The sequence below is a fragment of the Xiphophorus maculatus genome, chromosome 11 (genome assembly GCF_002775205.1).
Source record: "Xiphophorus maculatus strain JP 163 A chromosome 11, X_maculatus-5.0-male, whole genome shotgun sequence".
NCBI lineage: Eukaryota > Metazoa > Chordata > Actinopteri > Cyprinodontiformes > Poeciliidae > Xiphophorus > Xiphophorus maculatus.
The window spans coordinates 8,300,335-8,361,282 of NC_036453.1; the positions used below are offsets into that span (position 1 = coordinate 8,300,335).

Below are 60,948 nucleotides of genomic sequence, written 5' to 3' on the forward strand. Positions count from 1 at the left end.
TTCAGTGTGAGGTAAGAGTTAATATTAATGACTCTGTTATTAAATCATTTGACAGTATAATAAAGCTTAATGAAATCTTTATTGTTGGTCCTACTTGTTCCGCTTTATTTCAGATAGGGGGAAATTTTAATTACTGTTTTGTAAAAGTTTTTGACAGTGTAATAACACTTCATGACATTATTATGACATATTTATGACAGATGATGATTATTGGTTAATGTCAAGTTGTTATAAAAAAGACATTTTGAATAATGTCAATTTTGCATTAAAAGTATCATGATTTACCAAATCACACTTTATAACAACAGTCATAAATATTTATGTTTATGACTGTATCATGACAGTCTTATGCACAACCCGACAATTAAAGTGTTACCAAATACTCTCTTATATTTTGATGAAAGTTAAGTTTCTTATGTCAAGTCTACAAAACATTTCCACTATAATGTCTGTAGGAGCAGATTATGCATTTCTGTATTCTAAATGGTTTGGGTCACATGATCTGTCAGCTGTCTATTTAGGTAGCATGCAGTGTTGATGAAGACAGGTGTGTTCCACCCGAAAGGGGGAAACAATTTTTGACCGCAACACAACGCAACGCAATATTAACGTGACGCAATGCTATTGAATTAATGCTGTGTGGATCGCTGGAACTATGTTAGAGGTGTTATTGACAACATGTTAGAGGAATGACTTGTTGTACAAAGGAAATAAGATGATGATTGCCGAGTCATGGAAATAAATGGATTATCTGGACTAACATCAAGGACGGCTCTCATTTAAATCAGCGGATAAGTGATCGGCGTGTCAACTTTACCCCGGTGTACCACCTCAGGGGCTTAAAGCTTTGGCTTAGCCTCTACAATGTCAATGTCAAATTTATTTATATAGCACTTTAAAAACAGGCATAAAACTGAACCAAAGTTCTGTACAAGAACGACAATAACACAAATGAATAAAAACAGAGAATCAAAACACTAGTTTAATTAAATGCTAAGGAATAAAAATGAGTTTTAAGAAGCGATTTAAAATGATCTAGGCTGTGGGCAGATCTAATTTGGAAAGGAAGATTGTTCCATAGAAGAGGAGCAACAACAGAAGAAAAAGCCCGATTCCTTTCCTCCTAAGTCGGGTCCGAGGAACGGTCAGTAACAGCTGATTATTTGAACGTAGGGTTCTGGACACAGACTGGAATTTTAAAAGGTCCCGAAGATAAGGGGGGAGCTAATCCATTTAAAACTTTATAAGTTAATAAAAGAATCTTAAAATCTATTCGATAAAAAACAGGCAGCCAGTGTAAAGAGGCCAGTATGGGCCTTATATGGTCAGGCTTCCTGGTTCCTGTAAGAAGTCGTGCTGCTGCGTTCTGGATGATTTGAAATCACTGCATCTGTGATTTATCCAGGCCTCTGTATAATGAATTGCAATAATCCAAACGAGATGTAATGAAGGCTGGATAAGTCCTTCAAAGTCCTTAAAACCAAAATAAGATTTAACTTTTGCTAAAATCCGCAGGTGATAAAAACTTGATTTAACGACAGAGCTAACTTGTTTATCTAGCTTTAATCAGCTATCAAAAGTAAAACCAAGGTTCCTAGCAGAGGTCTGACAAAACCGAGCTAAAGAACCAAGAATCAGATCTGGATTTGTGGTGTGAAGACTCTGACCAAATAATATAACTTGCGTTTTACTTTGATTGAGATGAAGAAAGTTTTGCTCCATCCAAGATTTGACTTCTGCTAAACAATCGATCAATAGCTGAAGATATTTATTTTTACCATTTTGTAGTTTAAGGGGCATATAAATATAGACATGATCTGCAAAGCAATGAAATGAAACGTTAAACTTATGGAAAATCTGACCAAGAGGTAATAAATACCAAATTAACAAAATGGGACCTAAAATTGAGCCTTGAGGGACGCCGTACTTTAAAGGTTTGGCCCCAGAACAACATTGGCCCAGATGAACTGAGAAAGTTCTGTTTTCTAAATAAGACTTAAACCATTCAAATACTGGGCCTCTCAGGCCAACACAATGTTTTAATCTATGTAACAGAATCTGATGATCTACAGTATCAAATGCTGCGCTCAGATCTAAAAGTAATAAAACTGCGACATTGTCTGAATCAACTGTTAAAAGAAGATCATTATACACTTGAAGCAAAGCTGTTTCAGTGCTATGAGCAACTTTAAACCCAGACTGAAATGTCTCAGTTATATTATTGTCTTTTAAAAACATTTCAAGCTGAATAAAAACACATTTTTCAAGGACCTTAGATAAAAAAGGGAGTTTAGAAATGGGCCTAAAATTTGCTAGTACACTTGAGTCTAGATTAGGTTTTTTAAGAAAGGGTTTAACCACAGCATGTTTAAGAATTGATGGGACACAACCTGACTGAAGTGAGGCATTTATCACCATTAAGATATATAGGCCAGAAGTAAGAAAAATGTCTTTTATCAGACGAGTAGGAACACAGTCCACAGGATAATTTGATGGCCGCAGATGCTTAATTACTGAGGTCAGTTCATCTAAAGAAACTGGCTGAAAATGGTCCAGAACAGCTGTACATTGTGGCATTTCTGGGGAATCTAAATCTAATAGGGTATTCAAGCCTCTAAGAGCTACAATTTTTTCTGTGAAAAAATTAGAGAAAGCCTCACAAAGTTCAGCAGAGGCTAAAGGCCAGATGTCATCGAGGGATTAACAATCCTATCCAGGACATTAAAAAGGACTTGAGGCCTGTGCCTATTTGAAGCTACAAGATTGATGAAATATTTAGATTTAGCTAATTTGACATTATTCTGATAATTAAATAAACTGTTTTTCAATATTTCAAATGAAACCTGCAATTTATCTTTTTTCCACCTCCTCTCAGCTCGCCTACATTCCCGTCTGAGTGCACCAGTGGTTTCATTAAGCCACGGCTCTAAAAGTTTCTTTTTTGTAGTTTTTATAGTTTTCAAGGGAGCTACTGTGTTTAGAGCATTTGAACATGCATTGTTAAAATTTAGAACAAGGGTTTCAATATCAAGATTGCTAGCGGTAGGGAATGTAGTATTAGCAAGGACTGCATTTAGCTGAAGAGCAGTATCAGAGTTTATAGTACGAGAAAGTATGGGTCTAGTATTGTTTGTATCCACAGAAGATGAAATATTGATAGAAAATAAAACAGGCAAATGATCAGAAATACATGTCTGAAGGATTTCAATGATATCCAGACAAAGCCCATGTGATAGCACCAAATCCAGAGTATGTCCCTTTAAATGCGTTGGCCCAACCACAGATTGTGTAAAATGGAATGAATCAATCAAGTCCAAAAAGTCCTTCACCACAGATTTATCTGAGCAGCATACATGTATATTAAAATCACCTGTAATTAAAATATAATCGTACTCTAATGTAATCCATGCCATAAGTTCTGAGAATTCATGAAGAAAATCCTTGTTGAACTTTGGAGGACGGTAGACCACCACACACAGAACTGGTTCAGTCAATTTCACTTCAAAGACTTGGAGCTCAAAACTGGAAAATGAGTTTATAGATGATTGTTGACAGTGGAAACTGGATTTAAAAATTGTAGCCAGACCTCCACCTTTGCCAGTCAACCGGGGAGAATTTATAAAAGCACAGTTCAGAGGTGGAAGTTCAGAGAACGGGAACATCTGACCTTCTTGTAGCCAAGTTTCTGTGATGAATAAAAAATCCAAATCCCGAGAAGTAAACGGGTCGTGTAGCACAAAGGTCTTATTAGCTAAAGACCTAGCATTAAGCAAAGCCAGGCGGATGGTTGATGGTGCAGAAACACAAGTTGAAGACGTAACATAGTTCAACCGCCTGAGGTTTCCATAATCCACATTCCTCTTTTGATCCCGAAACCGTCGATGATAGAAAAACTCCACCGCATCCTTCCGAGAGCAGCACAGCCCGGGAACAACGGGGCGAATCCAGCGGTGTCCTACGTTCAGGAAACGAGGACACCATCCCAGTCGAGGAGAGCCGCCTGGACGGCGAAGAAATGCCAAATAGGCTTTAATTCTCACCGCCAGTCCTCCACGTTTATCACGTCTTTGACGGAAACGCCTTTCCGGAATCAAATGTGGAAAACTCAGCAGCTCATTAGGGATGTCAGTGAGGAACTGGAAACCTCGGTTTCTCGGACCCGGACCATATCCAAATTGTAGATCTACCCAAGTTTTAATGTCCAGAAGTGCTTGACGGTCGTAAACAATTAAGCCACCAGGACCATAACAGCATAAATGTGCAAAAAGAGTAAAAATAACAAAGTAGAGAGAGTGAGTCGGACGGCGTGCCGAATACACTGGCGCCATCTTGGAAAGTCAGACTAACAACCAGAAATACTTGCTAAGATTTTGTGTCTTTAAAAGCAGTGAGTTTGTTGTATATTTGATAAATCATAAATTAACTGGATAAAATAAAGAGTCCAAACTAATAAAAACAGACATTTTATTTGATAAAAGCAAACTATATCAATATGAGCTTTCCCATTAAATGTAACAAACTGATTAAAGGTCCGAACTTAGCAGCTTTTGACAGCAAAGCGTCTCATCAGAAGACGCGGTGCTGATGTCTCCCTGTGTGTTTGGAGTCCAGCAGCTGCTGCCAGCCTGGGATCTCTGATCGTCTGCAGCTGCCACAACAGGCCGGCTTATCTAAGGCGCATGTTTCTGTGATGTGGCCCTCCAGGCCGTTATCAGGCTGGAGCGTCGGCCCCAGCCTGCAGCCAGCGTGCTGACCGAGCTTTATCACGCTCTTCAGACACACAGGAAGTGAGATGTGGGAGCAAATCAAAGCTGCAGTATGTTTAAAGGAGCCTTGATGCTTTAAAAATTGGTTCCCTGTGACAAACTACAGCTCCTTAACCGGCTCGCCTTGTGGTGGGTCAAAAAAAAAATGACAGCTTAACAGTAAAGTTACACAAGCAGCTGCAAACAAACAAAGGGTGTTAGCTGTAAATGTGAGCTTTAAAACAGAACAGGACAGAAATAAAAATAGAATAGAATAGAATAACTTTATTCATTCCAGCAGGGAAATTACTTCGCAGTTACAGCATAGAGACAAGACACAATAACAACTACCACTGAGTAGTAGTTGTAGATAAAATAAAAAATAAAATATAAAATGCTGTTAATATAAAAAGCAACTTAAGAGCAGTCCTTGCAAAGATTCAAAAAGAAAAAAATGCAGATATGTATATGTAAATATATGTACAGCAGTGTGCCACAGTGCAGTTGTGCGAAATCGGACTGATTAGTGCAGAACAATGATTTAGCTTTTATTGTACAGTGAGATGGCCTGTGGCAGGAAGGATTTCCTGTATCTGTCCCTACGACAGCGGAGCTGGAGCAGCCTATTTTATTGTCCATCATAGACAGAACCTTCTTCAGTGTCCTCCTCTCCACCACAGTTTCCAGGGACTCCAGCCTTAGTCCCAGTACAGAGCCAGCTTTCCTGATGATTTTGTCCAGTCTATTAGAGTCGCTGGCTCTGATGCTGCTTCCCCAACACACAGCAGCAAAGAAGATGGCGCCGGCAACAACACTGTGATAAAAGGTCTCCAGCATCTTGCTGCACACATTGAAGGATCTCAGCTTCCTTAAAAAATAGAGTCTGCTCATCCCCTTCCTGCACACAGCGTCAGTGTTAGATGCCCAGTCCAGTCTGTTGCCGATTACAACTCCCAGGTATTTGTAATCCTCCACCTCCTCCACCACTTCCCCTTTGACCTTTAGTGGCCGTGAAGGTATCTTCTTCCTTCTGAAGTCAATCACCATCTCTCTGGTCTTACTAATGTTGACCCTCAGGTGATTCTGGTCAGACCACTCCACAAAGCCGTCCACCAGTGTCCTGTACTCCCCCTCCCCTCTGTCCCCTATACACCCGACAACCGCTGAGTCATCAGAAAACTTCTGTAGGTGACATGACTCAGAGTTGTACTGGAAATCAGTGGGTGTACAAGGTGAAGAGAAAGGGAGAAAGCACAGTTCCCTGTGGAGCTCCTACGTCACTGACCACCACATCAGACAGGACACTGCCCAGACGGACAAACTGTGGCCTGCCTGTCAAGTAGTCAGTCACCCAGGAGATCACTGAGTCGTTGACACCCATCCTCCGCAGCTTCTCACCCAGCAGCAGAGGCTGGATGGTGTTGGAGGCACTGGAGAAATCAAAGAATGTGATTCTCACAGTGTCTCCTCCACCATCCAGGTGTGACAGCGCTCGTTGCAGCAGGAAGATGATGGCATCGTCAACTGCTAAGTGGGGCTGGTAGGCAAATTGCAGGGGGTCTAGAAACGTCCTCACCCGAGGCCTCAGCTGGGCCAGGACCAGTCTCTCCATGACCTTCATCACATGAGATGTGAGAGCGACTGGTCTGTAGTCCTCTGGGTCGGATGGCCTTGGCTTCTTGGGAACAGGAACCACATGTGATGTCTTCCACCGCAGCGGGACTCTCTCCAGCCTCAAGCTCAGGTTGTACATGTGTGCCAGTACAGGGGCCAGCTGGATGGAGCAGGTCTTCAGGATCCGTGGTGTAATGCCATCAGGTCCTGCAGCCTTCCCCTGGTGTAATCGCTCCAACTGTCTCTCAACCTGGCCTGTAGTCACCGTTAGCTGGGGGTAGGTGTTGTTGTCTGCAGTGGAGATGGGGGGAGGAGAGGGGGGGCTGAAGAAGAGGTGGTGTGCAGGACAATGCAGGTAGGTGGATTGAACGACTTGGGGCAGTGTGGATGTGTGGGGGGGGTGGTGGTGGTAGGGGAGTAGCAGGAGGTGAGCTAAACCTGTTGAAAAACTGGTTGAACTGGTTTGCTCTATCCAGGCTCCCAGATCTCTGTGTGTCTTTTCCCTTCATTCCAGCGATGTTCTTCATTCCTTTCCACACATCTCTCACACTGTTCTGCTCGAGTTTGGACTCAAGCTTCCTCCTGTAGATGTCCTTGCATGTCCTCAGTGTCTCTCTGAGTTCACGCTGGACTCTCCTCTGCTCCTCCTTATCTCCAGACCTGAAAGCCATCTTCTTTTTGTTTAGAAGTGCCTTCAGGTCGCTGGTAATCCAGGGTTTGTTGTTGGAGAAGCAGCGCACGGTCCAGGCTGGCATGACAGTGTCCTCACAGAATCTGATGTATTCTGTGATGCAGTCAGACATGTTGTCGATGTCCTCCCCATGAGGCCCACAGAGCACATCCCAGTCTGTCGACCCAAAGCAGTCCTGCAGTGCCTCAGCTGCCTCCTGTGTCCACCTCCTCACCGTCCTGATGCGCACAGGCTGCCTGCTCACTAGAGGGACATACTTGGGAGTCATCCTTACCAAGATGTGGTCCGACCTGCCGAGGGGGGGCAGGGCTGTGGCGCTGTATGCATCTTTGGCATTAGCATACAGGAGATCCAGCATTTTGCTTTCCCTGGTGGGACAGTCAACATACAGCTGGAAGTTGTGTAGAGTTTTGTCCAATGAGGCATGGTTAAAGTCACCTGTGATGACCATGAAGGCGTCCGGGTGTTGAGTCTGTAGTTTGGTTGCGGTAGCGCTGATGACGTCGCAGGCCACCGCTGCATCAGCTGATGGGGGAATGTAAACAGCGATCAAAATGGCGGACGTAAACTCCCTCGGTAATGAGATGTTTCAGATATTTTGAAGTTTATTATTTGATTATGTTAATTATTACTAAGCGGCAATCATTTTGACAGTTTGGTGTTTTAATATTGTTACATCTCAGATATTGGAGGGAAAGTATCACAAAAATGTACAACCATTTTCAGATGGGAATGTATAACCATCCTCTCTGTGAAAACCAAGCAGCGGGACGGTTTCTGGAGAACATTAGTTCTCCAGAAACCTTTCCTTCAACCAGAAAGAAATGTTTTTTATCAGATCTATGAAGATTGAAATCACAATAAATGCTCTAAGTTGCTCTCCATTTCCTGTCCAAGTGGAAAGAGATCTCCTGTGTCTGCTGAAAATAAGTGACAGATGTTACGAGCAGAAAGGAGAGCTGGAAGTTTGGGTTTCCTGCCCATGCAGAACGCTGCGCTACAAAATGAGAACAGGGGGACAGATATGTTTGTGTGTTTACCTCCTATAGGATGTTACCCTTTGACCTCTGAGGCTGAACCTGACGCTAATATGATGCCTCTGTGTGAGCGTCTTTCTGAAGTGTCCAGACAAACAAAGCTTTGGTTGAGTCGGCGTCTCCTCGCTCAGCTGGAAGGAAGTCGTTCTCCGACTTCGCTACGTCTGTGACGTTGCTGGAGCAGAGGTGAACTGTGGCCCAGGGGCCAATTGTGGCCCTTGAAGTGCTTTTGTTCGGCATTTCAGCAAATCAACAACAGTAAAAATTTGCTCAACAAAATGGAGAACAACTGATGACTCTAAAAAAGTGGAACTTGTTTTTCTTTTAATAAGGCGACAGTGTGAAACCTTTTATGCTTTGGCATCAGGGGTAAAAAGTCGTGGGTCCAGTTAGCATTCAAATCTGTTTTAAGGTCTTTCATTAAGCTACAGAGAAAAAACTCAAGCTTTACGTCAACTTGCTCATAACTCACCTGAAACAACCTGAACTGCCAGACAAACATGAACTAAAGTCTAAATCCAGCTGCCTGTAACGTTCAACCTGCCTAAAACACACGAGAAAGCAACTTACACTGCAAAAACACAGAAAGTGTTTCTAGTCAACGTATCTTAGTTCACTTTAAATAAGACTAAAGTACAAGTAACATTTCAGCCACAAGTAGGAGTTTGTTTTAGGTCAATAATTCATTAATATTGATAAAGTTCTGGATCCACTGGCGGATTATCATAATGAACTAATCTGCCAATGGATCCAGAACTTTATCAATATTAATGAATTATTGATGGAGATCCTGTTTGTTGCTTCGTCTCGTTTCAAATGAACTGAGATACTTTGACTAGAAACTGAACCATAACTTGTTGGTAAGAGATGAGTTAGTTTGAGATGTGAAGGCGAGCAAGGATGAAGATGAGGAGGAGGAGGAGGATGAAGATGAGGAGGAGGATGAAGATGAGGAGGATGGAGGAGGAGGAGGATGAAGATGAGGATGAAGATGAGGAGGAGGATGAAGATGAGGAGGAAGACACATGGTCTTAGTTTTCTGGCTGTGGATGGAGAAGCAGAACCGAGATTCAAAACAAACCTTCCAATCTGGAGACATTAAAACTTCTGTAATGGTCACATTGGCTTCCACCAGTCGGAAACGCAGAACACACACACACACTGCACACACACAGGCACTTAATTACAACAGATATCAGAGTGTGTGTGTGTGTTTGCTGCTTTATTGGCACTCTTTCTCTCTCTCTGTCTCTCTGGCTGCGGCTCAGATCAGATCGTTACAGAGCCGTGAACGGCCGGAGCAGGAAGTAGCATCTTCCTCACTTCCTGTTGCCTCCTCTCTGCTACCATCAAACACAGAACTGACCGTCGAGTTCTGGTTCTGGTTTGTCCTCGTCCTCCAGCGTTTGACTACAGACTTTGTCTTTTGCTTCCTTAACGCATCAGAGGCCCATCAGAGAAAGGAGCTGTGGACCAGTCAAAGCCCAGAAAGCCAATCACTGGGTCATGTTGTGTTCTGTTCCAACATATTTATTGCTGTTGGAGTTTTAAAGGAACGACCCGGCAGATTTTAACAATTCAGGAAACGACTCTGAGAAAATAGATACCGGCATAAACTTTGCTGAAGTTACAGTCGGCCATAAACTGCAGAAACACCGAGGCTGGTTTAGAGAACTGCAACTGATATTTTATTAGTCTGAGAAGTCAAACTGAGCTTCAGCACTGGATTGACCTTTGACCTTTAGGCTGAAACAATCTGTCAGTGTTTGGTCTCCTTTCTGTATCCATAACATCCGCCCTCCTAAATACTCAGAGCTTATTAGTGAAACCAGAGCAGCCAGCTCTCAGAAAATGTTTCTGTGTCCAAACTGCTGGAAAGTCTCCAGGATTAAACGCCTCGCTCATCAGACGGCCTCTGTTCTGAACCGGCAGCATGATTAACGCGGCGCGGCGGCGCACACAGACCCGTGGTCTGCGCCAACACTCGGCCCTGTGTGCGCCGCCGAGCCGTGGCTCCACCGGAGGCGTTTCATCAACGTCAGGCCGCTCTGAGGCCGCCTCTGTCCGGCCGCGGACCCTGGAGACCCGCCGGGTCGAAAGCCCAAGAGCTGCTGAAAGGACGCCTCAATGCGGCTGGGAGCCGCTGGGGGCCGGAAACATTTGACCTGTCAGCACGGAGCCAAACGGAGGCAGAAACAGGCGCGATAAATCTTCATTTATTAGCTAAACATTAAGATGAGGTTTCAGCTTTTATCTGGCTGATAATGTTTCATCACTAAAAACATGCAGAAAGCAAATAGCTGAAAATATTTCCCATAAACTAAACATTTTCTGAGGAATTAATGTTTATGACAGCAGTTAACAGTTATGTTGTTGTGTGCACATAGTTGCACTGCAAAAACACAAAATCTGATTGACATCCAGATTCTAGTGCAAATATCTTCATCTGTTGTGAAATGAGACAAAACTTTCAACTAATATTTCAACGACGTTTTAAATCAATCATTTATTAATAGTGGTTAAAAACGTATTCAATTATTTCACAATCTACTGGTGCTGTGCTGTTGCCTAGCAACAGATTTTTTTCACTTATAACAAAACATTTTCCACATGTTGACATGAAATAATCTGCCAGTGAAACCAGACGTTTTCATCTAAATTAAGGAATTTTGACTTTAAACCAAAGTTAGTTGTAAATTAGTTTTGTGTTGGTTTAAGTGGACTAAAATATTTGCTCTTGGTAAAATTTGGTGTTTTTGCAGTGTAAAAATGACTTTATGTTGACTAAATGATCTGATTATAAAATACAATGTTTACTTATTTAGATTGAATCAGTTGAGTCTGTTGCTTCAAACTTGTCGGATAAATGTGTCAAACTTAAAGGTGGTTGACAATTTATCATAATTTTCTTATCAAAAAAATTAGAAATCATACCTGTAAAAAAAGCAGACATGGCTGAAGTCTAATTAGTTCATTGCAACAGATATAAATATTTAACTTTGCTTTTTAAGTTCATATTAATCTTAAATCTTGTGTTTTAACTAAATTTAATAATTTAAGTTCCATAGTTATCTCATAATATGCTAAGTGAATGTTTTAGGTAACCTGGAGACGTTTTCACATCGATGAGTCGAGTTGTAAAACCTTGTTTAGCCGTCGGGTCTGTGAGGACAGCGGGACTCGAACCGACAACCACTGCGGTGGATCCTCAGCGTCTCAGCGGTCCGTGAATGTTTTCATCAAATCCTTCGTGTTGAGGATGAAATGGCCGCAGAAGAACGTGATTTTAAATGAAGGTGGTACGGAGGGCGAGACATCTGGGTTTAATTTATGGCTCCAATAAATCCCCTCTGTTTGCCCTCTGACCCCTGAACCAGCCAGGCAGCTTCCTAAAATCTGAATGGCTCCCCCGCCGCTCCGGCAGAGCGTGAACAGTGGCCATGTTATTCTGCTGTAAAACCCAACGGCGTCCTTGTAATCACCTGACCGCGTCAGCCAGGCGGCCGGCGGCGAGACAGTCGCTCTTTCACTGCCGGGAACGGCGGGCCGAGTTACAGAGCCGCTTCAGCTGCAGCTCACTAAGACCCAGAGGTTTATTCTGCTTCCGGCCTCAGCAGAACGGTTTCCTTCTCTTCACCAAAAAAACTCTGGATCTGTCTTCTACTGTCAGGTCACAGAGAATTCAACTTTATTTCAGAAATAACCACCACTGGATGGATTCGGTCCCTATTTTAGTGCTGGGATTAAGAACTTTCACTCAGTCAATTGTAATTATTCACATTTGAATTAAAACTCATCTCAACATAAAAACATTTTAAACCCCAAAAGCTTTTCTGTTGCTAAATCATTGAATAAACAACAAAATATTTATTTTCTCTATTTTGGGTCAGATTGGTGCAAACTGCTGTTAGACCAACCTGATTCAGAAATGTGGACTGTTGATGCTAACATTAGCATTAGCTGCTACTGTTGATGCTAACATTAGCACTAGCTGCTACTGTTGATTCTGACATTAGCATTAGCTGCTACTGTTGATTCTGACATTAGCATTAGCTGCTACTGTTGATGCTAACATTAGCATTAGCTGCTACTGTTGATTCTGACATTAGCATTAGCGGCCACTGTTGATGCTAACATTAGTGTTAGCTGCTACTGTAGTAGCTGATGTTAGTGATGTTAGCGTTAGCTGCTACTGTGGATGCTGATGTTAGCATTAGCTGCTATTCTTTATGCTAACATTAGCTTTGATGCTGACATTATTGTCAGTTGCTATATGTTTAGCATTTAGATGTTATTTGAGGCTAGCATAGCTTCACTGATAGGCTAACTCCACAGTCTTGTTGTAGGAGATGAGTTCAGGTTGCTTCGGTTTGACTTTCTTGAGTATAAAACTTGCTCTGTAAATACAACATTGGTTGGTTGATTGATTCATTGCTTCATTGATTGATCACTGTTAAATCAGCAACATTGCCATGGTTGGTTGAACAGGAGCCACATGAAGTGGCGGTTGCTGATTTGGCCCATAAGGCAGTTGTCCAGGGTGGCATTAGAAAGGGGCTGCATGTGCAGCAGATAAAAACTGTTGAGTTATTTCTGGATCCTAAATCAATCAATGATCGGAGTCCCACAGCCATCATGTTTCCTGGCTGTTTCCTGACTGTTTCCAGACTGTTTCCAGAGTGTTTCCTGACCGTTGAATCAGATTTCTGTCTCCTGGTCGGGGCCGAAGCTCCTGTCAGAATCCTGGAGGCGTCAGCAACGAAACCATTCAGGAAGGTAAACGCTTGAAGCAGGCAGCGCGTTGCTGCTCAAATCCTTTCACACTGAGAAATTTACAGGCTTTACTAAAAAATTTCTGAGCCTAAACTCAAAATTTTTATTTTTTCAAGCAACTTTTCAACCTGAGAAATTTGAGTTTTTCTTTAGAAGGTTTTATTGGCTCTGATTGGCCTTTATTTGAACGTTAATTGAAAGGAAGGTGGGAAATGAGAGAAGGAGGAAAACATGCGGCAAAGGTCGCCAGGCTGGGAATCGAACCCGCGAAGGCCTTCATGTGTGGGTTGGGCTCAACCGCTGCGCCACCACAGCACATCCCAGAAATTAGAGTTTTTTTCTATAGAACTTCAGAAGTTTTTGTGAAAATATTCTTTTAGTTGTTTTATTTGCGAAGGCCCTAACGCGCCGGGGTGTGTTGTTCTGGTCTGGTTCCTGAGCAGCAGGTGTCTCCAGGATTTCGACTGAAACAGAGACTCTTCCCGAGCCCAGAGGAACCGCAGCCGTAAAGACAAAGGGAGAACGTGGAGGACTCGTAAATAATGTTTTAGAGAAGCGGCTCCACCAGCTAGCCACCGCTTCCTGGAAGACGAATATAGCAGAGGGATTCCTTTAAGAAAACAGGATGTTTGCGTCAGACGCTGAAGTTTTCTCACCGATGCTGATTGTTGGTGCTTCCCTGTTAATTAGCTTCTGGCTAATTTATGCTGTGAGAATCTCTTTACTGGTTTGACCTGATTTTAGACAAAACAGAAAAGAAGTCAGGCTTTTAAAATACTTGTGTTTAGCTTCTATACATTTAAATAAAATATTGCCAGATGAACGTCGCCATGTTGTTTACATTGCAATGCACCCTGGGTAAATGACGGTTGCTAGGTGCTACAGTACTGGCTAGCTAGCTGCAACAGTAAACGTTCATGATTAAAACGTTAAAATCTCATTTAGTATGTTTACTATCATACTAAATGAAAGCAGAAACACAGGGCTAACTAAACAAATCTAATATTATAATCAAAAAGTTTATCCTAAACCAAGGTGTTCAAACTTTTTGTCATCTGACCCAAAATCGTCGTGTCAAAAGTTTTCACGGTCCAAGAAAATAAAAAACTGAAATGACAGCAACTTTTAGCTTTGATGTAAAGAAATTAGTTTTTTTTCTTGCTCATCAATAAAGAAAATGGCAAATATTTTAACCAAACTAGTATTTTTTTGTAGGAAAGCGACGTGTCATCTTCTAATCTAAAATATAAAAAGCATTTTGCATGTTTGCTTTATTAAGATACTTGTAGATTTCAAATTAATTCTCGGTTATGAGAACAGGATTGTTTTATTTAAAACTCACCATGTTTATCAGGTTAGCAGATGAAATAAAAGCTGATTTGTCTGCAGCAATGTTAAAAACTGATCAGTGAAACTGAAGCAGGTCGGCTCATTATGAAAGCTTGGTTATGGAAATACTTTGTTTTGAACTTTTTATTTTGTAAGATGATTCAATTGGTAATAAATTGAACCTGACTTCAAATAAATTAGAAATCTTCATCTGCATCAATTGTATCAACTGTGGTGCCATTTTTGACCCGTGGCCACAGATTACAAGCTGGACATTTTTTCCAGGAATGCCAAAAGCCTAACAGCTGTAAATTATTCAGTAAAAGTGAACTAATCCAGCTTCCACGCAGGTTTCCTTTAGCCTTCAGTTTGCAGTTGAATTTCATGCCAGAACTGATTCAAATGATTTCCTAAGCAGATTACACACAAACTGCAGAAGCAAACCCTTTATTTAAACCGACCCGGTCTAATGAGAAGAAGCTCAAACTGTTTTTGAGCTTTTCCCAGCTGATGTGAACGATTACTGTGCATTTGCACTGAGAAGGCCTGTAATTGTTGAAGCCCTGGGGATGTGGCTGATTGGACCTCGTTAAGCTGCATGTGCGTCAGCGAACACCAGCCCAGAATATCGCAGTCAAACTTCGGCTTTATAACCTGCACTTTCCCCGCAGAGGGTGGCTAATGGCGCACAACGTCCAGGTAGCAATTTGGGCCAGTTAGGGTTTAACTACATCCGACACAGAATAATACGGCATGGAATCATCTTTCGAATATTGTGGAAAACATTTGGATCGGAACCGCAGCATCACAAGTTACACAGTCAAAAAGCAACAGCAATAATCTGAGTTATTTAGACTCCATCTTTTAAAAAAGCCAGTGATCTTGGTGATACCCAACTGGAGCTTGGGTACAAGACAGTGCTGAGTTTGAACTTTTCAGCTGGTTTGCTCACATGAGCTGCAGAACAACAGACAAACTTTTAAGAAAACTTTCAATGGCAGGTATAGCAGCCGGTAAATAGTGGTGAAACCAAAAACTACTGTGTCTCAACTGTTTGCTGAAAGAACATGAAAGATGGCAGGAATATTTCAGCAGAGAAATCCATCCTCTTTATTCATCAGTTTGACCCTCTGAGCTCATGAAGGCGTTATTCTGGGAACTAAGAACATCTATTAGAAATCATTTATTGACAGTGCAATAATTATTCATAACCAAACTAAATGGCAACATTTACCTGTAGCGTGCTCAGTGTTTTGCCCTATTCACAAATTGTTGATAATTTGATTCTATGAATGAGTTTTATCTTTTTAGAAGGAAAGTTTTCATCATCACAGATTAGTTTTATCTTATTTTTTTCCTATATATATAAAACTCTACCAACTAAAAATATCTCAAAATAATATAAATGGCACAATAACAACCTGGGTGGTTATTCTTCTGTGAACCTAATCCATTTGTTCATTATTGACTTTTGCTCAATTACATTTCTTATGCATACATTGTAAATGGTTCTAATTATAGTTGATCATGTTGTTTTTCATGTCTCCGTATTTGTTTTATTCCTCCTATAATTGATGGAAATATATAGATATTATTTATAATGTATAAATATCTTGTTCAGGTCATTTAGTTAGCTCTACATCCTTAAGAAAATTTTAAAAAATTGTGTTTATTAGAGAATTTATCTCTTACAGTGCCATTAATGCCGAAATTAATAGTAAATAATAGACTTTGCTATTCTCATTTAGTGAGGTAGTTATATTAGTTGTGTTACCACCCCACGCCACTAGAGGCAGTATCAGGTCCGAAAAGATGCCACTAAGGAGCAGATTTAGAAGTTCACAGAAAGCTACAGAATCTGTTAAAAACTGTGAGCTGCACTGAAGTAAATAAAAGAGAGAAGTTCAAATACATGCTGAGAGTGAAAATCCGTCCTAAAGGTGAAGATATATCACAGATTTAAGAAGAAAATAAAAACGGGAGACCGCGGATAATATAGGAAATAGCGCCCCCTTCACTTCCGGAGTGCAATGGTCCCATTTCCTTATAAGCAACGTGACTGACAGCGGTCCGTCCCGGCCTTCCTGTTTGCTGCAGAGAGGTGGACTTGGAATATTTAGGCTGGAGCTAAGTAGTTAGCTGTACTGCTCTAAAACTAATATAAAGCTAAATATTTAGCTTAATCTCTAAATTTTTACCAAATTAACCTAAATCTCTTTCTTCTGACAGGCTAAAAACCCAAATTATTTCTGTTCATTTTTGTATCTTTACCCACAGCAGGTCATCCTCAACGACTGAATATTGTTGGATGATATGATTAACATTTCATTTCCCATTGGGATTATTATGTAAAGTATTTCTGAATTGGATAACTGACTGACCTTTATCTTTTCATGAGTTATTTTAGATATGAAGGGCTTTATTTAAATTTTTTTTACATTTTAACCTTTTTCATGTTGCCAGATGGGTTTTGTTTAAGTCATTTCTTGATTCTACCAGTTAGAGTGCAGCAAATGAGTGAAATTTGAACAAAATATGGTCAATTACTCTTAATTACACCAGTTTTGTTCCTTGGTCCTGTAACGCTGCTGCCTGCGACACTTTTGGTTTAGAAAAGATAACTTTTACCTTTCGTAGCCTTCCTGTTTCCTTCCTGTTTCCTTTATGTTGCCTTCCTGTTTCCTGCGGCCCAACTTAAGTGCGTGAAGCTTCGTCAGTAAAATCCAGCCTCTTCGTAACTCTGGCAGACAGTTTCTGCATGTGGGAGGAAAGTAAAACTGATGCCGAGGTGCTGAAGGCTGGAGTGTCTATAAACCAGCGGATAGGATAATTACACAGTTTAAAGATGAAATGTGACGATGACGGCCGTCTGCTCCGTTTGTTCTTTAAATTCTTTGTTTGGGCTCAAAGCCAAGAGGACGAATCGTCCCGGAGGGGAATTCACTCCCAGCAACAAATCACATCTTCAGTAAGACGCTGGGCTGCTGAGAAATGTCGTCTGCTCTGGTTGCTTGGTGAACTTAAATCAAATATAGCACAATGTGTTTTTTTCCTCTTGGGTTGCCATGTTTGGTCTTTCATTTTCAGAAACAAACAGATGAAAAACCAAAACCGTGTCCTGATTCGTCATAAAGCAGAAGTCTGAGCAGTGTGGTCTGATGGTAAAACTATCGTCATCAAGCAGAAGCTCAGTGGAAACCAGACCATGAAGCTGGAATATTAGAAGATTATTAATGGGAGGAAAAACTTCTCCAGGTCAGGGGGGGTGTCCTGCCCCAAGTGGAGGAGTTTAAGTATCTCGGGATCTTGTTCACGAATGGGGGAAGAAGGGAGCGGGAGATCGACAGGCGGATTGGTGCAGCGTCTGCTGTTAAGCGGGCGCTGTACCGGTCCGTCGTGGTGAAGAGAAAGCTGAGCCAAAAAGCGAAGCTCTCGATTTACCGGTCGATCTACGTTCCCACCCTCATCTATGGTCATGAGCTTTGGGTCATGACCGAAAGAACGAGATCGCGGATACAAGCGGCCGAAATGGGTTTTCTCCGTAGGGTGGCTGGGCTCTCCCTTAGAGATAGGGTGAGAAGCTCAGTCATCCGGGAGGGACTCAGAGTAGAGCCGCTGCTCCTTCACATCGAGAGGAGCCAGTTGAGGTGGCTCAGGCATCTGGTCAGGATGCCTCCTGGACGCCTCCCTGGTGAGGTGTTCCGGGCACGTCCCACCGGGAGGAGGCCCCGGGGAAGACCCAGGACACGCTGGAGAGACTATGTCTCTCGGCTGGCCTGGGAACGCCTCGGGATTCCCCCGGAGGAGCTGGAAGAAGTGGCTGGGGAGAGGGAAGTCTGGGCCTCCCTTCTGAAGCTGCTACCCCCGCGACCCGACCTCGGATAAGCGGAAGAAGATGGATGGATGGATGAAAAACTCAGCGGGCGGAAAGTTTCTAAGCTTTTGTTTGTAACGAGATGCAGTTTGAAAACAGGAATAAAATCATCTCACAAAAACAGGAAACGTGTTGAGAACCCGACTTCACATGAACGTTGGATTCACTTCACCGCTTCAGAATTTCAAACGTTTATTAAAGGAAGCTTTTTAAAACTAGATTTTTATTTCAAGATTTATCCCCTTTCCCGTCCATCCGTCTGTCATCCATCCGTCTCTAAGTTTTCATTCTTCATATAAAATCTGATAATTGTAGAAAATGTAAAACATTTTGACATGATAATATTTTGAAGTTCCCAGAGAAAATGTTGATAATCTGTGAATTAATTCCTCTGGATCCAAATCCTGAATGTTGGAGTCGCTTTGAGCGAAGCGTAGAACCGCAGCGAGTTATCAGATGTCAGTCAGGCGGTTCTGGTTGGCACGTTTCTATGACTTTATCTGGGTCACCTGGACCAGAACAGTCAGTTGTTTTCTGGTCTGCAGAACTTTGTGTTAAAGTTTCATAAGTTGAACAGGAAGTCCAACTTCAGACGGGCAGAACCGGCGAAGCGGCGCCGCTGCAGGCCGACGGATCCGAAATGAGATGGAGAAACAAACTGCAGCTTCAACCTTTACAGGCCAGCAGGAACGGAGCGGAGCTGCTGGGACAGAACCGGGACAGAACCAGGACAGAACTGGCCGGGAGAGACGCCTGCGGAGAGACATGGTGGCGGCAGAATCATGCTGTGGGGAAGAACAAAGAGGTTTGGATTCAGACTGGGACAGAAGTTCTCCTTCCAGCAGGACGGGTCCAGCAGAACCAGGACAGAACCCGGCTCTGGAATCATGCTCGGCACATCCAGAGTAAGATAAATTGATTTTTACAGTGTGGAAGCAGAAACAGGATTCGTTCCGTCAGACGATTTATTTTTGTCTTATTTTAAACTTTCTGCTTTTAGCAGAATTCATGTTGAAAACATGTCTGGTGTTTTTCCATAATAATCATATTAAACAAAAGCTGATCCCGTTTGTAAACTAAATGGTGCTAAAACTCATATTTATTATTTTTATTGTTTAAGTTTCTCTTTGGAGCCTCATGACTCCAAACCGTCCACAGCAGAATGTGTCCTATTCAAATCCTCCTGTCCTTTTGTGCTTCTATTTATCCTCTGAGAAAAATTTGAATCTCAAATGTAAAGCTGGATTTTACATTTTAGACAAACGAGTGGATTTCCATGAAGCCGGACAGAAACCCGGCGCTTCGTTTCGTCGGTTTTTCTGCTGAAGCTTTTTAATAATCAGCTCAAGTTTATCTGTAGAACATTTCAGCAACAAGGAAGTTCAAAGTTCAACATCAGGCAGCCAATGAATGTGAAACGGAAGAAATGAAACATTTTGTCAAATTCCTCCATCAGAATCATCAATACACAAATAATATACTGATCAATATTCCAGTTATTGTGAATCAAAGCAGCTCCAACCAGATGGGATTTTAGCCTTAAAGGAATTCAGGGTTTCGGCTGTTTTTCAGTTTTCTGAAAGTTTGTTCCAGATTTGTGGATCATAGAAGCTGAAAGCTGCTTCCACATGTCTGGTTCTGGTTCTGGTTCTGGGAAGTCTCCTCTCTGACCCTCAGTGGGAAAACTTGGAATATTTATGAAGCAGTTTTCCTTTAATTGAACTCTAATCTATCTGTCTAGTCAAAGTCCAGTTGGTGAGGTGTGAATGCTAACCGACTTCTGACCTCTGGTCCGCGCAGGGCATTCTGGGTAAATACAACCAAAGCTAACGTGCTAGCCTAGCGCTAGCAGCAGAAATGGCTCCTGGTCTTCAGCCAAAGACTAAAGAGAAATCCTCCAACACTAAAATCTGACGCCTCCATCTTGTTTCCATCTGGTGAAGAAGGAAGTTGCTCTCAGTGTCTTTAGAGGTTTTTGTGTGGTTTCCTTCAGTGGTTCTTGGTGCAGCGCCCCCACAGGCCAGGAGGGGAACAGGTTGGTTTGGGTCAGAACCACAGCAGCTGGAGGTGGAGCAGATGATGGAGTTCTGGTTCCAGTAGAACCGGGTCGACTGGACTGAAGGAGGAAAATTCATGGCTCTCCATCCAGTCTGGCTGAGTTTGAGCTGTTGTGCAAAAAAAATGGACAAAAAATGTTTTAGTTAGAAAATGTTTCCAGAAGCTTCATATTGGATCCCCCTCTCCATATTGTGAATCCAGAGTGAAAGCAAACCGCCTCGTTAAAGCCCGCCTCGTTAAAGCCCGCCTCGTTAAAGCCTGGTTCTGAATGAAAGTCCTTAGATCGACACGTAAACTCTGAAAGAGAAAGAGTCTGCAGGCAGCGCTGCTGTTATGACCGCTGCTCTTTGTGCTGCAGCTCCGTGACGGACAGAGACGTCAAGCTGTCAGGCAGGACAAAGCAGCGCGTCCGGACTTCATCTCTGGGAGACGGAGACGCACAAAGAGCTGCTGGGAGGACTGGGAGGACTGGGAGGAGGTGATCTGAAGGCCAGATGGTGAAGATGTTGCTGCTGCTACTCGTCATTTCTTGGCTTTGTTGAGGTTTGGTGATCGTTCTACCTTAGTGTGGTGAGGCTCTCCTCCGTCTGATTGGCTGTTCTGTATGAAGGAACCTGAGAATCCTGAAGACGTCTGCCTGAAAACAAGAGGCGCTGAAGGTCTAACAGGAAGGTTTGGAGATCGTTGACCCACCTAACTATCCTCCTCACTAAAGTTGCTCCTCCAGTCCAGTCCAAACACGGAGCCTGATCTTCATCAACATTAAATCTCCACCTTTCAAAAATACGATCATTCACACAGGATGCGTTTCAGAGAAGTTTTCATCCACATGAACTAATCCGCTCCGGGGCGTTGCTTTAAACCTGCCAAACCCATAGGGGGCAGCGCAGTGCTAAGACTTCCTGTTAGCTATTAAACATTAGGTTGATCTGAGTGGAGAGATGTACAGATATACTGCTTTTAAAACGCATATTTGAATAAAGTTCATAAAAGACGATGTTGGCTGGGAATCGTGTCAAAGCAGAACGGAGATCAGTGATTCTGGAGAAGAGGGACAAAACGCATCCAACCGTCTAACGGCCCAAACACGCATCCAACCGTCTAACGGCCCAAACACGCATCCAACCGTCTAACGCCCCAAACACGCATCCAACCGTCTAACGCCCCAAACACGCATCCAACCGTCTAACGCCCAAACACGCATCCAACCGTCTAACGGCCCAAACACGCATCCAACCGTCTAACGGCCCAAACACGCATCCAACCGTCTAACGCCCCAAACACGCATCCAACCGTCTAACGCCCCAAACACGCATCCAACCGTCTAACGGCCCAAACACGCATCCAACCGTCTAACGCCCCAAACACGCATCCAACCGTCTAACGCCCCAAACACGCATCCAACCGTCTAACGGCCCAAACACGCATCCAACCGTCTAACGGCCCAAACACGCATCCAACCGTCTAACGCCCCAAACACGCATCCAACCGTCTAACGCCCCAAACACGCATCCAACCGTCTAACGGCCCAAACACGCATCCAACCGTCTAACGGCCCAAACACGCATCCAACCATCTAACGGCCCAAACACGCATCCAACCGTCTAACGGCCCAAACACGCATCCAACCGTCTAACGCCCCAAACACGCATCCAACCGTCTAACGGCCCAAACACGCATCCAACCGTCTAACGCCCCAAACACGCATCCAACCGTCTAACGCCCCAAACACGCATCCAACCGTCTAACGGCCCAAACACGCATCCAACCGTCTAACGGCCCAAACACGCATCCAACCGTCTAACGGCCCAAACACGCATCCAACCGTCTAACGGCCCAAACACGCATCCAACCGTCTAACGGCCCAAACACGCATCCAACCGTCTAACGGCCCAAACACGCATCCAACCGTCTAACGGCCCAAACACGCATCCAACCGTCTAACGGCCCAAACACGCATCCATTCATCCATTTTTGCTCTATTTTTCTTCCTTCCAGTAAAATTGAGGCTACAAACGTTTTGTAGTTTTTGGATTTTTGTTTTTGATGTTTTGGGTAAATTATATATTTTTAGTTCTTGTTTTGTTTGCAAAATGTTTTACAGTAACTTTGTGAATGTGGTGTATCTGAGGTTTGAAGCGTCGTCCTCCGGCCGTTTAGGAACCTGTAGAGCAGAAATGTTGAGATAAAAATAATCGTCTGGGACATGAAGCTGTGAAAGGCAGAGAGACGAAGCCAAGAGGGAAACATGGAGGACAGAACAGAGAGGATGGAGGGAGGGAAACCGTTACGCTTTGCTGCCTCTCCATCAGAGGCTCGACCCGGCGGCTCCATACCTCTGCTTTGCATGTGAAAGGCGGCGCATTGTTGGAGCTTAGCTGCACATTTAACCTGTCTGGAGCAAAGAAAGGATCTCTGTCCTCCTCTCACGTCTAACAAACCAATTAGCTGGAAAAAACAGAATCCTTTAGCTTCTGGATCGCTTCATGATTAACTGTCAGGAAAATAGATTCTGCAAAATCACAGAATCTGAGCAAATATTTTAGTTTATTGTCTAATGCAAATATCCTAGAACATCTTTTAAAAACTAACTTACTAGTTCAGCAAGACCCAAAAGTTTAAGTCAATAATTTCTTAATATTCATGAAATATTTCTGCTTCATCATAATGTTAGAAAATGTTTAAATGAAAAGGATTGAAAGGTTATTAACTTTAAGGCAATAAAATGTTTATTTTCTTATTTTAAAATTTATTTGTTTATTTGCATCTCTTTATGCATTTCTAACATATAAAAGATTTCAATGAAAAATCTGCAAAATTAACAAAATTTTGTTAATTTTGTTAATCAACAAAATTAATTAATGTTTATTTAACATTAATTAATGTTTATCTAATAAACATTAATAAATGTTGTTGTTGCGCAACACCCCCCCCCCTCCTGTCTCTACTCTCTCACTCTCGTACTTCCTCTTCTGAGAGGGGAGATGTGCTACCAGCTCTCCATCTAACGGGTTAATTGAGTTTCCTAAATCTGCCGGGATTTACCCTGTCCAGAACTGAAGTAAACTCTGTTTAAGCTGGTTTCCAGAAACGATTCGCCTGGTTTCTGACGGCCTACATCCAGGTGTCCCACCCTTCTTCCCCCTGTGAATTAGCCAGACTGAGCAGCCTACAGCCAACTAGTTTCACAGAGCACACCTGTTAACGGTCGCTCGTTCTCTATTTTACAACTTGCATTTGTTATTGAACCAGGTAGGTTTTAGTGACTGGGCGAGTCCCAAGGATGACGTTTTAAATATGGGCTACCAGCAACCTATAAAACATTTTCCCCCTCTTCCTCTCCAGAATCAAACATCACAGCTATTTTACAACCATCAAAGAACTTTAAGGTGACTCATTAACTGAATGTCCACAACATCTTTTAGATTTTCTTTATGCTAAATATTTTATTAGTAAGGCATTTTTGCAAGGGTCAGTACAGCTTAATTCAGTAGCAGAAATAATCAAATAAGTAAAATCAATCATCTAGTCTGTCTTTCCCTACTGCTGACACTGAGAACTAAAAAAGGGAACCTTTGAGAGAGACGGACGGAGTTTGGCGTTTCGAACCCCAGACCTGGCTTGATGATGATGAAGATGTTGCAGCAGGAGGAAGATGTTGATCGATGAAGGCCAGGATCTCCGCAGGTCTGATGATGAAGAAGGTGTTGCAGCAGGAGGAAGACGCCGATCGATGAAGGCCAGGATCTCCGCAGGTCTGATGATGAAGAAGGTGTTGCAGCAGGAGGAAGATGTTGATCGGCGAAGGCAGGAATCTCTGTAGGTCTGATGAGCCTCTTCTCCGCATGGATGGTGAGGTCACACAGGACTTGGTGCTGGCAGGAAGGAAGGCACCAGTTCTTCTTCTTTGTCTTTGCCTTTGTCTTCATCTTTGTCTTTGGGGTCTGAACCCAGCCGATGAGAGAAGTGCGATTTGAAGCCACAGGTTGTAGGGCTGACGGGTTGGTCCCCATGGCCGGACAGTCTTCGGCTCCGTGGCCCCGGCTCTTCTTCAGCTGCAGAGTTCTTTGTCCATCTCTTGGCTCGAAGCTGCCCGGAGGATCCAACAACGGTTCCTCTTTTGCACCCACCTTTTATAAGGTTTATCCACCTTTTGGTGCGTTTTCATTGGCTGTCTGCTTAGACAGATGATCTCATATCCATCACTGTCTTACAGACATTATGTCCTGATGTCTGTGCTAATGTCTCAGGGTTGCTCAACCTCCTGTGTCTGTTGCCTGCACGACCTTTTCTCTGAAACGTTTTACCTTTCACCTACCATCTACCTCCAACATATCAGTGATGTTTAATTGCAGTTACACCTTTTACACCATTTCAAGTTCAATGTCAAAATCACATTTATATCACATTTATTTTCTTTAGCTTCTCTGATTTAGCATTCATTTATAATTTTATAACTTATTAATTACTCTTATTATAATCCTAATGTGAGTTATTACAGATGTTTTTCTGAAAAGAAACCAAGAATAATACATGATTCTAATTATTTGATGCCAAAGTTACAGTTACTTGTTTTTCTTGTAAGTGTTCCCACAAATGTAAATGTAAGTATTATTACAAGTAAACCAATATTAATATAAGTATTTTACTTTGAATCTTATCCAATTACTAATAATGTTTAGATTTCATTCTTTAAAACTTTCATGATTTAAAATAAGGAATAGTCTCAGCTATTTTTTATAAATCTGCAGGCTGGAACTTACTTCCTCTTTTTCCAGGAAACCTGCTTTTCCTGTTTAATGACTCTCTCTGACTGACTATGATTTATTATGATTAAATAGAGAAAAGTAGAATTAAAGCAAAGTTTGCATGAGACAAAAACAACACACACAACCAGATTTATTTTATTGACACTTAAGTCTACTGTTGGGCCTTGATGTCACTTGAGTGATTCATTTTAAAGATAACTTTATTTATTATTACTGTTAAACTAAAATCTCCAGCATGGGGAAGTGGGATGAGCTCGGATTTTCTTGACAATGTTTATTAAATAAACATTTAATAAGAAATGTTTATTAAAAACATTTTTTATTTTAATAATCAATAAATTGGTCAATAACTAATACAGTCGCTGTTTGCAGCTTGTTTGTGGAAAAGAAACTGACTGAATTTCATTCTGTCTTATTTTGGTTAAACTTATTAAATAAAACCCTGAATATGATTAAATTAAACTAAAATAAAAGATAAAATATAAACAGCTGCTCCTCAAGCCCCAAAAAGGGGTGGGGCTACCGGTCACTGGTTACCATGGCAACCACCAACTGCAATTAAAACCAGGAGAAAAAAACTTTTTGACCAAACAAAATAAATTTGAAGAACAAATAATCCATCGAAGCAAGACGTGATCAGGAGTCGTTCCATTCTGAATCGATTGTTTCGAACCGGTTTCAGTCTGGATTCAAAGGAGCTGATCAACTGGATCCATTGATTATTGATTGAATTCTGGCCTGTTTAATGACAGATTTTGGTGCATGAGGTCGTTACGTTTTTCCCTCGTTAAGGCGGCAGGTGCAGCTCTCAGCGACCTGTAGGCATGTTTCTGGAGAGGTCGCCGGTTCAAATCCCGCCTCAAACCGAACGGCTGCAGTGAGAACATGGAGACCTCTGCGCCCCTCTAAACCCCAGGAATGTCTCATTAAGCCCAGGTCCCGGGCTGCCCGGGGCCCCGGGCCCCCCGGCCCCCCGGCAGCGTCTCTCTCTCTGAGGTCTGTCCGTCGTTCCTTTCTCCCAATCAGGCTTTCAAAGGCCTGAGCACTTCCTCTTCTTTTCACTCACGTTTTCCTCAAGTGTGTGTGTGTGTGTGTGTGTGTGTGTGTGTGTGTGTGTATATGTGTGTGTGGCATCCTAAAACAGAGAGAAAAGAGAGAGGTGTGATTGAAATGAGGTTTTTTGTTCTGAATGAGAGTGCAGCGGGATTAACGAGGATTATGCAGATGAGGACGTAATGAGAGGATATTTAGAGACCTGCAGACGGGTCAGAGGGTTTGGCAGCGTCACTTTCCCTGCTGATTGTCTTCACGTGTTGATCTGAGCCATGAATGTTTCAGTACAATAAAACTGATTCAATAAAAACTTCAGTTGCAACTAAAATATTAAACAATAAAAATATGAAAATTATGTTGAATCTTTGAGTCACACTGAAAAACACCAAACATCACTAAATCTGACCAAATATGTCCGTCTAGTTTCTACTCCACATGTTAATCCACTTGAAATAAAACATAAATAATTACAGGAACATTTTCAGCAGCATATTTCAAAATAATAACAAAAAATTGACTATAAAATATAAGGTATTTTATAAATTACCAACAGTAATTTAAAGGAAGCCTATGATGTAAAATTCACATTTGTCACATTTTTATACTTTCACTTGAGTTTCTAAAATCAAAACGAACGCTTTATAAAACACGCAGTTGTTTTTTGGTGTCTGGAAAACGGGCTGTTTGAAAAACCTCCAGAATCAGCAGATGCTTTATCGTTACCTAGCAACCCCAGCTGATCTCCAGCGGTTGGTCAGCTGGTTTTTATGCTCTGTACAATGGCTGCTGGAAGTCAAGAGCTCTGTTGTTGACTTGCTACATTCTGGTTGGTTGTGCAGGAGGCTCCACTGATGCTTTTCAAAGACGTACGGTTGTATTATTGTGCATCCCTTTGCAGCCATTTTGTTGCGAGCGTAAATGTTGAGTTGGGGGCGTGGCCAGCAGCAGCTTGTTTGGATTTAAAGTGACAGAGACCCTAACACAGCTCAGACTAAAACTTGATTATCTGAGAATAATTTAGTGTAAAAAACTTAACGGACAGGTTTTGTTTAGGCCGTTGATCGATCCTAACCTGTTACAGGAAGCAGAATAAATCACCTTTATAAACACCTTGGGTTGTGCTAACTTTTACCTCAGGATGTGAAAAGTTGCCACAGTTTGTTTATTCAGTAAATTCAATTCCATTTTTACAGTTTGAATCCAGTAAAATCATTTTTTATATAACTAAACATGATGAGACCTCTGACAGGAAAAGCTGCGTTCAGATTTCCACTGCCGGTCAGGACAGCTGACAGCTGGGCTCACCGCGGGTCAAAGGTCACGGATTGGCAGCGTGGGGGAGAAACGTGGAATCTAGAACAGGAAGGAGCGCGAGGCGCCTCCGGATCTCCGGAGAAACTCGGAGGATCGGATCATAAATCTGTTCACATCGTCTCTGTTTACAGTGTTTTATATTCCGTAATGAAATAAATCTGTTTTTCAATATTATCATGAAATATCATTCAGGAAAATTTACCTGCTTCTTCCTGATTGGCCGCTTCGCTCCTAAAGCATCCAGGAAAAAGACTCAATGATCGGACCGGACCGGACCGGACCGGACCGACATGCTGGACCGGACTGGACCCGACCAGCTGGACCGGACCTGACCCGACCCACCGGACTGGACCGGACCGGACCGGACCGGACCAGACATCCTGGACCGGACCAGACCCGACCCGCTGGACCGGACCGGTCAGTTTGGGGCGTGCCGTGGTGGCGTAGGGGACAGCACGACCCACATGAGCCCTCGGTGCAGCCGTCGCGGGTTCGATTCCCGGACCCGGCGATATTTGCTGCATGTCTTCCCCCGTTTCCTGTCAGCCTACTTTCATATGAGCGACACTAGAGCCACAAAAGACCCTGGAGGGGAGGAGAAAAAAAAAGTTTCATCAGTTTTTCATTGAAAGAAACTGATTTGGAAAATAAATATTTTATTTTTTTTGTTCCTTATATGAATTATTGTCATTTTGGTCCTTAAAATACCAACATTTCCACTTAATTTAGGTATTTTAAATATTAAATGCTTTATAATTAGTTACTCAGTATTTGAGTAGACTTTTCACTAAATACTCTTTATTCTTACTGAGTCTCGTTTTGGCTCCTCTTCCTGTAATTCAGAATATTTCGTCTCATTTGGTTGGTTTTTCCTCATCATATCTGTGGTGCTGCCGCCCCCTGCTGGACAGTCAGCTGTGGTGCAGAACCGGTTCTGGTTTGGAGGGTTGATGGATCTTTGTGTTGTTTTGTCTCAGACATTTTTCTTGTTTTTGAGAAACTCCTGGTGAATAATCTGAATAATCTGATACGGTTCCATGTTTCCGTCATAAAAGCCAGAGAAACGAAAAACCTCCACGTTCTGGACGAGGTCTAGATTTTTCCTGCTTCGTGTTGTTGGACTGGAGCTGATTAAGTTTCTACGGTTTGGCATCGAGACGAATTCAGAGATTCAGAAAAATGTTACAGAAGACTAATGAAATAATTATTAATATGATGAGGCCGGTCAGTTCCAGGGTTTAATAGTTTTCATAGTTCAGGGTTATTTTGTTGTGACTTTTCGTCCAGTTAGTTTTAATTTTTTTTCAGTGTGTTTTCTAGTTTTTATTATTAGGGCTTAATCCAAAAGCCAAACGGAATGCCTTCAAACGGAAATCTCTCAGGGAGGATCCAGGGAATGACTCGAGAGGAAACACCTGCAGAGCACAGAGAACAAAACGACGAATTACTCGAGAGGAAACTCAGAGGAACGAACTCGGAGACTGACTCCGAGGGGCTCAGAGTGCCGTTTTGGCGAAAACACTCCAGCATCGAAGTGCTGGCTGTCAGCATCTTTTCACCTCCAGCTGATGATGAGACGATCATCGTCAGGTGTGCAGAACTACAGGCACTCCTCCCCCGGGAAACCAGCCTCTGGCGCTATCTGGTGGACAGCCTGTGAACCACCAAGAGGATCCAAAAATAAAGAAAAAACAGAACCAAAACCCCGGAACCCGGCAGATCCTTCCAGTAAAATCCCTGCTGATCCAGCGTTTCGCTCTGCTTCCTTGCAGATGTTGGATTGAATCAACCAATGAATGATCCAGTCCAACGCCTGAACCGCTGAGCCATGAGAACCCACTGCCACCTGCACAGCTTTGAAAAACATCAGTGGAGCCTTCTGCACATCCAACCAGAATTCAACAAGTCATCAACTAAACTCTTGTCTTTTCCAGCAGCCATTGTTCAGTGCATAAAAACTATCTGACCAAATGCTGGAGATCAGCTGGAGTTGCTAGGTAACGACTTGGTGCTGGTGAAATTTCACTAAATAATCTGGAAGTTTTTTGAAATGTTTCAAATCATAATCATAAAGTTATTACCATAAACCATTTGGATGTTTTAAAGTGCTTTGGCTGATTTTAGACCCAAATGTTGGCAGAGATGACAAAATGATTCAGTCTGAATTTACTGTAGGTACAAATAAAACATTAGACTAAGGCCCTGTTTACAGGACAAACAGTTTCTGGTGAAAATGGACGTTTTGTTGGGTTTGTTCTCTACATTTACATGAAACCACCGAATGTTTCCTCTGAAACGGCACAGATTGAAATCGGGTTCCAGAGTCCAGTGGTTCTGAACGTACCGGTACCGTTGTCTTGTAAACAGAATAAATGGATCTTTTCTGTCAGGGAATCTCTAGCTAATGCACAGCATGACGCAAAACAGCTGCTTCCTACCATCCACAGAAGAAGAAACTACTGATAATGCTGCTGTTGCTACAGTTCATGTTCCCCCATCAGGTCCGGTTCCCTCAGCGTCTCTTCATCGCTCCGCATCACCAAGGCGGCAAAATACACGCCTGCTTGTTCAGCTCTGATCTAGAGAACTACAGACACCGTGAAAACTCACACAGCGGGTTTCAGAGAAGTTAGCCCACTTTTTTACAACTGCGCCCTAATCAGACACACACAGTGTGGTTCCCCCAATATCTGGGGGAACGGGACCCAATGGGGAACGGGACCCGATGGGAGAACGGGACCCGATGGGGGAACGGGATTTGATGGGGGAACGGGACCCGATGGGGGAACGAGACCCGATGGGGGAACGGGATTTGATGGGGGAACGGGACCTGATGGGGGAACGCGAACAGACGTGCCTTCAAGTAGAACTTTTTTTTAAAACACATGCCACTTAGGTTCAAAGAACCTAGCACCGCCTAGTGGCATGGCGAGAGCATTACACGTTTCCGATGTATCGTTACTGTGTGAACAAAGATTGTAATTAGAACGTCTTCATGTAAATGTAATAACAGAAACGGAACAAAAATTAAATTTTCATTCATTGGATCATTGTTAACAGATCCTGTTTTTTAAATTGTGAAAACAAAATCATGATAATTCAAGAATAAAGTTGTAGAAAAATCACAAACAAAAAACAAGAAGTTACTGAAAATATGAGAAAAAGTTTTTCAATGAGAAAAAAACTTTGATAGAGTTTTGAAGGTCTGGTTTGATCAGATGGGTGATTCTCTCTGTGAAATAAATTATTATTAATTATTATCTGAAAACAGAGAATTTGATGCTGATGGTCAACTAAATGTAGCAAGATGCTAAAAATGACATTTTAATGCAAATCTCAAATCATTATTCTGATAGTTTAATAAGAACTCTGAGTGTGTACATATATATAAGTACACCATGGGGGGGCATGAGGCGCCCGGCGGCCGCTCCCTCAGGAATCGCCCCTGCTGGTTTTTCTCGGAGTCTGAAGCGGCAGAAAAGCAGCCATGATGTTTCAGACTGGAATCAGATTTTTTCCGGCTGATCACAGAGACTCGGAGCTGCGCAGTGCAGCCCAAAGTGGCGCTGTTCTGCGCAGCTGAAAGCCGCAGCAGGCCCGGTCCCGTCTGAATAAATCAGTTTCTGGGTTCTGAGTCCAGCCCGGCTGCTGCTGTTACTGGAAATCAAAACGTGACGTGAAATGAGCGGAAGCTGCTGTGAGTGTCCAGGTTTCTGCTGCTGCTTCTCCGTTTGTTCCCAGCGATGACCCCACGGAGCTGCGAGGCGCCGCGGCGCCACGCTCCAACCCGCCCACAGTCATGAGGCTCTGCGGCCATTGCCACTCAGGTTCCCCGCATCTCCGCCCGATGCCCGCACGGATGCGCGTGTCTGTGCGGACGCATTGAGCAGTCAGTGTGAAAGCTGCCCATCCCCTCAGATAAAGGCAGAGGAATCCCAAAGCTTTGGTGAGAGCGGCTGGAAGCGAACAGGAAGGCAGGAGAAGCGCCGCGCCGCGCCGCGCCGCGCCGCGCTGGCCGCCGCAACAAGCAACAAACCCGGGAGGAAAGCAGCTCAGGCGGCGCTGAAAGTCTCAGTAAATGTCCTGCTGCTGTTTTACGTATGACACACACACACACACACACACACACACACACACACACACACACACACACACACACACACACACACACACACACACACACGAGGGATATAACTGTGGCTCTGCTCTGTAACATAAGCAGAGGAAACTAATATCTGCCGCCGTGGGGAAAAGCTGGAAGGATTTCCTCCAGAACCGCAGCAGAGGTTCGATGTGCGGCTCGGTTCCTCCGGGTTTGGGTCACCCTCATACCGAACATGCATTAACACTTTGTGGCCTGTTTTCCGTTTCCCCTCTCGCCTTTGGAGGACCTCCATTTTGAAGAGACATGGCGCGGCTCGGTGGCTCGGACGGCAGCCGGTTCTGGTTCTGGCTGGTTCCGGTGGTTCCGGCGGACAGCTGGAGCTTTTCTTCCTGATCAGGTAGCGGAGGAGGACATGTCGGAACCGATCCATTGATTCTTCATTCTGTGGTTTTGTGTTTAGGATCCCTGAAGCATCGAGGGCCAAAAATTATTCATCATTAAGTTTGAATTTCAACACAGATTTTTAAATGCAGTAAATAATTACCAATATAGAAACTTATTGTTGAGGAAAACATTTATCAATAAACACAAATAATCCAGCAATTTAAAAAAATATTAATTTGTTAAAATTATACAAAAATGTTAATAAAAGTAATGATTTAATTTTATAGAATATTTCAATATTTCTTGTCTCAAGGACTTAAAGGCCCGTGTGGCGTAATTATAATCTGTACCTGTCCACTAGGGGGCGCAGTCCAGCTTTACCTGCAGTTATACTCCCGTCCGAAGGGTGGCGCCAAACAGACTGTGATTCACATCAGGAACAAGATTTTACCATTTAACGCCGTTCTGATTGTCATTGAGTTAATTTTAGATCAAAGTGCCAACAACCCAACATCTAGAGTCATTTTCTACAATCTACAGATTTTAAATATGGACCAGCAGCCAGCTGGGCAGAACCAAATGGTTTTGATTCATCATATTTTACAGTTGGAAAATGAATGGGACTCGGATGATTTGGCTAATTTATGTATTAGCAACCAGAAGGACACAAATGCTAAAAATAACTTTAAAAATTTCTTTCTGTTTTCTCTGTCGGCAGCAGATTATCGCCCCCTGTGGGCTGCAGGAAGAATTACAGTGAGAGGTCAGAGATGGTTTAGGACTCATCTGATTGGTTAACCTGCAATTAGTGGGCCTGGTGTTAGCCACGCCCACTAATTGATAATTGATCAAATTAATATTTTATTAATTTAACTTAAATAGAATTTTAAAAATTCAACAAGTTGTCAGTGTCCAGCTGACCGACACAGTTCTCCTCAGTTGTTAGTTTGAATGAAATTGTTTTTCTGACCTGTGACCTGATTGGACCTGGTTATTTATATTTAGTTTTAATAATCCACAGCAGGGTGCCAAAATATTTGTTATGCAACAGCTGATAACTAGCATGATGCTAGTCATCACAAATCAATTATTAAATAAATACTAAATCTAGCTGCATCTGAGATATAAGAAATATTTTAAAAATAATTTACAATAAAACAATATTCTAACTTATATTTTTTTCTTTTGCACCATCACATGAATCTTTCGCAGCGATGTTTGAGTGAATCGCGCGGCTCCCGGCAGGTGACGGGGTTAATTATGAAGGATGCAGAAAAGGGGCGGGGCTTCTGGCTGTTTTGGTGATTTTCTGGGTTTTGGTGATGAAGATGCGCTGAGCGGCGGTGACGGCCGGCCGAGTGTCTGCCGGCAGGAAGCGGCCAGCAGAGCAGCCGCCCTCAGACTGGATTAGAAACGGGATTATAAAGTTATTCCAAAGCAAACAGAGGAATTTGTGATGTGAGGCTGTTCCCGGGCCGCTGGGTTAGCGCATGCTTTGGAGGAGGGGAGTGTGTGTGTTGGAGGGGGAATGGGTGAGAGAGAGAGAGAGCTCAGGATCCGGGCCTAGGAAGTGCTGCCGCGGGGACTCGCCTCATCCGCTCTCAAAAATCCTGAAATTGGGCCGTTTATCCGCCAGAATGAGGCGGCGGCGCGGCGCGGCGGCGCTGCGCTACACCGGAATGGTAAGATTCAGGCGGCACATCCCGCGACATGCGGCGTTTTCTGCGTGATTTCTGCTCTTTCTGACGCTCATAGCCCCGCATATGTCGGTGGAAGCGCGTGCGTGTGTCTGCGCGCGTGCGTGCTGGTGTGCGTTGCTGAACTTGTTTTTTTGTCGCCTTTGGGTTTTATTTCCATCCATCAAGCCGCCGCATGCATAATGCACACATGTCGTCACACACACACACACACACACACACTTTTCCTCATGCGTGGAGACACGCACGCACACACTCACGCGCGCGCGTAGCTCTGTTAATCCCAATTCCTGATGTTTTTTTTAATCACGTAACCTGACGTAGCGGGCCTGATTGGCCGCCGCGCGTCCATGAGATTCCTGCCTGACCTTATCGCGTTGGATGTCATTTCCAACATCTCGCGATAGCAGCGCAGACCGGCAGCTCCGTGTTTTCAGCTGAATGTGACGTCAGGACGCGCCGCTGCAGGATCCATGTTTTTGTTTTTTTTTATTTTTTATTAAACACTTTGAACAATTGTACAAGATCACGTGGCATGTAGATACATGAAGAAATCAAGTCTGACAGGCTTAAGACACAAATATAATTATAAGACAATAAAATATAAATAAATAAAATGTGTCAGACATCAAACAGAGAGAAAGCAGGACAAAAACAAACAGAAAAAGAAAAAGAGGCTTTATTTCTCACATAAATTCAGTTCATAATAGAGCTGTATTTATTCCTGCTGGTTTTTCATCAGTTTTAGGTTCTGAAGTGATTTTTGTCCATTAAAAGGTTTTTAAAAGCTGAAAAGTCAGGATTTCTATTTCCCCATTTACAGGAGTGGATGAAGAATCTGGTGAGGATCAGCAGGTTGTGAAGAATGAGGTTCTTCTGTCTCTGTGGGTTTTTCCAAATATTAGATCCTCTCTTTTTAAGGGATGATGGAGGAAAGTTTGGATGAGATCCAGTCCTGAAAGTTCCTCCAAAATGTTCCAGTTTGCACACAATAGAAAAAGAGACGATCTGTTGTTTCAGTCGTTGTCACAAAAGGTCCAGCTGTTGGTATCAAAGTTGAATCTTTGTCTTAATAATTCCCTGGATGGAAAAAAGTTATTGAGAATTTTAAAATGAACTTCTTTAGCTTTAGGACTTAGAGGAGATTTAAGGTCAGCGGTTCTCCACTTATTAACCTCTGAATCAGAAAACTAATTTAAAATGGAGTTTTTATTTGGTCCGACAGGAAATATAAAGTTAGTTAGATGCTGACGCATCGGTTTGTTAGGGTTACTTTTATTCAAAAGGTTACATCCAAACAGTTGAAGTAACTGAAGGTTAGCTAATTGAATGTTTATATTTTAATCAAATATTTGACTGCAGAGGGGTCAGAGGTCAATACTGTGTTAAATTGAGTATGTGAGCAATCTAGATTGTACAATAAGCAAAATAGGATTCATGTTTTATTTTGGCTTCATTCAGATCTGATGAGGAAACAGAGCTGCAGTTTACAGCTCAGATTATTCCTGCATAGTAATATCACAACACTCTGAAAACAGAAAACTAACGATTCATTGCAGCCCAAAGAAATATTAAAAACAGAGATGATTTTAAAGTTTCCAACTTTAGCTAACTTTATTAATCAGCGGTTCAATTTGAAACATTTTGCATTTTCTTATTTTTCTTCTTCCATTTCGCACTTAAACTATCATGAATCTTTTGTTTTGGCGGTGAATTATTTTGACACATATCTAATATATACTTTACCCTGTTTTTATGTGACTCTAAACTATAATTAAACCAAAAATATCTCATTTTATCTGAGTCACAAAAACATTATTATTTTTTTACAATAGGCTGGTTTCAGGCGGGTAAATACAACAATAATAAAACAGCTTTTAAATTAGCTGCTCTGTTATCACTTATTATATCAGCTGTTATGTGATTTATTTTCTTGTTTCATTGATTTATATTGCTGTTATTTTATATAATGTTTATTATATTGCTGTTTATTTTCTTAATACTGAAGCTAAAAGAAATAAAGTATAAAGACTTTATCACTGCATCTGTCATCATGAGTTACGGTGAAACTAAGTTTATTTGAGCTCAGATTTCTATAACAATGAATGGGATAATTTATGACTTTTTAATTTTCTATGGCTACAGTTTAGAGACATATTGCCTTCAGTGTTGCCAACATGGTTAAAGTTGCTCTGGCTCTGAAATAAGCAAATATGCTTTCACACTATTTATAAGATAAATATAAAAAGACGTTAATATTTTAGTCTTTAGGTGAACCTAAAGGCTGAATTAATCACTGGATAATCATCCTGGTTAAAACTTTCATTTAATGCTGGAAGTTAGAAATGGATCATTTATAACTGTAGACTTTTGTTGTTTCAGTTTTAAATTGGGGCTGAAACGATTAATCAGATTAACCAGTTGTTGAAAAAATTGTCAACTAATTCATGAATCGATGGTTAAATGGAGAATAAAGACTCTAAAACAAGACAATTTGCTGAAACCATCAGAACAATCGATTATCATATCATCTGAAATGTGTTTTCAGGTAAAAGGATGTGGAATTAGGGTGTTTCTGTGCTAGCGATGCTAACGGTCTGCTCTTCCTGTTTCAGGGTCGGATCATGTCAGAATGAGCGGGCCTTCCAAAGGCCCTGACAGGAAGTCCAGCTGCCCTTTGACCCCGGCCCGCGACCCGTGCTGCGTCGGCCCGGCCATGTCGGCCGCCGCCTCCTCCCTCAAACACGCGTCTGTCTACGGCTACATCCAGTCAGACCACTCTTCCTCCTCCTCCTCCTCATACAGCCCCCTGCGGAGGCTGCAGCACCTCACCAAGATGGTGAGCCGGCCCGACCTGGTGCTGCCGAGCCGGGGGCCCGACCGGCGCTGGGACTGGGGGTCCAACCAGAGGGACAGGGTCAGGATGGAGGACTGCTGGGCGGAGCACAGACAGTATTCTGTCTCCCAGGAAGACGTTGACGTCTCGTCTTCTTCTGGTCGAAAGCAAACGGATCTCCAAAGTGAAAGTAAAGACTTTCCTGCTATTTGTTTCCACCAATCTGCTGTTTCTGAGAAAACGGGAGGCGACTCTCCGTCCAGCCCGCCGAGCCCGGCCTTCTCTCTGGACAGCAGCAGCCCCTTCGCCAACGGCCTGCTGCACTTCGACTCGGCTTTGCTTGAGGCCGACGGCGTCGACGAGGAGCCGCAGAGCGCCGCGCCCGGCCCGGGTTTCCTGGACAAACGCAACCAGCCGCAGACCGCGCCGCAGCTCACCCCCGCAGACGCTCGTCTGGACCCAGAGGCGGCGGCGGCGCCCAAGGTGGTGACGCGCTCCCAGTCCTCGGGTCAGCGCCGGCGGTACTGGGACGGCTCAGAGGATGAGTGGGACAGCGACTCGGAGCTCTTCCTGTTTGATGACTGGCCTGCATGGCGGACGGTGGTAGGCAATAAATCAATGATATCTATTGCCATATCGATAGATAATATGTCTGATAGAATAATCAATATATAGAATATTCACTGAACTCTGATTCAGAACTGCACGGTATTCTGGGAGATGTAGGCAGAGGACAGACTTGACCCGCTCAAACTCTCACGATTGGCTAAGCTAGCTGGGTAGCATCAACTAACTCGCTCACTCTTCGGTTACCTAGCAACTCGCTCACTCTTTGGTTACCTAGCAACAGCCTGTTGCAGCAGTTCCAGGTTTCTCCTCATAGATGCTTAAAAATAGAAAATGTGAATAAAAATTGGATCAAACAGTTCAGCAAACTGAACAAAATCAAATCAATAATGATCAATATTAGCTGATATGAGATATTGTTTTCTGCCGTGTCGTCCAACTGTAGATAAGCATAAAAACAGAAAACTAACATTTCCATTTATATTGGCTAATGTGCAGTAGGTGTCTCCAAATCAACCTTTAAAAACTTAAATCCATTTAAAAGACAATGAAACAACACAGTAAGATAAAACGTCCTAGAGACAAAGTATGTTTTTACAGTGTAGTTCAGACCCACTCATCGACTCAAACAACTGAAGGATTTACTGTTAAATTTTGCTGCAGTTTGTTTTGTGGTGTGAAATTGTTTATTAATCAATGGAAAACAGAATTAAAGAGGTCAAAGGTCAGAAACATTTACTTCTGGTTTATCTGCCTGCTTGTGAAGTAACTGCAGGAGAAAACTGTGTGGGTTTGTTCAGAGTGTTCGTCTCCTGCAGCAGCCGAGCGGCTCGAGGAAAAAGCCTCCGCCGCCGGTCAAGTTCGCTGAGGGGGAAATCGTTTGGGCCAAGTTCGGCCGCCGGCCCTGGTGGCCGTGTGAGGTGCTGGCCGACCCGGCGCTGGGCGTCCATCACAGGATGAAAGGTAGAACCGCAAACCCGTTTGATTCAGTCAGATCCAGATTTATGATTCAGTTAACGATTAATCGATCACTAAATTAATTGACAATTATTTCCGTAATGATTAAAACGATTAATCGTTACTAATCGATGTTGAGCTTGGTTTCAGTTTGACCTTGTTTTACTCCAGGTGGGTCGTCGCTATGGAAACGACTCACCTGGAGGATAATTGCTTCCTGGCAACTTCAGCCTGAATCTTCTCCAACTTAATTTGTTTTGTTTTTTCTCAACACGTTTCCTGCAACTATTGATTCTTTCCGTCAACATGTCAGACACAACGATTGTAACTCAACTGGAAAATAATTATTTTTTCTGCAGATCATAAGATTTTGTTTGAAATTGCAACATATTTTCAGAAATCAGTCTTTACACTTGTGCTTTTTTCTTGTACTTTGCCAAATTATTTTTGCGCTAATGATTTATGTTTTAGCATTTTCAACCACCTTGTTGGATGTTTTATCCATATTTCAGCATATTGTTAACTCATTCTGTACTTTCTGGGTATTACTGTTGTAATTCCCACATTCTAAAAATAATCAACAGGTATTGGTTTCTTTGCAGAGCCCTGCGACCGGCTCTGTCGGCTGTATCACGTCCGGACCTTTGGGGAGCCGAAGGAGTTCGTTTGGGTGGAGGAAAAATCAACTCAGGCGTTTCACGGAGGCTTTGAGTTCGACCAACTTCTCCTTTTGAGACGAAGAAGCAAGCAAAGAGAGCAGAACAACAGAAACACTGTAAGTGTTCAATTGTGAATTATTGCATGGCGCGTGTTGTGATGAAAGGTTGGTCCTTTGCTTTATTGTGGGACGGTAGCTCTAATCTAAGACCCTAACAGAAATCTGTGACTACCAAAAGCATCATGAAAAGATACCAGTCTGTTGTTTTGGTTAAATAACTCTTACGGACACGTTTTCTTGTCTTGCTGCAGATCCCTAAGCGTTTCCAGCATTCGTGGAGATGCAGTGTGGCCGAGGCTGAATCTGTTCTGTCTGGACGACCCGACGTTTCTCCGTCTCTGGCTCCATCCACAGATCAAACCTTTTCCTGCAGTTCCCCGGCAGAAAGACAGAGGAAGCCCCACCCAGCCGTTCCCTCGCCCTCTCTGCCGGGTCCCGCTGTTTCTGAATCGTTTCACTTAACAAATGGATCCACCTCGTCTGCAGCTACAACACAGACAAAACCAAGCACTTTAAAGAAAACTTCTAGCAAGAAGAAGCAAAGCAAATCCCTTCAGGACCTTGGGAATGAAAACACATTGTGTTGCAGTCTTGATCAGTCTCACAGAGACAACAGAGAGTGCCCTTACTCTGATCTCGACTCGGTCCCGAAGATTTTGTGTCCTAAAGCACTTGAGCGTCAACCGAAGCTGCTTCCATGCCAGCCGTCTGCGACTGCAGTCAAAGAGCTAAAGAAGCAGCCAGAGACCCAAACCGGACTGTGGTTCAGTAAATCAGGCAGAGACCGGCGACCTAAAACTACCAGCCCAGTGTCAGACCACTCCCTCTTTAGTAAGGGCCCCTGTAAGAAAAAGCACTTATCCACCATTAGTAAGAAGGCACCGGTTCCCTCCGCCTCGTTGGTCGGCGCTGAGTCCAGTGACCCGGTCATACTGGCAGACACTAATAAGTCAACAGATAATGGTCCGATACATGAACATTCAGTATCTGAGAAATGTAAGGCCAATGAGGCCAACCCTGTTGAAGGAAGAGGCGGGTCTTTGGACAAACCAAAGGCCCAGCTGTCCACTGACGACAAACAGACTTCTGAGACCAAAATAAACCCTTCGAGCATTTCGTCTGACGACCCAGATGTTGAAAAAGACTTTCATCCCTCCAAGAATGTCGGTTTTAATGACGACTCAGATTCTCCAAAGATGGTAACATCTGTAAGTTCAACTGAACTTTCTGTCGTAATTGCTACTGAACAACTTGATAAAACTGAAAAACCTTCTGACCAGGAGAAAGAAAGCAAGCAGACTTTGAGGCCCTGTTTCAAAGTCGAAAAAAGAGATCCAGTCTCAATATTAGAAAAACAAAAACATCTGGTCTCTAAATGCAGACTCCCGTTTGTGAAACTGATACGAAAGGAGATAGAGCAAAACAAATATTTACACTCATGTCTGACCCATGTCACTACTAACAGAAGTGAATGCAATAAGAAAGAGAAAACATCAGATAGTAATGTGAATAAAGCAGCAGCTAATAAATCAGACTTGACAGGCAGCAAAACGAGCGTCTCCACAGATCAAATTACACCTTCAAAATTCATCAAGGTCTCAGTCAAGAAGCTACGAGCTAGAAGTGAGTCTGGCCTGCTTCGGCTGTCATCAGAGTCACCGCCTGAACACAACGCTCCCACACCTGGAAACAACGCTCCCACACCTGGAAACGACGCTAAGACACCTGGAAACAACGCTCCCACACCTGGAAACAACGCTAAGACACCTGGAAACAACGCTCCCACACCTGGAAAAAATGCTCCCACACCTGGAAAAAATGCTCCCACACCTGGAAACGACGCTCCCACACCTGGAAACGACGCTAAGACACCTGGAAACAACGCTCCCACACCTGGAAAAAATGCTCCCACACCTGGAAACAACGCTCCCACACCTGGAAACGACGCTAAGACACCTGGAAACAACGCTCCCACACCTGGAAAAAATGCTCCCACACCTGGAAAAAATGCTCCCACACCTGGAAACGACGCTCCCACACCTGGAAAGAACGCTCCCACACCTGGAAACGACGCTAAGACACCTGGAAACAACGCTCCCACACCTGGAAACAACGCTAAGACACCTGGAAACAATGCTCCCACACCTGGAAACAACGCTAAGACACCTGGAAACAATGCTCCCACACCTGAAAACAACGCTAAGACACCTGGAAACAACGCTAAGACACCTGGAAACAACGCTAAGACACCTGGAAACAACGCTAAGACACCTGGAAACAACGCTCCCACACCTGAAAACAACGCTCCCACACCTGGAAACAACGCTAAGACACCTGGAAACAATGCTCCCACACCTGGAAACAACGCTAAGACACCTGGAAACAACGCTAAGACACCTGGAAACAACGCTCCCACACCTGGAAACAACGCTGCCACACCTGGAAACAACGCTAAGACACCTGGAAACAATGCTCCCACACCTGGAAACAATGCTCCCACACCTGGAAAAAATGTTCCCACACCTGGAAAAAATGCTCCCACACCTGGAAAAAATGTTCCCACACCTGGAAAAAATGCTCCTATACCTGGAAACAACGCTCCCACACCTAGAAAGAATGCTAGGACATCTGGAAATGACGCTCTCACTTCCACAAAACTTTCTGATGCATTGAGCAGCCCCGAAGTAGAACGTATCCCAGCGTCAAACGTCAGTCTAGAAAGTATCACCGCCTTATCGTGCAATGAATCAAACAGGTTAGAATGTAAAGACATTTCTGTTTGCAGTCAAACAAAGACATCGTCTGACCAGCCAGACTGCTCAGAGGAAAACACTTCATCTACTAAAACTGCAGCTTCTCCAACAGGAAGTCCTCACCTCCCTGAAAGTCGGCCTGCTCCAAAATCCAGAAAAGCTGTTCACAAACTGAAGCAGGCTAAAGAAATTCAAAAAGTCCTGAAAGACCAGCCGGCCCATCTTCCAGCCAGCAGTCGGCTGATGACCAGAGCGCTGAAGGCCTTGCAGGTCGTCGACCAGAGGAAGCGTAGAAAAGCCCAGCAGGCGATTGAGCAAACTAAGCTGAGCAAACCTCTGGACACAGTTCAGGATTCTGCTGAGCCCAAATTTGATATTTGCACTAATTTAAAATTTCTAAAATCTACTCATGTTGACAATGGTGATTGCTTTTCTAGATGTAGCTCCCCTTCCGTACTGTTCTCTGACTCAGATGATTTTGAAACTGATGTTAAAAGTGAAGATGAAGACCTTTCAGTTTCTTCAACTCCGCCAATGGACTTCATACCCCTTACATCTATAGTTAAGGCAAAGCACGAAGATCTGCCCCCAACAACACAACCTCCATCACCTCCATCACCATTTTCCTTCCTGAAAGCCTTCAAGAATGTTACGGAGGTTTCCTTTCAATCCTTACCAAATGGCAGCAATGGAAAGCCGGTCTCTTTCAGGCCACACTCAAAATACCAGTTTAGCACTTTTCTTATGATGTTGAAGGACTTGCATGACACTAGAGAGCGAGAAGGCGCGCCCCTAGAGTTAGAGATTGGGCCACCCAGTGCACATGTGAAGGTGGAGCCGCTGATGATGCCACATAAGGCTCCACTGGAAGGACACGGCCACACACGTGTTCTTAGCAAAACCGACCCAGTCCCAGACAAAAGTGTGATTGGACAGAACAGATGTGGTAAAGGCCAGAAACTCAAGAGGCCCTGTAGCAGAAAGAGTGGCAGCCATTGGTTGAAAGGGAAAACCAATCGCAGAGTGCCTGGACCTGGTTTTTCTGGAGTAACGTCAGCAACAGGAATCACTTCCTGGCCAACAGCAGATATTACTTCAAAAATAATGGATGTACAAATTGGCAGTAGCTGGATCCAGGCTGGCTGCAGTGGAGACGTTGGTGGGCAAGAGGAGCAGCAGAGATGGGAAAGACTGAAGGGCAGCCAGCAGGTTGGTGTTCCTCCGAAAAGGAGGGAATGTCCGACACTCATCCTGGAGCAGCCAACCAGCCTCAGAGGCGACATGATGAACAAGAGACAGGACTTGATTCTTGAAGCTGAGGAACAAGACAAGATTGCAGCCGGTAAGGACAGTCTGATGTACCGTCCTTACAAAAATAACAACAATGGAAAGTTGGCATTTTCTGTAGCACAATATTTTCCATTTTGTGAAATGTGATAAACTGAACATGAAAGCTGATGTCTTCCTGCCATTAGAGCTGAGATAAAACACCTGTAATGTAGATGAAGGTGAATATCTGTGCATTTACTACAGATCAGACTAAAATCAGAGTAAACATTCAAAACTATTCCAGACTTTGGATGAATTGTTTTTCCAAGACTTATTGCAACAACCAAAGTTTTCCTGTCTGTTAGGCTACATTCACTCTGCAGACTGAAGTGACTCAAACCCCTTTTTTTGCCTTAACACGACCTGCATCTGATCTTTTCATGACAGTCTGAACAACACAGATCAAATTTTTCCAAAGGCAACCCAGGCTATATGTGGTTCTAAATCCAATCCATTTCTGATCTTTTGAAATGTGGCCTGTGTCTGACGGGCAGGCCGCATTCATCCAACCATTTTGGTTAGCTTCAGGTTTCTGTTCTTGGCTAATCAGAGTGGCACCTGCTTGGTCTTCTGCTGCTGTAGCCCGTTTCTTTCAAAGTTTGACTGGTTGTCCAATCAGAGGTGGCATTAGCCAGTAGATCATCAGTTTCTGGAGCAGTAAGACCAAGCCAAACCGGGCCAGTCAACATATCCTGAATGTCTTCCCTTTCTAAAGCTCAGGTTGATTTTCAGAAAGTCATCTTCACCAAATCTAAACTTATTGAGTTGTTCCTGTGTGATTCGCTCATTTACAAGTTAGTTACTCAATAAGTATCTACAGTGTGTTGAATGATTTCCTTCCTTTTGTGTTTCCAGAACATAAACGAATACGAAAACCCAGCAAGAGACTTCTTGAATGGACTGAAGATTACAACCAGATTTTCTCCCCAAGGAAGAAACCCAAAAAGTCTCTCCAGCTGTTTGGAAAGGTGAGCTCTGTTCTGTCTCTATAGTCAAACATCGGCTTTAGTTCGTCTGCAATCAGGCAGTTTGGGTTCCAGGAATCAAACATCGTTCTCACAACTAGGGCTGGGCGATAGGAGGAAAATCTAATATCTCAATATTTTTGCTACATACACAATATATATCATGATATTTTAAAATAATCTCCATTGTTATCTTAATCTATATAGCATGTAAAATGCCATCGGAGTACTCTATTCAAATGGACCAGTCACGTTTTTTTTATTCCTAAACAAAATCAGAATAAATTCAAATATTTTATTGTAGCCATCAGTTGCACAAAGATGTTTTTCATTAATGAAAAAACAATACTGCCTCTTTCTGGTGTCAACACTAGACCTTTAATAAACAAAACCATATAGCAAAAAAAGTCAAGATTAAAGAAACAAAAGTTGAAGTTATTCTAAACTCAGCAGGACCTGGACAGGCCACACGTATCAAACTATTAGCACATGTTGCCAGTTTTGAGCATCAAACCACAAAAAGCGCAATAATGGTAAACGCTGCCAAATTCAGGCAAAGTCTGCAAATCCCATTAAGACTTGTGTAATCACAGCACACAGAGCATCTGAAAACCTTTTAAATAACAATTGTTAGTCATTTTAACCTAACAAACCTAACAATTGCTCTTATTGTGATACTAAGCACATCACACAAAATGGTCAAAGAAAAAAATAGGAAATAATCCTAAACTAATAAAGAAGCTGAAGTCCAAATGGAGACGTTAATACCCCTGAATATTGTCAGCTTTCTACAGATTCTGTGCTAAAAACACAAGCCTATGGAAAACTTATTAGATGGTGAAATCAATTTGAAATCAATCTTTTGTTTACAGGTTTCGCAAATGACCTCATTTTTGTTGGACATCCTCCATAGAAAATCCAAACCAGATTATTGATTCAGCGCGGTTTCTCTAAGGCCTTGGACTGGTTTTGCAAATACATTGGGACAAACAATAGCCAGGGTCAGCTAGGTTTGAGCTAGGCTGGGGGTCAGCTAGGTTTGAGCTAGGCTCGGGGTCAGCTAGGTTTGAGCTAGGCTGGGGGTCAGCTAGGTTTGAGCTAGGCTGGGGGTCAGCTAGGTTTGAGCTAGGCTCGGGGTCAGCTAGGTTTGAGCTAGGCTCGGGGTCAGCTAGGTTTGAGCTAGGCTCGGGGTCAGCTAGGTTTGAGCTAGGCTGGGGGTCAGCTAGGTTTGAGCTAGGCTGGGGGTCAGCTAGGTTTGAGCTAGGCTGGGGGTCAGCTAGGTTTGAGCTAGGCTCGGGGTCAGCTAGGTTTGAGCTAGGCTGGGGGTCAGCTAGGTTTGAGCTAGGCTCGGGGTCAGCTAGGTTTGAGCTAGGCTCGGGGTCAGCTAGGTTTGAGCTAGGCTCGGGGTCAGCTAGGTTTGAGCGAGCTTTACAGTTGACGCGTTAAACCGGACTCACACCCTGTCTCCTCACGTCGCGTTCACATGAACTGGCGGATCTGGAAGTTGTTCTTGCTGAGCAGCTGCCTTTGCAATGACATTCATGAGAATACGGCTCCAACGTAGCGTTAACTAAAACCGCCATGCCGCTCTCGCGCTCCACCTGAATTTCAAAAGTGCGACGAACTCGGCCTTCATTCGCCCGCTCACCTGAGCTCCCGCTGCCGCCATGTTGTTAGCTCCGCGCCGTAGCCGGGCTAGTGATGGCCAAATGAGGCCTCTAGTGATGTGTCGGTCGCTAACGATCCGGCTCTAAGAGCCGGCTCTTTGAAGTGAACGATTGGAACCGGCTCCACAATGGGAGCCGTTTTAGGATCCTATTTGGGAGCCGGTTTTTTTCTACAGTATATCGCTGTCTCTCCGCCTCCCTGTCGTTGTGCTTGTGCTCTGCAAGTGCCAGAGCCGATAGTTTTTCCCCACATCGTTTTTTTTGTCCTGCGGTGCCTCGCTGTCTCTCCCCCCCTTCTCCCTCTCCTTGCGCGTTTTGCTCCTCTGCCAGTGCTAGAGCGGAGAGTTTTTTCCCTCGGTCGGTCCACTGCCCTCATGTCAAGCGTGTGCTCCACACATCTGACCAATCACACATAGTTTCAATTAATAATGTGGCGGGAAAACACTGAAAAAAAAGTTTATCTCCACTTTTTTTGTGGAAACGGCAGGCAACTGGCCAAGCTGTATAGCGTTCGTCGGCAGGTGTTTATGTACAGACACTCACTCAGCGGTCAAGAAGCACAGAAAGAAGGGGAGTCAGTGTGAGAACTGAATAGGTGAAAATAAATGAGTGACAGAAAACGGAGCAAGATTTGGACTCATTTTAATGCTACATCAAGCTCCAGGGCAGAGTGCAGACTGTGCAAAGTCAGCATTTCCTATCTGCAGGCTCGACAAACAACCTGCACATGTGGACATCACACGCATCGGTATTGCTATAGCATTGTTATGCGGCATTTTTACTCATCATAAGTGCTTAACAATGTCAATAATGAAACAAAATATTATAAAATTAGGTTTAAGCTATAAATTAATTAATAATGTCAAAAATATATATGGGGAGCCGTTTGGGAGCCGAAAGAGCCGGCTCTCCACAGTAAGAAGAGCCATTAGAGCCGCATCTCAAAAAGGAGCCGAAAATCCCATCACTAGAGGCCTCAGCTTCCCAGCCCTTTGCTTTGCCCAAAGGTTCATAACTCGGTGCTTCATTCATTTCTCACTAGTGACATCTGCTGCTGAAACTGTTTCAGCCTGTCACTCAGTTAGACAAACTTGAAAAAATTAGTAAATGCAATATTGTCACAAGGTTTTTGTCAAACTCATGTTTAGTAACAGGAGGGTCAGTTAAATCCTACTTAACTAATTTTTTTAGTTATTAAAATGATTTGTAGCCAGTCCTGATATATGTTGACTGTCAGTGGCTGTTTTCTTTCACATCATCGACTGATTTGACAATAAACACATTTGTTTTACTGGATTCAGAGAGCGGTGCTTGTTGGGGAAGACAGTATTCATTGAGATTTGATGTGTCCCCTGAAAAACTAAAATTTGTCAAAAATTCTCATTTTCTTGGATTTCTATTCTCTCTCTGATCTGATCTCTTATATTTTTACTCATCAGGCCAGAATTTTACTCTTCCACCAGCTTTAAGTTTGTTTCTGCTGTGCAAGACTGATATATCTTATATATATCCTCAATTTCCCTATGGGATTAATAAAGTTTAACCTAACCTGTCTTTGCTGATCAAAATAATAGTGGAAATATCCAGAAGGTGAGAATTTTGGAGGTGAAGGAGTTAATTATTTTTATTTCAGATTATTGTGAGCGATCATCTCAAGTTTTTTCCTGTTGCTGGCTCCATTTCAATCAGGTTTATTTGTGTAGCAGTTCAAAGTGCTTTACGTCATAAAATCACAAAAATATAAAGTCATAAAAACACCATCAACAACAATAGAGAAAACTGGTAACAAACATTACATGAGTGCCATCATCAAAATCATTAATACACATTAATATGTTGGTCGATGTTCCTTTTTACTTCAGCTGCTGAAGACAAAGACTCTCCTTTCATCAAATACAACAACCCATGAAGCAGCACGGCTCATCAAGCTTTTATTTTGAAAAATGAAGCAGTCAGTGGCCCATGCAGTGCCTCAAGCCAGACTGACCAATAGGGGGGGCTAGTGATGCATTCATAGTCTGTCGAATAAACAATACTTGCAGTGATTTTTATTTAAAGGACAATTTATACGTGATGGTTGCGTTGGAGCCTCTTTAACCACGGCGAATTGAAAAACGATGGCTGGCCGATGCATCGAGTTTTCTGGAAACGTCGCCCAGCCTCAATCCTACTCAATCTTTTCTCCACTAGGCCAACGAATCTGTTGCTGCCCTGTGTGAGCTTTCGGACTTGGAGAAGAACCTGGCTGACAGCTCATCGTCCTCCTTACTTCCTGAAATACTGACGCCGCCGCCAGAGGAGTTGGCTCCAGACACGCCTGCAGAAACCCAGATTCCCAAAGCAGAACCGCCATCGACCCAAGAGCTTCCGGTGCTTTCCATCGACTCCTTAACTCCGCCCCCTGAAGTGGAGCCCTCCCTGTCAGACGGCCTAGTCAAAGGCAACAGTAATGTTTCTGCTTTTCATTTATTTATAAAGGACGTTTCGTTGAACTCTTTACGCAGCGTTCCTTTTAAAGAGGCAGTACGTAACTTTTTTAAAATCTTGTTTTTGTTGAAAGTGTCACCATTCATCAGCAGATCAACCTTTTCTCTGAGCTGCTATCGCCAAGAAATGAACCAAAAACAGAACCAGGAAGCAGGGCTTAGTGCTGTGAATCAAGCTCATGTACTCACTGCTAAATGTGCTAATGCAGGAGGAACAGCTTACAGGAAAACTGTTTATGTGCCATTAGCATGGCTATGCTAACTGGCCATAAGACTACAGGCTATGCTACCTACAGTGTAGCAGAAAGCAGCGCCAAACAAGTTTGTGATCGACAGCACTAAGCCCCGCCTTCTGGCTCTGCTTGGTTGTTTCTCGTTAGCACTGGGAGAAGGAAGAGATCGATCTTTTCCCAAACTGTCACAACATTTGAACAAATATCTATAAAATGTTTTTATTAAAGTTACGAACTGCAGCTTTTCCTTCCAGGATTTGATCTCAGTTGAGGTTTTGCTTGCGACCAGGTTATTTCAACCTTTTCCTGCTAACATGATGTTGATTTATTTGATTTTTAACTCCAGTTAGTTTCAACATTTTCTTTATAAAAGTTTTGGTTTTTGTGGCACATCGTTTGTTGTATTAGCAGAATAAACGTGAAGATTATGCAGCTGGTCGGGGTTCTTGAATCACGCTGAATGTAAAAGAAACGAAGCTGCTGCTGCTTTTTGTTTGGGCTCCAAGGTCCGGACCCGGTTCTGCTCGGTGGATTCAGTCAGAAGGTTTTTGGTTTCTGATGGTTTCTGTTTGGTTGGCAGAAGTTTCTCCTGTGCTTGAAAAGAAGAGGAAGAGGAAACCCACGCAGAAGATCCTGGAGTACTGCCTGGAGGCCGAGGTGTCCGCCGCCCCGAAGAAGAAGGTAGAAAACTTTCATCTGGGCTCAGCAGCAAAACATAAACATCACATTAATAAACCAATAAGCCTTCGGTAAGAACCACCTTTTACCTGCAGTGAGTCCAGAAATGGGAAATATGTGACATTTCTGCTTATTAGAATCATTTTTAATGTTTTTTTTTTTTTTTTGGTTTTCTGCAACCAGTTTAATCATGAAAGTGAATTCAGGGTCAGATTGTTTCAAAAGAAAACATTTTTTCAATTTTCAATTTTGCCTCCCAAATGGAACCAGGTTATCATGAAATGAATAAAACATTAATGGTAAATGTAAAGTAGCAGTTTGACCTAAACATTTGAATTTTATCGCTGAATTAGAGAACTTTACCAACAAAAAAATCTGTTTATTGTTTCTGTTGAATTACGATAAATGATTTCAGATAAAATACCAATACTGATATTTCCACTTCCTGATCTATTGGGTGAACATACATGCTGCTTTTTGCTGTTTAACTCTTTCTAACATGTATATGTTCATATTTAATGTGAAAGTGAAGTTTCATGTTCTGATCATGTTTATGTTTCATTCCAGAATAAAACACTGAAGATGAATTCAGATCCTGGACGTCAGTCGGGTTCGTACGATTCCACTTATTTAGAAAATCATCTAGAAATGACTAAGGTACCCAAAGTGGAGGATCAGTTAAAGCAGGGATGGAAATCAGCACCGCCTCTGGCCAAATGCAGGTCAATTGGAGCAACGCATCCGCCACCATGGTGGGTTGACAATCTGTATATGGAACGGACCGAGGCTTAACTAAAGCATCCTATGAAACAAATAAAGCAAAAACTAACTTTAACTTAGCAGAAACAATAATGAGTGAAGATTTAAGTGACAAAATTAACTAATTAAGATCAACTTGAAACAACGAAGTCCCCTTCAGTCTTTTAAAAAACAAATGTTTGTTCCAGGTTTCCTCCTCCAGCTGGTTTCTATCAGCAGAACCTCAAACAAAGAACAGACATTAACTAAAGTGTCACCCATTAGAAAATAAATGAACAACTTAAACAGACTATAAGCTGTAACTAATATAAATACTAACACCATGTGGTGGTGATAGGAGCCTCCACCACAATACAGCAAACTTATTGTCAGTAATTTGGTTTTCAAAGAGTTAAGAATAAATCATGTATTTTATGTAATTTGTTTGTAATTGAAAGACAAAAACTGTCTGGTGAAACGTCTGAGTTTTTACCTTTGGTCTAAACTAATTAATATCCATCCATTTTCTAACAGCTGGTCAACGGGGGGGCAGGAGGCGCTGCTGCCTCTCCAGCTAACGAGAAAACTAATTAATATATTGTATTAAATATAATATTAGACAGCACAAGGACTGGAGCTGTTAAAATCCACAGGAGACTTTAAGAACAATTGAAAGAAGTCGGTGAAGGAGCTTCACTGATGTCTAGAGGAAAACTAGCGGCGCATGAAGGAGGCGATGGAAAGAGGCCATTAAAGCTGAATTAAAGTTTTATAAAAATGTATACATATTTATTTAAACTGTCTCTGTCATGACAGTTTGGTATGAGACAGATAACCTGTGAAAAGATTTAGTTCCTCTAACTAGAAACAATTTAATTCAGTTTTTTTCTGTAGCACCTAGGCGTGTCGCGATAAACGGTAAATCAATTAATCGTACGATAAATTAAAACTATCGACGTCATTTCAATTATCTGCATTATCGTCTCTTCCGGCCTTTTCCTCTTTCTGTTGATGACACTGAATGAAAAAAGGCTCAACTCCGGTGCTCTCCACTGACCTCTGACCTCATTTCCTTAGTGTAAAGCCCAGAGCAGACGACCCGATCTTAGAGCTGTCGGCCGATTGTCGACCCATTTTTAAACCCTGACAGACCAAACATTAGCCGACAGAAATCCTAGGTATAACGGTTCCATCGGGTTCGGTCCTGCCGTGTGGTGTCCAACAATGGGCACAAAAGAATGGCTACAAGTTCAGTGAACTAATTTTAAAACCAGGCATTAATCAATGCTTTACTACAATCTACCTGCAATGCATGTGGCTAGTGTCAGCGTAAAGTCCTGACTGAATGAAAATCATTAGAACCTATTTACGTCACGTTAACGAAGAACAGCTGAAAAGTTACCGGGTTTATCAACTGCAGTAGCAATTTGGCTCCAACTCCTCCTCTTGTCATTTCTATATTCTTTGCATGTTGAATAAACATTAATGTTGTTTCCACATATCATCTCCAATGTCCGCTGTTGCTCCGTGTCAGCTGTTTGGGATTCCCCTCCATAATTTCCCCTCAGAAAACAGGAGGAGAATCCTGGCTTTCTGATTGGCTACCTGTCACATTCAACAGGTGTAGTTAAAGCTCCCAGTGGGGAAAAACTCTGATTTAGATCAGAGGGGCAAAGACGATCTACCGTAACACACCACACAATCTTAGAAAGACCAACGATCTAAGATTGTTGTAAGGAGAAAAATAGGAGCAAAAAGTCATGTAGTGTGAATTATTGCATCAGGTAGTGGATGTGGCCATCTTCTCTATTTAAATCTAATTATTACTGAAGGGCAACATAATATACAGACTTCATAATCTTTTGGTTGAATGCAGTATTTATTTCCACTTTGGCTTTATGTTGTTTAGTTTTTATCAAGTACATTTTTTGTTAATGGAGACTGAGAATCCATTTTGTTTTTGTTTTTGTTTGTTTTGTTTATCAGTTCCAGTGTTAAATATTCTTTTGAAAATAAAGTGTATCTATCTTGGGCAGGAAATCACATGAATTATTACGTCATTTCCATTAAATCAGTGTAAAAAGGTCTTCAAACAATATTATCGTTTATCGCAATAATTTTTTGAGACAATTAATCGTTGAGCAAAATTTGCTATTGTGACAGGCCTAGTAGCACCAATTCAGCAACAAATATTGTTGAAAGTTTCAGCTGTCAGGGTAGAGCAGCGAGCACACAGGGATGATTGACATCACTAAGCTCCGCCTCCTGGCTGTGAAAACACTGCAGCTTTAAAGTTAAATAATTTCATTCTATTTTTATAAAATATTTTTATAAACCATTTAGACTTAAGATGATTGAATCTCTTAACTGATCGTTTTCTACTCAGATTTTTCTCCTCCATCTTTAAAAGTGAAACCACTCTCTGAGCCGCCACCCCTCCCCCCCGTGACCTCTGACCCCCCGGCAGCCCCTAGTCCACCTGAGCAGGTGGATCCGCCCCCAGCAGACGCGTTCCAGTCTGATGACGGCAGCATCCAGGAGGAGGCGCTGGAGTCAGAGGTCAGCCGACAGGAACTTTAGGAAACGATCGCCCCTCTGGTTCAGATGGAAACCCGACGTGTTTCTGCAGGATGACAGGTTTCTGCTGGAGAACCGGTTGCCCCCCATGAAGGACGACCTGCTGGGCGACGACCTGCTGGGCGACGACCTGCTGGGCGACGACCTGCTGGGCGACAACGCGCCGCTACCTGTCAGGAAGATCATCGGCGACCGGGGAGGCCCCGCCTCCATGAAGGAGAACGTCTGCCAGGTGAGACACTGACCGTAAAGTCAGAGGAGGAGACGGAAGACCAGGCTGGAGCAACTCCTGGTTAATTTCCTTTGTTCGGATCTTCACCTGGTTTTGCTCCTCAGGTGTGTGAGAAGACGGGGGAGCTGCTGCTGTGTGAGGGTCAGTGCTGCGGAGCGTTTCACCTGGCCTGCATCTCTCTGGCCGAGGCGCCGAAAGGAAAGTTTGTCTGCCCCGAATGCAAATCAGGTCAGTTTATTCCTCCTGATGATCAGAAACGGGTCAGAACCAGAACCAGCCCATCCAAGCTGTGCTTTCCTATGGACCACTTTTGCTGTCAGACCAAATTCACCACCGTTTATTGGGACTGTAGGGGCCACTGTTGCACTTTTGCACCACACTTTACTATTCCTAATGCTAATGCTAATGCTAAAGAAAGAATAAAAGCAAAACCCAAAAAACCCACGAGGTCATCGTGGTAAGATGTTTACTACTGTGGTGTTCCTTGTTGTTCTGTGGTTTTTTTCTTTATTTTCCTTTAGCTTGGTACATTATGCTGTAAACCCCAACAGCGCCCCCTACGACAGTTTTTATGGACCGCCTTCTTCTGGCTAGCCCCTGTTCTGGTTGCTATAGTGATTCCTGTCTCCATGGCAACAGCAATAATGGAAGCCAACAGAGCGCTAGTAGCGCTGATTCTGCGGTCGCGGCTCTCCAGGCTGACTGTCCTCCTCCTTCCAGGCGTCCACACCTGCTTTGTGTGTAAGAAGCGCAGCGAAGACGTTCGCCGCTGCATGATCCCCGTCTGCGGGAAGTTTTACCACGGAGAGTGCATCGCTAACTACGCCGCGACCGCGCCGGTCAACCGAAGCTTCCGCTGCTCCATCCACGTCTGCCTCACCTGCTTCATCGCCAGCCCCGGCAGCTCGTCCGTCTCCAAAGGTCAGCGCAGTAAAGGTCAGCAGGTCACGCCTGGCCTGCCGCCCCGTTCTCATGGCGCCCGTTGCTCCGCAGGTCGTCTGGTGCGATGCGTTCGCTGCCCTGTTGCTTATCACGCCACCGACCTGTGCATGGCCGCCGGCAGCGTTGTGCTTTCCAACAACAGCATCATCTGCCCCAACCACTTCGCGCCGCGTCGCGGCGTCAAGAACCACGAACACGTCAACGTGAGCTGGTGCTTCGTCTGCACCGAAGGTACGCCGTCCCTTTAAACTTTCAATATTCCCCCTTTTGCATTATTTCATTTTCTTATATATATGTCTAAGCAACGAGCTTTATTATTGGCTGCTGTCAGTGGTGGACACACTTACGCTAATTTATCATTTAGCGCTTTAGCTAACTCTGAAAACATTTGATGACTTAGCTTTCCCTAAATGTACCTAATTTATTTGAATAAAACTGAGTTGAAGGTTTTGTTTATTGACTGTTTGAAATTCTTCAAGTAGTCAGCTGTTTATATTAATGCTCTTATTTTGAAGTGCATGACAGTTTATGCAGCAGCTCCATTTCCTCTTGTCACCTTCTGTCTTTCTTTTCCAATAACTTTATTTCAAACAACAACTGTGTGAAACTCGGATCCAGCAGGTTGACGTCACAACAGATTCACTGAATTTATTCTAACAGCAGCTTCTGCTTCTGTACATGAAATAAATGATGTACAGTAAATTATTTTCCTTTGGCGGGTTTCACCACAAACCCAAGCTATCGGCTAATGGTTGCCATGGTAACCATTAGCCGATAGCTTGGGTTTCACCACGAATCCAAGCTATTGGCTAATGGTTGCCATGGTAACCACCCACTGTTAAAAGCAGCAATAAAAACCAGGAGAAAAAACTTTTTGACCAAATAAAATGAATTTGAAGAACAAATGAACCAATTTTGACAAACTTCACAACTATAATGTTAAAATAAAACTTAGGAAACAAAACATAATTTCAAAGGGTTTTATAGAACATTTACATATATGTATATTATGTCAAATAAAAGATTTGTAATCTTTCAAAGGCACATATAATTTAAATTGAAGTTAGCATTTTAGCATTAGCTTCCACTTAACACTGTACGCGTTAGCGTTAATATAGCTAATATTTATGATTAGCGCTTTACCATCAGTGGAGATAATATTTATTAATTTATTTATTAATGTCACTCAGACATTATTTAGCAGGAGAGATTAAGCTAACAGCCTCGTCGGTGGATCATTCTGGAAGAGTCTCGACCTTTGACCCCGCGGCATGTCTCTGTCCGTCCGGCAGGAGGAAGCCTCCTGTGCTGCGAATCGTGTCCCGCCGCGTTTCACAGAGAGTGTCTGAACATGGAGATGCCCAAAGGCAGCTGGTTCTGCAACGACTGCAAGGCGGGGAAGAAGCCGCGCTACCAGGACATCCTCTGGGTCAAGGTCGGCCGCTACAGGTCAGAAACGGTTCGCTGCTCCCAGCTTCTGTCGTTTTAGCTTTTATGTAGGTTTATGTATTAAGACTTTTACACATTTCTAAGCTTCACCTTTTGTATTTTTAATTTTGCGCTTTTTTTGGTCCAGAAATTATAACTTGTGTGTTTTTGTGAAGGTTTTTGTTTGCGATTGTTTTTTAGTTATTTACTACCACAGTTGCGACGTGCTCTGTGGGTAGAGCAGCCATCTTGTGATCGGAAGGTTGTAGGTTTGATTCCAGCTTCCTCCGGTCGTGAAATGCGGTGAAGACTTAGACTTAGACTGACTTTATAGTCATCTTGCATGCACAGGGTGAATACAGAACGAAATTTCGTTGCATACGGCTCAGAACAATGTTTGAGGTTCCAATGTTGTGAGGTTACTCCAGAATAAAATAAAATACAGTATAAAATATGAATATAAATATAAAATATAAAGTGCAGGACTGACAGTAAAATAGAAGTTATTTAGCTCTGTACATGTGCAAGGTATGAAGTGGAGACCAGTTTTTGAGTGCAGTCCAGTTAAGAGTTCAGCAGTCTGATGGCAAGTGGGAAAAAGCTGTTTCAGAACCTGGTGGACCTGCACCGGATGCTGCAGAACCTCTTTCCAGAGGGCAGCAGGGAGAACAGTCCATGGTGGGTCAAGAGGTGGTGAGGATGACGCTGAGGACCCAGGTTGGAATGAAAGAATGATGCTTTAATGATGAAAATACAAATCCAAAGTCTAATGTTCACAACTGGTAGCAACTGGTACAAATGAATAACTGACGGCAGAGAAGGCAGCTGGACGAGGGTCTGACAAGGAACAGGTGGGATTAAAAACACCGAGGGCGATCGGGGAAACGAGACACATTGGGAACAATCAAGAATGAATACACAGAAAAAAACAAAATCCTTACACCTCCTGCCACATGCCCCTGGGCAAGGCACTTACCCCCAGACAGCCTACCGATCTGCGTATCGGAGTATGAATGTGTGAGTGTGAATGGCTGAATGTGACTCTGGTGTGAAGTGCTTAGACCTTCCTGGAAGACAGGTGTGTGAAAATACACACACTTTGCTTTCTGCTCCTTCAGTGTTGTTCTTCCTGAGTCTGTATTAACCGATTTCTAAATCAGTTGGCAGTAATTGATTAATTATGATTATTTTAATCAACCGTTTCAGTCTTGATGCCTTTTTCTGCCCAGTTTTTCTTCTGCTGTTAAAAACCTTTTTCTCTTTTTTTGCAGGCAGACCTGATATTTATTTCCAAAGTGAGCTGAAGCCATGCCGACGCATTAAAATGTCTCCTCTGCTGTTGATTGAAGTTTTGTCTTATGTTATACACATTTCCTTTTTTCCGATATCAGGGGTTTGATTGCCTGTAATTCACTGGAAAAGCTGAAACTAAACGATGAAGCGAACACGGCAGGATTATTTTACTGCTTTGCTCTCTGACCCGAGGTGGTGGCCAGCGGAGGTCAGCCATCCCAAAACCATCCCAGAAAACATCCAGCGCATGCGGCACGACGTGGGCGAGTTCCCCGTTCACTTCTTTGGCTCCAACGATTACCTGTGGACCTACCAGGCCCGCGTCTTCCCCTACATGGACGTCGACGCCAACAGCAAAGAGAAGATGGGCAAAGGTGTCGATGCAACTTACAAGAAAGGTGAGGATCATCAAATATTCAGGTTTTATGTTCGTTTAATAACATCTTCAGGATGCTGAGTGTGTTTTATTTCCGTTGTCAGCGCTGGAGGAGGCGGCCGTGCGATTCCGTGAGCTTCAGGCAGAAAAGGAGCTTCGGCAGCTTCAGGAGGACAGAAAGAACGACAGGAAGCCGCCGCCGTACAAACACATCAAGGTCTGAAAAACACGAACAACGTTAGGCTGAAAATATGATGACGGAATAAAAACACCAGGTTCATTGCACTGCAGTATTCAAATCTCTAAAGGGGATATATTATGTAAAATGTACATTTTGCATGTTTTTGTATTTCCTTTGGGTCTCAACAGCTTTTAGAACCACAAAGAGTTTAATAAAATCACCGGCAGCTTCTGGAAATAACTTCATGTTTTTGGTGTTTAATGCAATGCTGATATTTCTCAACACTCCTCAATATTACTGCTATGCTAGTCATTTAGCATGCTAACGCTAGGCTATTGCTCTTGGTTTTGCAATACGTTGCTGCTGTTAGCATACTAATGCTACTGTACTTTGACTGTAGAATGCTAAGCTAATAGATTGTGACAAAATAAAAAACATTGCTTTATTTTATTTTGTGAACATTTTGAAACTAAAGATATGAGAAGAAAAAGAAAACAACAGATCTTTACCTTTTGGAGCAACAGAAGCATGAAGTCACTGATCAATGATTTTAATTGCTGATCAATTAGTTTTTAAGAGCTTCTGTAACTAAGCGTCTGCCTGTGCAGGTGAATCGTCCGATTGGGAAGGTTCAGATCCTGACTGCTGACCTGTCAGAAATCCCGCGCTGCAACTGCAAGGCGACAGACGAGAGTCCGTGTGGGAACGACTCTGAATGCATCAACCGCATGCTGCTGTACGAGTGCCACCCTCAGGTACCAGAACCGCGTCTCTCCACTGTCCACACCAGGAGTCACTTCATTTCTCTACGGATGCTGTGCAGCATTTAAGACCTGATAAAAAGTGAAAGGAGTAAACAGGGGCTGCCCCTGTAGGTGTGTCCGGCCGCTGAGCGGTGCCTGAACCAGGCCTTCACCAAGCGCCAGTACAGCCAGGTGCAGATCTTCCGGACGCTGTCTCGCGGCTGGGGCCTTCGCTGCGTCCACGACATCAAGAAGGTGAGTCCAACCGAGCGCCGCCACCGCTGGGGACGTGGATAAATCTCCAGCTGTTTTTTTTTTAGGGTCAGTTTGTGACCGAATACGTCGGGGAGGTGATCGGCGAAGACGAGTGCAGGTCGAGGATCAGACACGCCCAGGAGAACGACATCTGCAACTTCTACATGTTAACTCTAGACAAGGTGCGTCACGCATCCATTAACACCAAACTTTACAACCAAACAAAAACGTAAAGAAAATCTAACTTTAATGGCATGCCAATCCGATTTCTGCAGAGCAGCCTGACAGGAAGTGACACAGGAAGTGGCATGAAAAAAGTCAAACAAATCCTGTTTGGAGGCAAAATACAAAAAAAATTTTGACTAAGAAAAAAAAGCAAAGTTGTGGTTAGACATGAACGAAACGTTTTCATAAAAGTTTTAATTATGTGAAATGCCGACCTTCCCTGTTTAACTCACTTTGTCCCTTCACTCCGTTAGGATTCATTTCTAAGCAGCTATGAGGCCAAACCTTAACCTGCACATTACCCAGCAGGTTGTTGCTAGGCAACCACAGAGGGAGGGCGTTGGTTGAAGCCACCAACCTAGCTGAGCTATCTTTGAGTCTGTCCTCTGCCTACCTCTGGTTTCAGGACAGAATAATCGATGCCGGGCCGAAGGGCAACGAGGCTCGCTTCATGAACCACAGCTGCCAGCCAAACTGTGAGACGCAGAAGTGGACGGTCAGCGGAGACACGCGGGTGGGACTGTTCGCTCTGGTGGACATCGCTGCAGGTCACTCAACTTCCTGCTTAGGAAGGAAATGAAAACGTTCAAAGACCGGGGTGTAACGAACGTTCCTCCCTCAGGCACAGAGCTCACCTTCAACTACAACCTGGAGTGTCTGGGTAACGGGAAGACGGTTTGTAAATGCGGCTCAGCAAACTGCAGCGGCTTCCTGGGCGTGAGGCCAAAGGTGAGGCTCCCGGCCTGAGACCGGCTCCTTCCATGACACGGACGGAAACACATGCTAACCCGACGCCATCCAAACAGAACAACCCTCCATCCGACGACAAGAGCCGCAAGCTGAGGAGGCGGGGCCACGGCCGGAAGAAGAAGAAGGCGCTGCCGACCAAAGAGAGGGAGGACGAGTGCTTCAGCTGCGGAGACGGAGGACAGATGGTGTCCTGCAAGAAGCCAGGATGTCCCAAAGTCTACCATGCAGACTGCCTGAACCTCACCAAGAGGCCCGCAGGTCAGACACCTTAGGGACAGGGGTCCAAGTCCAGGCCCCAGGCCAAATCTGGCACGCCCTAGATATTTATGTGGCCTTTAAGACTCAAGATGGCCGCATAAATACAGGTGACCTGTTATATAGGACAGTCTGTGGGCTACAAAACATTCATATAAAACAGTCTTATTAACTGTAAGAGAAATGTACTTTCTGTTCATAAGAGTTTATTAATAAAACTGATTAAAGATGTTTCCCTTCCTTACAGTCCGGTCGACCCGGTTCTACTGGAACCAGAACTCCATCACCTGCTCCACCTCCAGCTGCTGTGGTTCTGACCGAAACCAACCTGTTCCCCTCCTGGCCTGTGGGGGCGCTGCACCAAGAACCACTGAAGGAAACCACACAAAAACCTCTGAAGACACTGAGAGCAACTTCCTTCTTCACCAGATGGAAACAAGATGGAGGCGTCAGATTTTAGTGTTGGAGGATTTCTCTTTAGTCTTTGGCTGAAGACCAGGAGCCATTTCTGCTGCAATGCTAGGCTAGCATGTTAGCTTTGGTTGTATTTACCCAGAATGCCCTGCGCTGTAGTCCACTTCCTGCTTTTGGAGCGGGCTCCGCTCCGCTTGGCGTTCACATTCAAACCGAACCAGACCGAGGTTTGGAGGACCAGAGGTCAGAGGTCACCAACAGGACTGGAGTTGGGTTAAAGCCGACCAAATGGGTCTGCTCTTCATTTACTACTAGGATCTGTTCACAGTGCCCGCTCCAAAAGCAGGAAGTGGACTACAGCGCAGGGCATTCTGAGTAAATACAACCAAAGCTAACGTGCTAGCCTAGCGCTAGCAGCAGAAATGGCTCCTGGTCTTTAGCCAAAGACTAAAGAGAAATCCTCCAACACTAAAATCTGACGCCTCCATCTTGTTTCCATCTGGTGAAGAAGGAAGTTGCTCTCAGTGTCTTCAGAGGTTTTTGTGTGTTTTCCTTCAGTGGTTCTTGGTGCAGCGCCCCCACAGGCCAGGAGGGGAACAGGTTGGTTTGGGTCAGAACCACAGCAGCTGGAGGTGGAGCAGGTGATGGAGTTCTGGTTCCAGTAGAACCGGGTCGACTGGACTGAAGGAGGAAAAACGTTCGTCATGTTTTCCTGGATTGTTGCCTGAATGTCTGCGTTTGGTTGAAGGTCGTTGGGAGTGTCCTTGGCATCAGTGTGACGTCTGTGGGAAGGAGGCGGCGTCGTTCTGCGAGATGTGTCCCAGCTCCTACTGCCCTCAGCACCGTGACGGTCTGCTCTTCATCTCCAAGCTGGACGGGAAGCTCTGCTGCAGCGAACATGACCCCTGTGGGCCAGAGCCGCTGGAGCCGGGGGAGATCCGGGAGTACCGGCCCGACCCGGGGCCCCTGACCTCTGGGGCCCTGACCTGTGGGCTGGGCATGGCCGTCATCCCCGCCGGCCGTCTCAGCCGGACCGGTGGCGGTGGGAACGTGAAGGAGGCCGGCGGTGGTGGCGGTCCAGAGGCATTCTCTTCATTCTCCATCCCGGTGCCCATCACCATCCCGGTTGCCAGCGGCAACGCCTCGCCACCTCCCAGCAGCCCACACAGATTCGACCTGCCGCATTACTCACCCATCTCCTCGTACGAAGAGGAGCGCGACGTCCTGGAGGAGGAGCTGGCCGAGGAAGAGGAAGAGGAGGGAGTAATGAGGAATAAGTGGGACTCCCCGGAGGAAGATGATGAAGATGAGGGACTGGAATACCTGGAGCTCAAAGATGAAGATGATGACGACGATTAATACGAAGAGTTATTTTGATTCATAACTGCACTGCAAAAACACAAAATCAGGTTTTTTTGTCCAGAGTAAATATCTGAGTTCACTTGAAAAACAAAAATCCAATTTGATCTGTACAGAAAGTTTCAGCAGCTTTTCTTTACATCATAGAAACACAAAGTCATGAAACAGAATCAACAATCAATCGGGACATTAAGTCGAGTTCCATCGTTAAATTGATTATTGATTACGTTTCAAGTAAAACTCTAACCAGCTGCTTTTAGTCTGGATTTAAAGGATCTCAGTGTTTCTGATGCAGAACCAGAACCAGAACCTGATGGGTCTGGAAGGTTGATCCAGCAGCAGCAGCAGATCTTTAATGTGTTGTGGTTCTGATCCGTTCAGTGGTTTATAAACTAACAGGATTTAAAGTTTATCCTCTGAGCTACAGGGAGCCAGTGGAGGTTCTGGAGAACTGGGTTTATGTCTCTATCCTCCTGGTTCTGGTCAGAACTCCAGCAGCAGCGTTCTGGATCAGCTGCAGCTGGAGGATTGATTTGTTGGACAGACGC

General features: G+C 43.6%; 1 protein-coding gene across 5 annotated transcripts; it reads left to right on the top strand.

Moving 5' to 3' along the window:
* Positions 1-31,412: 31,412 nt before the first annotated feature.
* LOC102216707 (histone-lysine N-methyltransferase, H3 lysine-36 and H4 lysine-20 specific-like) lies at positions 31,413-60,731 on the top strand. Of its 5 annotated transcripts, none has more exons than XM_023342002.1 (24): positions 31,413-31,759; positions 36,059-36,882; positions 37,647-37,809; positions 38,406-38,578; positions 38,773-42,616; positions 43,459-43,571; positions 47,426-47,681; positions 48,535-48,635; positions 49,200-49,242; positions 51,757-51,929; positions 52,000-52,179; positions 52,284-52,407; positions 52,900-53,100; positions 53,173-53,352; positions 54,414-54,570; positions 56,035-56,240; positions 56,323-56,435; positions 57,008-57,154; positions 57,275-57,397; positions 57,463-57,579; positions 58,029-58,170; positions 58,245-58,351; positions 58,429-58,630; positions 59,790-60,731. In XM_023342002.1, the coding sequence occupies exons 2-24, from the start codon at positions 36,076-36,078 to the stop codon at positions 60,398-60,400; spliced, it is 8,283 nt and encodes a 2,760-aa protein (XP_023197770.1). In that variant the 5' UTR covers positions 31,413-31,759; positions 36,059-36,075; the 3' UTR covers positions 60,401-60,731. The 5 variants fall into 5 exon arrangements, with proteins under 5 accessions (XP_023197770.1, XP_023197769.1, XP_023197772.1 ...); XM_023342001.1 differs by lacking the exon at positions 31,413-31,759 and adding an exon at positions 32,983-33,428; XM_023342004.1 differs by lacking the exon at positions 31,413-31,759 and adding an exon at positions 32,983-33,428 and having other exon boundaries at positions 47,426-47,675.
* Positions 60,732-60,948: the final 217 nt, after the last annotated feature.

Excerpts from the sequence above, each read along its gene's own strand:
- LOC102216707 (XM_023342002.1), top strand. The coding sequence starts at position 36,076 with ATGAGCGGGCCTTCCAAAGGCCCTGACAGGAAGTCCAGCTGCCCTTTG. Across the intron at positions 48,636-49,199 it reads CCGCCGCCCCGAAGAAGAAG|AATAAAACACTGAAGATGAA; the intron begins GTAGAAAACTTT and ends GTTTCATTCCAG. Across the intron at positions 56,241-56,322 it reads CGATGCAACTTACAAGAAAG|CGCTGGAGGAGGCGGCCGTG; the intron begins GTGAGGATCATC and ends TTCCGTTGTCAG.